Source organism: Leiobunum rupestre, chromosome 3 (assembly GCF_980474605.1).
Source record: "Leiobunum rupestre chromosome 3, qqLeiRupe1.1.hap1, whole genome shotgun sequence".
NCBI classification, from domain to species: domain Eukaryota; kingdom Metazoa; phylum Arthropoda; class Arachnida; order Opiliones; family Sclerosomatidae; genus Leiobunum; species Leiobunum rupestre.
This window is the reverse complement of record NC_143386.1, coordinates 32,515,593-32,587,681: the sequence shown is the minus strand read 5'-3', so window position 1 is coordinate 32,587,681 and position 72,089 is coordinate 32,515,593. Positions and strand designations below refer to the sequence as shown.

General features: G+C 34.7%; 6 protein-coding genes across 8 annotated transcripts; 5 read left to right on the top strand and 1 right to left on the bottom strand.

The window, feature by feature from the left end:
* Positions 1 to 5,278: 5,278 nt before the first annotated feature.
* On the bottom strand, positions 5,279 to 8,256 carry LOC149951519 (uncharacterized). Its single transcript, XM_090168089.1, has one exon. It carries the CDS (start codon positions 7,859 to 7,861, stop codon positions 6,812 to 6,814), a length of 1,050 nt encoding a protein of 349 aa, XP_090024215.1. The 5' UTR covers positions 7,862 to 8,256; the 3' UTR covers positions 5,279 to 6,811.
* A 10,460-nt stretch (positions 8,257 to 18,716) lies between these two features.
* Positions 18,717 to 22,005, top strand: Atg3 (Autophagy-related protein 3). Its single transcript, XM_090170049.1, has 9 exons — positions 18,717 to 18,862; positions 18,936 to 18,977; positions 19,037 to 19,157; positions 19,227 to 19,334; positions 19,405 to 19,457; positions 19,515 to 19,625; positions 19,687 to 19,842; positions 19,905 to 20,032; positions 21,583 to 22,005. Exons 1-9 carry the CDS (start codon positions 18,791 to 18,793, stop codon positions 21,731 to 21,733), a joined length of 942 nt encoding a protein of 313 aa, XP_090026175.1. The 5' UTR covers positions 18,717 to 18,790; the 3' UTR covers positions 21,734 to 22,005.
* Positions 22,006 to 35,757: 13,752 nt separating this feature from the next.
* On the top strand, positions 35,758 to 36,240 carry LOC149951517 (uncharacterized). The gene has a single exon (XM_090169568.1). It carries the CDS (start codon positions 35,758 to 35,760, stop codon positions 36,238 to 36,240), a length of 483 nt encoding a protein of 160 aa, XP_090025694.1.
* Positions 36,241 to 52,551: 16,311 nt separating this feature from the next.
* Positions 52,552 to 54,944, top strand: LOC149951516 (uncharacterized). Its single transcript, XM_090170048.1, has 3 exons — positions 52,552 to 53,045; positions 53,123 to 53,871; positions 54,837 to 54,944. Exons 1-2 carry the CDS (start codon positions 53,043 to 53,045, stop codon positions 53,858 to 53,860), a joined length of 741 nt encoding a protein of 246 aa, XP_090026174.1. The 5' UTR covers positions 52,552 to 53,042; the 3' UTR covers positions 53,861 to 53,871; positions 54,837 to 54,944.
* A 4,072-nt stretch (positions 54,945 to 59,016) lies between these two features.
* LOC149951515 (calmodulin, striated muscle-like) lies at positions 59,017 to 61,797 on the top strand. Of its 2 annotated transcripts, none has more exons than XM_090170047.1 (2): positions 59,017 to 59,105; positions 60,702 to 61,797. In XM_090170047.1, the coding sequence occupies exon 2, from the start codon at positions 60,729 to 60,731 to the stop codon at positions 61,209 to 61,211; it is 483 nt and encodes a 160-aa protein (XP_090026173.1). In that variant the 5' UTR covers positions 59,017 to 59,105; positions 60,702 to 60,728; the 3' UTR covers positions 61,212 to 61,797. The 2 variants fall into 2 exon arrangements, with proteins under 2 accessions (XP_090026173.1, XP_090026172.1); XM_090170046.1 differs by having other exon boundaries at positions 60,689 to 61,797.
* A 1,567-nt stretch (positions 61,798 to 63,364) lies between these two features.
* LOC149951514 (uncharacterized) lies at positions 63,365 to 65,980 on the top strand. Of its 2 annotated transcripts, none has more exons than XM_090170045.1 (4): positions 63,365 to 63,627; positions 63,920 to 64,023; positions 64,810 to 65,281; positions 65,838 to 65,980. In XM_090170045.1, exons 2-3 carry the CDS (start codon positions 64,012 to 64,014, stop codon positions 65,266 to 65,268), a joined length of 471 nt encoding a protein of 156 aa, XP_090026171.1. In that variant the 5' UTR covers positions 63,365 to 63,627; positions 63,920 to 64,011; the 3' UTR covers positions 65,269 to 65,281; positions 65,838 to 65,980. The 2 variants fall into 2 exon arrangements, with proteins under 2 accessions (XP_090026171.1, XP_090026170.1); XM_090170044.1 differs by lacking the exon at positions 63,365 to 63,627 and adding an exon at positions 63,642 to 63,858.
* Positions 65,981 to 72,089: the final 6,109 nt, after the last annotated feature.

Here is a 72,089-nt window from a genome sequence, read left to right as displayed (position 1 = left end):
AATTTTCGAAAACATGTTATTTTTTAAATATGGATTGATGGACGACAGAGATCATCAAGAGGGTTTAGACAAAATAAGCTCAAACAAAGCTATCGATTATCTTTAATACGGTGTCGACCATATAAGCGTGCTATAACGTATAGCACCCACTGGATCCCCGCGTCAAAACTGAAGCAGGTAAATATAGGTGTCGTCAATACTTTTAACACTATACACGACTGACGGGAAGGCTGAACATCTTGAGTTCCCCATAAAGAATAAATCTCTCAAGCGCGAGCTGTTTTTTATATTTCCTTGCCCCTTTCCTCCCCCGTATCTCTAATTTCCCGCCGAAGAGAGCGAAAGTAAAGGGGAAAGGAAGGGGGGGGAAGTGGGTCACGATTTTCACGAAGAATCACGTGGCGAACATTTTTCCGTGTGCAGTATAACCCGATACGGATGAAGAGGGAAATATTATAACTCCAATGTTGGGTGGGGACCTACGGGTTAAATGAGGGGGGGGGGGGTAGAAATGGAAGGTTAGTATCTGATAGCACTAGCTATCTTCATCATCGGCGCTAGGGGGGCTAGTGGGAGGCGGGATTAAGGGGGGGGAATAAAGGATGTTAACAGCGGAGACGATAGAAACATTCGGGCGCCCTTAGCGAAGTTTTATTTTTATTTTTAATTTTATTGTTATTCCGTTGAAATGTCTTTATTATTTCCGGAGAGTGTTTGACCCGTTATGTTGACTAAAAAGGAGTGATACAAAATGTTTAAATAGTGTAAATAGAGCTATTTAAACCCGTAAAATAGTGTATAAGCTCAAAAGTCCGCGGTTCTACTTTATTTGATAAGTTATTCTTCCATGGCGTTAGTAAAGGCTAAAAGACAGTTTAAGGCCGCGCTAGAAAAGGTGTAGTGGCAACTTGTAAGAATTAATACGAAGTTTTATTCTGTACAAACTAACACTCATACAAATTTCCCGTTCACGTTTTTGAGGGTTAGCTTAACCTCTCTTTTATGTCATTTATAAGAAAATCGTAGGAATGTTTATTTATTATTTATTGAAAGGGTGTTTGTTTACGGGGGAAGTTTCAAACAATAAGAGGACCCGGGCCCCGGTAAGATAAAATATATGGGGCCCGTTTAGATAAAATATATGGGGCCCGGTAAGATAAAATATACTGGGGCCCGGTAAGATAAAATACATGTGGCCCGGTTAGATAAAATATATGGGGCCCGGTAAGATAAAATATTCTGGGGCCCGGTAAGATAAAATATACTGGGGCCCGGTAAGATAAAATATATGGGGCCCGGTTAGATAAAATATATGGGGCCCGGTAAGATAAAATATATTGGGGCCCGGTTAGATAAAATATATGGGTCCCGGTAAGATAAAATATACTGGGGCCCGGTAAGATAAAATATATGGGGAACGGTAAGATAAAATATATTGGGGCACGGTAAGATTAAATATATGGGGGCCCGGTTAGACAAAAAATACGGGGCCCGGTAAAACAAAATATATGGGGCCCAGTTAGATCAAAAATACGGGCTCCTGAAAAACATATTCTGGGCCCCAAGAAATTCAATAATTTAATTCCAGAAAATCAACCAAGATTTTAAATGAAATAAATTTAACTTTACTGTGGGTACTATCCACAGAAACTTGCTAAGGTCATTATCAGCAAGTATTATACAACAGCATTAACTGGCGTTTTCGATGGCGGATGTCGTTTATGAATCATATGGAAGCCCGTCCTTAAAATATTCTGGCAATACCCGCTATTTATGGAATTAGGCACTTCCAGAAGTATATAATATACTCTTACGAGATAAGTATCCATTTAGGCCATAAAAATGAAAACTTTGCAGGCGCTTCCTCAATTTATAATTGAGAAATGGAAGGAAAATTCCTTTTGCTGCCAGATTTAGTATGTCGTCAGACGTCAAGGGCTAGACGGCAGTCCGTCAGAGAATGTGACAATCAAACGTTTTTGGTTCATAGGGGTGGACGCATTTACTAAAATGACTCCGGAAAATATTTTGTGAAAAGCAAATGATTAAAGTTTTGTACTTTTATTTTTATCGAACCCTCTTGGTGCCCCTTGTAGGCTTGGTGCCCTAGGCCCAGGCCTATTCGGACTATTGGTTAATCCGGCCCTGGTAATTAGAGAATACTCGTCGATTACCGAGTACCAAAAAATTGCATATTCGGGTACCCGATTACTCGAATAAGCTGCTCTCTAAACTCGTCGAGTATTTGTTTTTTCTATCCTCGTTGCTTTAAAGTTCAAAGAAGGGTTTTTACAACTTTTTAGGGGGCAATAAACGGTACCTACAAAGTTGTGGAAACTATGGTTCATTTAAATTAAAGGAATCTTTTTCAGAATTGAAAGTTACTTTATTATCCTTTTAAACTTAATTTCATTATTACTTGAATAAAACCAGCTCCTAATCAAGTACTCGATAACCCGACTCGTTAAAAATATTACTCGACGTTTCTTTTTAGTTACTCGACTCGAATAAGAGAAAGTTTCCCCTTAATCAAGTTCTCGATTACTCGACTCGAATACTCGATAAAAAACAATTGATACTCGATTGCCTAAAACCACTAATTGCACAGGCATTAAACAGACCAGACCCGTGTCTAATTTGAACGTTTTTCAAATATTGTGCATACCACTGTTAAATAGTGGTAAATTATGGTAACTATGGTAAATAATGATAAATATTGATTTATATTGTATAATAATATGTGAAATCAAGAAAATTATTATAAAAACGGAATATATCGGAATATATCCACTTTAGAAGATCTTAAACTTTATTTTCATTAGTTTTAAATACCGCAAATAGTTCATTGAATTATATTAATTACCATTATCTATTGTTATTTACCATCTGTTAAATACCATTTCGAAACCCTGAAAACTAGGAAAAACTTAACAATACATTTTTCACGAACGACTCACACTATAGCTAAATTTCCTTCGAAAAATGTTTTATCCAGAAAGAATTTCTAAAAGGGGTGCCATGAAAAATCACAGAATAGATTACCGAAATCACATTAACCGAAAAATTAATACCTAGTAATTTAAATTTAACGCGCAACAAAATACGTTATTTTCTAAAAGTGATGCCATTAATAGCGGCGTTTATGATTCGCGAATTCCGCTAAATCTTAAAGATTAAAATCTCCGTCAGAAATATGCCCAATTTTTCCAAAATAGAGGGGTCCCTTTTATAAACAATTAACCACTTCTAAAGACCTTTTCACACGAGCCAACTTTTTAAATCAAAATGCTGAGTCAGCAAAAATGGATCAGTGATCCATTTTTTTCTCGCGTACATTTTTGGTGGATCAACTCATCGAACTTTTATTCACACGAACCAACTAGTTGACTCAACTCAAGTTGATTCATCTAGTTGGATCAAAAAGTTGGCTCGTGTGAAAAGGCCTTTAGATTACCCTCAACCTTGAACTTCAACCAAATGAGCAAAACATGAAGGAAATTTACATAACACGGTTTGATTTTTGTGTAAGATTTCAACGGTAAACAATGAAAAATAAACAAAACTTAAGTAGACCCGAAAAATACAATAGGCAGGAAAGACGTTAAATACCTACAACCCGGGGCCAACCAAATCTATTTGAATAAGTTAAAATAAAATGAAAATCAACGGAAGAAAAACAACTCTACGCGGTTCGAAACACAAAGCGAGAGATCTGTGCCAAGAAATTAAAATATGAAAATGAAAATGGGAAAGTTTTAAAGGTGAACTTTGACAGGATAGCGCTGTATAATTTATACATCCGAGTGTAAAATAAAATATGAGCAAGCAAAAAAGAAAGATAAACTGATAATTGCAGCGCAGTGAGTATAAAGCCGTTTTTATCATCATTTTGATATGGAGGGGGAAGGCAATTTCGAAGGTCGATGTCACACTAGCAAATGTCGTCAAATATTTACCAAGTCCTAAGAGCCGTTAGCTATTTACCGTTAAAAATTTTAAACCATTCATTTGTATCAAAATTAACATTTTAGTAATTTACCAATTTGATTTTTTTTAATTCATAACCATTTTATTCTAATTAATTATTAGTTTTTCTGTCAAGAAAAACAAGTTGTTTAGGTTCTATTTCTAATGCAACGTCATGTTTTAGTATCTAAAATCAAAAAAATTGCGAAAGTGTTAATTTTTATAAGGCACCTCGAATTTCAATATTAATAACATTTTATCGACAAATTAAACCGTAACGATAGCGAAAATACCAATATCGGCGAATTATCGTTATTTACAGATACCGAATTACTAATATCGGTAAATTATCGTAATTAACCGATATCGAATTACCAATATCGGCCAATTATCGTTATTGACCGATACCGAATTACCAATATCGGCCAATTATCGTTATTTACCGATACCGAATTACCAATATCGGCCAATTATCGTTATTGACCGATACCGCATTACCAATATCGGTAAATTATCGTAATTAACCGATATCGAATTACCAATATCGGCCAATTATCGTTATTAACCGATATCGCATTACTAATATTGGCAAATTATCGTTATTTACCGATACCGCATTACTAATATGGGCAAATTATCGTTATTTACCTATACCGAATTAGCAATATCGGTAAATTATCGTTATTTACCGAAAATAAATAACTGTAAATTATTATTATTTACCGATAACGAAAAATTCATATAAATATTAAATAACCGTAATTTATTTTTATTAATTATCTTAATTAGTTTGAAATTACCTAAAGAAGAAGCTGTATTTTTACTTTTCAAAAATGTATTTTTAAATATCTTGAATTTCAATAAAAAAAATGAATATAATAGTAATTTAAATAAATTTAATTGTGAATTAATTGTTATATGTATTTTCGTATTTATGATATTTTATCAAGGTTAAATTATTGTTACATTTTTTTTTAATATCATTGTATTTCCGTACAACGCCATAGATTGTAAATATGATCGTAAATATGAATACATACCGTTTACACAGAACCGTAAAATTTTGCGGTTGTAATAGCCATAAATACACGTACTTGATAGTGTAGCCGAGAAGTTAACCTTGAAAATAAGTTATAAGCTTAAATATACGAGAAAAACAAAATATTTTTTTACTTCAAATAAACTTTATTTACTATACTTACAAAACTGTGCTTTGTTTGCAAAAAAAACTCTTTTGATAAGCTTAAATATACGAAAAAGAAAAATATATATTTTTTTACTTCAAATAAACTTTTTATTTACAATATTTACAAAACTGTGCTTTGTTTGCAAAAAACTCTTTTATACATAAATAGCGAAATCAAAACGCGTTTTTAAATGTTTTTTCTTAAGTTAATGTGTAAAAAATCTGAGCACAACTCTCTAAGTGTTAAAAAAACAAGATTAAAAAAAAACATTTGGATAAAAAATTTCCAAAAAAAATGAGGGAAGAAACGAAAAATAAACAAGATTCAATGAACAATAAATTAACTAAAAATTATCAAAAAAATTAAGGAGATTTTAATTTTTTAACGTCTGGGATGGGGAGAAACCGCTAATTCTCTGAAAATAAAAGTATTGCACGGCGACAGGGCAATATAGTCACATCAGCGCCAAAAAGGCGGGCTACTCGTGAATCAGTTTCTTTTTTGCGAGTTGGTATAGAGCGGGGTACGTTAGAAAAACAAAAATATACTTTTTCATCGTTCTAAGGTACAGATTGTTTCAACAACAGTCAGTCAGGGCGGATGTTACAATCAACTACGTATGTATTATTGGCTGAGTTCCAATTATAAAAACGCTATCTTTTATTTATTCACTTTCAGGCCGCGATCACGTGCTCAAAACTAACGCATCTACGTGATACTAGGAAAAAGTTGCGGTTTTTATTCTTTTTCATAATATTAGAAATAAAAACTTTTAAGAATCAAGTACCTGATATTTTTTTTTAATTATAATCGATTAAGAGACACATTGAAGAAAAAAAGGGGATGTAAAGTACAAAATAAGATCGAAATTAGGATGAGAAAAATAATCTTGGTTTGGGAGCACGAAAAAAAAGATTTTTTCTATTAAATATTAAAAAAAATATATAAGTATAAAATTTTTTAGTGTGTTTTTATTTGACTTAATTTTTTTCATTAAAAGTGAACACACTATTGTTTAGATATATAACAAAAATACATTTGTTTTTTAATTACTCAATCTCTAGGTTTTACAATTATTTCTCTGTACAGTTTATTCTTAATTATCTCCGATGACCATTCGGTGCAATGGCGTTAATCGAACGTGCGATTTAAAGTAATACAGGTATCTCATTATTTTATCTTTGACGGCGAATTGATTATGAATAATAATATCACATGTTTTAATTACTACGACTATGTAATAAGAAAGCGAACGTGTACAAACTAGTATGAAAACGACCACGACCAACGAGTGGTCGGTGTTGAACGTTCGCGGTCGGCGAACGGCGTGGGCGGCAGCGTTCAAAGTTCGGCCGACCGTCGTGTAAAATGTCAAAATCGAAACGTTGTCCGATCGGGGGACGGTAGCTCGCGACCCGGCGGGACCGGGTTCGACCAGACGGAGACTAATAAAATGGTAACTTTTAGCGCGATAGGACGGTTCCGGATAGTTTTGTCCGCTTAAAAATAAGGCGAAAGTTCCCCGTAATTGGGTTAGTGGTAGCCGAGGCTTAGGACCGTTGTCGTTAACGTTAAAAGTGACAAAATCGCGACGCGATTGATTAATAATAAAATCCAGTGAATTGTACCATTGAAAGAAGCGATTATCCGAAGGGAGATCACAGTCCTTGGAAAGCTTCCAATTGTTGGAGGGTTTTGGCGATTTCCGAATCGACGTTTTCAGCGGGGACGCCGACATTGGTCAGGAGCGACTTGAGCACGTTCAGTTCTTTGGAGAGCAAATCGACGCGTTTTCTGAGCTGGTCGTTTTCCCTCACCAACTCCGAGACCTTCCTCTCGGTTTCCCGGGAACGCTGCTTGGCCTTCTCGCGCGACTTCCGGACCGCGATGTTGTTCCTTTCGCGTCTTCGCCGGTACTCGTCCGAGGCTTTGTCCACGTGTTTCTTGCTTTTGCCCAAAGCGCTCTTGCTGCTCTTCACGGAGGAGGCCGAGGAGCCATTGCTGTTGCTGCCCAAAGAGCCCGGCTGGAGGCCCCCAGGTGTTGTGCGCCCGTAGTCGGAACCGTACGGGCTGCCGTACTCTCCGGAACTTCGGGGGGAGAGCCCGTTCAAACCCCGGGGGATAGGGTTCTGTTGGTGCTGATTCACGTACCCGTACAGGTTGGCGGAGTACTGGCGGTTGCAACTTGGAAAGTCCAGAGGTTCTTGCTTAATGTTGAGTCCGGAGGCGTCGGATCCGTATCTGTCTTGGACTACGGATGACTGTTGGGGCATGGAGTACCCGACGTAACCACCGTTCACACCACCGCGTTGGTTATTGTTGTTGTTACCGCGATTGGCTTGCGGTTGTTGTTGTTGTTGATGCTGTTGTTGTTGTTGAGCTTGTTGGTAATGGTTCAAGTTCTTCTCCAAGAGGTCCGTGAAATTGAATCCGGACTCTTCCGCGCTTTCCAGCGGCGACCCGCCCGGAGCGGTGTCCGCGATGAACGAATTAAGGTCGAACGATATTTCTTGGGTGTTGAGGTCGGCTAAGTCCGGGACTTGGTCGCCCAAGTCAACGTATTGTTTTCCTAGAAGCGTGTTGCTTTTTAAGGCGGCGTTAGCCGCGACGGCGCTGACGGCGGCTGCGGCGGCGACGGCGGTCGAATTTTTCAGTTCTTCCGTGGAAGCCGACGGAGGCAGGACGTCATACATGTGAGGCGATTCCATGCCCGCTGACCGTTGGTAGCATGGTGGCGATAATGACCAAGTGTCCAGTTCGAACGTCTTCCTGGCGGTAGCCGTTTTAAAAATACTTTAACTTCCTCTAAACAGGAATGCCGATCAACCGACTTTGAATAAACTCGCTTAGAAAAGTACGACTCTCTCTTTATGTCTGACGGAAAAGTCGCGACTGATAGCGAGGAGTGATTCTATCGTATTAAAAATATATTTCTCTGGTACGAAAATATATATCGCCGAGCTCTCAGCGAAACTCTCGGAAAAAGTCCTTTGATATAAAATATTTTAACTACGATCCTTTCGCTTTGAACTCTAAACTAGAAATGAGGCAAAACGAGCTCGACGCGATACATTAACTACGTTCTTCCCATCCACGTGACTTTCTCCTTTTCCCCGGCGAGATTAAACCTCTCCTCATTTCCCTCATCCCCCTGTTCCATTCCGTCCCTCCCCGCCACTGCTTTCTCCGTTTTCCGCCGGGTGCCGCTCGCTTACGGACAAAAACTAACGAACCAGCCAACCTAGAAACAGTCGCTCTACGGAGAATTTACGCGCCAAATCCGGCAAAGAAGTTATTTATTCTTCGTTTTTAACAATAAATTTTCGTCACGATTAAACCGCAATTTTTATTTTTAAACGACATTTCTAGCGTTTACGATAAATATTGCGTTTCGAGCGGATGTTACGGAACTATTTTCCGCGCCGAAAATCGCCGCGTATCGGCTGTCGGGGATCTAGATCGGCGCCGGGATACATTACGTCAGCCCCGCCGCGGGCGATTGGCTGGAATTGTAGGAACGGCATTTTTGTCGACCCCCCGCTTTCGCTCTCCGGCCTCCCCGAAAATATTCAACACGTAGTTTTGACGTCATACGCTCATGACGCTCTCAAATTCACGGCGATAAAATTCCGGGTATCTCCCCATCACAAAGTTTTGCGTTTTTTTCCTAAAAGGGGGGGAGACACAGTTTGGTCCGATCATGTTATGGAATGGCGCGTATTAAGGGGGAATTGTAGGAGCGTGGAAGAAGGTATAGAATGAGATCGCCAAAGGGGGGGTTTGAAACTTTTTAATTAATGAATTATGTGAATTATAGATGTGGCGCCACCTATGGGTGATGAATGGAAACCGTTTTTAGTGGAAAATTTCTAAAGGACGCGCCTCCGTCGGACGTCGGCGACCTTATTACTTTTGCTAGATGTAAACACTTCACCGAATTGTTAGAAAACTGTAATTATCTAACCCCTGGCGCTAGCGCTTCTCGGTACAAACATATTAATGGCGCTAACGTGTTGTATAATATCCGCAGTCGATGGTCGAATTTCAAGTTGACGATCAAGTTATTATCTTAATATTATTAACGTAATTTAATATTTTAACTATTAATAGTGTTTTATTATTAACGACGTATGTATTATTATTAACGACGTATGTTTTATTAATAACGACGTATGTTTTATTATTAACGACGTATGTTTTATTATTAACGACGTATGTTTTATTATTAACGACGTATTTTTTATTATCGACGTATTTTTTATTATCGACGTATGTTTTATTATTAACGACGTATTTTTTTATTATCGACGTATGTTTTATTATTAACGATGTATGTTCTAATATTTTTATTGTTAACGACGTTACGACGTATGTTTTAATATTTTTATTATTAACGACGTATGTTTTAATATTTTTATTATTAACGACGTATGTTTTAATATTTTTATTATTAACGACGTATGTTTTAATATTTTTATTATTAACGACGTATGTTTTAATATTTTTATTATTAACGACGTATGTTTTAATATTTTTATTATTAACGACGTATGTTTTAATATTTTTATTATTAACGACGTATGTTTTAATATTTTTATTATTAACGACGTATGTTTTAATATTTTTATTATTAACGACGTATGTTTTAATATTTTTATTATTAATATCATATTTCTTGATATTTCAGTTATAAACGATTTAATATTTTAATTATTAACGACGTTAAGTTTTGATATTTTAATTAATTACGACGTATTTTTAATTATTTTAATTATTAATAAAGTATTTTTAATATTTTAATTATTAATAGAGTATTTTAAACATTTGAATTATCAATGAAGTATTTTTATTATTTTAATTAATAATGAAGTATTTTTTAACATTTTAATTTTTAATTAAATATTTTTTAATATTTTAATTATTAATGATATTTTAATTCGAATAGTTTTTGCGTCATATTTGTTATCGGAGATAGTTTTTCAATTGCCCAGCATCACTCAAAAGTGTACCTTCTAATCGCTTGATAAGAATGGCCGGTTTTACGGTTAAGAACTATTGCGCAATATGACGCAATCGCGTTCGTCAAGATGCGTGTAACTTGTTTATTGGACAAATGAAGTCACCGATTTTGACGGTGATGGCTTAGATATATTGATTTATTAATTTCAGCGGTCGTATAAAATACTACATAATAATGAGTATACATAGGAGATATTTGAGTCGCTCAATACGTTGTTATAGTTTCATTTTTAAATGTGGAGCCCTACATTTTGGACATTGCGACTGATTTTGAACTTTGACGTTTATTTTATACTAAATTTGAGGTTTAATTTAAGCTAAGGGGTTAATATTTGAACTTTGAAGTTTATTTTCACTGAGGTTTATTTTCAACTCTGACTAACTTTCTAAATTTGATGTTTTTGAACTGCGACTAACTTTCTAAACTTGAGGTTTATTTTAAACTGTGTGGTTAATGTTTGAACTTTGAGGTTTATTTTGAAATGTATCTAATTTTCAAATTTAAGGGTTTTTGAAATATGTGACTAATGTTTGAACTTGGAGGAGGTTTATTTTGAAGTATATCTTTGATTTGGAACTTGGAGGTATATTTTGAAATATGTGGCTAATTTTTTTAAATATGATTATAATTTTTAACAAAATGGCAAAGTTTGGAGTTATGTGTCTAATATTATTGGTGGGTAGTTTATTTTTTTCTTCAAACAAAGCTTCGTAAATATTAAAACTAAAAAAAAGGCAACTTAAATGTCTAACTATAATTTTAAACTACAAGAAGTTTAGATACTCATTTTTTAAAAGCACTATTACCATTAAGTATATTTAATATGTTCCTATAAAATGTATTTTCATTTTCTTAAAATGTATTTACATTTTCTTAAAATGTATTTACATTTTCTTAAAATGTATTTACATTTTCTTAAAATGTATTTACATTTTCTTAAAATGTATTTACATTTTCTTAAAATGTATTTACATTTTCTTAAAATGTATTTACATTTTCTTAAAATGTATTTACATTTTCTTAAAATGTATTTACATTTTCTTAAAATGTATTTACATTTTCTTAAAATGTATTTACATTTTCTTAAAATGTATTTACATTTTCTTAAAATGTATTTACATTTTCTTAAAATGTATTTACATTTTCTTAAAATGTATTTACATTTTCTTAAAATGTATTTACATTTTCTTAAAATGTATTTACATTTTCTTAAAATGTATTTACATTTTCTTAAAATGTATTTACATTTTCTTAAAATGTATTTACATTTTCTTAAAATGTATTTACATTTTCTTAAAATGTATTTACATTTTCTTAAAATGTATTTACATTTTCTTAAAATTTATTTACATTTTCTTAAAATTTATTTACATTTTCTTAAAATTTATTTACATTTTCTTAAAATTTATTTACATTTTCTTAAAATTTATTTACATTTTCTTAAAATTTATTTACATTTTCTTAATATTTATTTAAAATTTTCTTAAAAAGTATTTAAATTTTCTTAAAATGTTTTTATATTTTCTTAAAATTTATTTATATTTTCTTAAAATTTATTTATATTTTCTTAAAATTTATTTATATTCTCTTAAAATGTTTTTATATTTTCTTAACAAAAACATTGTCACCAAATTGGTAGTTTATAATCGCGGTGAGAAATGTAATTGACAACTTTGTTTCCGACCACGGTCGCGTGCCGAGTCTAGCCGAAACAAAGCGCTGTTTTGGGGTGGAAATGCGGGGAAATTTAGCGGTAAATCTCGATGTCCTGGCGCCTGAGCTCTGCTTCCATCCTCCATATTTAGTAATTATTTTTTTACACACACTACCGGCAACCAGTTAAGAGCTAATCTGTTTTTTCGGAAAAAGATCGGAGACGGCGACACTCAAAGTAAAGTTCGCCGGTATTATTTTTGCAACATGAAGATGCAATCGGTGTATCGAGATGCGAACGGAGTTGGCCTAGTTGGAGACGCTATTGTGATATAATAAACGTATAATTATTTGTCTCCAAGTTTCGATGAAATTAGGATTAGTAAAGCCGTTGCATTTTGACGGGAAATGTTAAGAATTGTCAGGCGCCGAGTTGACCACTACGATTTCATATTACGGGAAATATGAGAAATATTTTGTAACCTTAATTAAAGAAACAATTTTTGGGAATTACTGCAAATAAATATATTTTTGTATTATTTTTATTATATAAAATAGAAGTATTTTAAAATCATCTAAAAAAAATTAAATTTTTAATTAATATTTTGAGGCTTAAAACTGTGAATATTTTGAGGCTTAAAACTGAATATTTGAGGCTTAAAACTGTGAATATTTGAGGCTTAAAATTGAATATTTTGAGGCTAAATTTAAACACTACGATTTAATAAATTGGGAAATTTGAGAAATATTTAATAACGTTAATTACTTCATAAAATATTTAAATAAAATGTACTATAATTGGTATAAATATTTCAGAGATGTAATAATGAATAACTAATTAGGGTTCAAATTATGTATATTTCATGGTTCAAATTATGAATATTTCATGGTTCAAATTATGAATATTTCATGGTTCAAATTATGAATATTTCATGGTTAAAATTATGAATATTTCATGGTTCAAATTATGAATACTTCGGAGTTAAAATTATGAATATTTCGGGGTTTAAATTTGGAATATTTCAGGGCTAAAACTGTGAATATTTGAGGCTTAAAACTGTGAATTATTTAGGCTTAAAACTGTGAATATTTGAGGCTTAAGACTGTGAATATTTGAGGCTTAAATCTGAATATTTTGAGGTTTAAAAATGAATATTTGAGGCTAAAAACTGTGAATATTTTGAGGCTTGAAACTGAATATTTGAGGCTTAAAACTATGAATATTTTGAGGCTAAATTTAAACACTACGATTTAATAAACCGGGAAATTTGAGAAATATTTAATAACGTTAATTACTTCATAAAATATTTAAATAAAATGTGTTATAAGATCATTTAACAATTAAATTATTATGGAATAATATTTGAGAGTAAATATTGTTTAAAATATTTTTCATTAATTAATAAATATTCGTTTTTATTAAATAAGAACCAATTTAGATCTTTATTTAATCTAAAATATCACTTAGTTTTTAAACATTATTTATAATAATAATCAATCTACTGTTTCTTTTTCCAAACTCAGGTTTACAAGTTGTTTAAAAGAAGAAAAAAGAAATAAAATAAAAGCAATGGAAAAACCCAGACATTTCTGGGAAGAGGCGAACAAAGATTCCGTACAACCAAAATAAGTGTCTTGGGGAGGGTTTATCTTGACCATAAGGAACTATTATCCCTATACAAAGGGTTGACCCTTATTGGGAAACGTTTAAGCCCGCTCCCCCATTTTTCAAGGATGACCCATCTTACACCTGCGATATATTCATTATCACTACAAGTAACAAGTGTTGCCAGTTAGGCAGGTTTCATGATCATTTTGAGCTTCGTTTAGAAGTACGATGACAGAAAAGCATTATATTGTGGATAAAATGCAGTAAATATTTTTAGTATTCTAAAAAAATTAGGTTCGAAAATATTTGCTGTTGTTAATTATTAACAATATAATTATTTTGGGTGAAATTTTAAGACTTTTTTAAAAATTCAATTTTCAATGGAGATATTATAAGCTTGGTTTTTTCCCCATTTGGGACGCGTAGCGTCACTTATACCTGGCAGCTGTGCCCACCACGTCATCAGCCAACTACGCCACGAGTGTTATTTTTCCGTAGAAAAAAAACCTCTTTAACTGTAGTGACGTCATCCCTAGCAGAATGTGTAGGAGAAAGAAGACAAAACTTTAAGCGCCACCTTGTAAGAATAATCAGAATTAGCTACTTGGAGTATTTAAAACAAGCTATGGTCATGGTCCTGGTTATTTTATTTTAGGAGGTTAGATTACAGGATGACAGACCGGCCTTTACCCTATTTTGTTATCGTTACTAGTTAAAGCATTTTGGATCTAAATGTAATAAATATATTACCACTCATAAATTAAAAAATATTTTTTTCCAGGAAAAACAAAAATTAAATTTTATTAAAAATTATAAAAATACCTAGGTACTAATCACATTCATTATTAATAAAAATTAGATCATATTTTTACATAATAAAATTTAATTAAATTCTTATATGTCAATTAAAATGGAATTCAATGTTTAAATTGCATTGAAATAAAATAGAATGTTTAAATGGAATTGAAATAAAATTGAATGTTTAAATGGCATTAAAATGAAATTAAACGTTTAAATGGAATTGAAAATGAAATTAAATGTTTAAATGGAATTGAAATAAAATTAAATGTTTAAACGTCAACATAGAATAAGCAAGTACTATTATTACACTCGCAATTAGTCCTTCAAAAATACAATTTGTTTTCCGCAGCTTTTGAACCGGATTTGTCACAAAGGACAGAAGAAAAATTTTGTGTTCCTTCTCTGTGTCAGCAAATACAATTAAGTTGATGGTCCTTCTCCCCGCAAAGATTCCCAGATCGCGGAGAACCCCAGAGAAATGAAAAAGATTCGGTTCTCTCTCACGCGGTCCGTAGTCGGTCGAAACCAGCAAGAGCCGGTCGTCCAATATAAAAAGTTATAGTTTATTTTCCTTCGAAATGTCACGAAAAACTATAATCTAGCAACAAGAGAACATTGTTCGGAGCATATCTTGTGGGATTCCTTATATATCTGACCTCAACATCACCCTTTTTAAGGCTTTTTTACTTTAACTTTAGAATCCAAAGGTTTTGTTTCCTTTAAATAAACACTTCAGATATTTAAAAATTACTATTTTTCCCAAAACCTTATCGGCGCGTAACGCCGCTAACGAATTTTGGCGCTGTATGTAAATTCCACGTAACGATGGCTAAATACATTGAGTTGGGAATATTAATCTAGAGGTCCAATCAAAACGTCGGATTTCAGTATATCGCGAAACAAGTTTAAAAAAAAAGAATACTGCCGTCTGCTCCCAAATGACGAGAAAACTTTATCATTCTACCCGTGGCGCCGTCTATCCCTCAATGATTCGTTCAAATAAGACACGTTTCCGGCTAAAAGATTTATTTTTCAAAAATAATGGATGGCGCCACGGGTCATATGATAACGTTTTCTCGTTATTTTAGAGGAGACGGCACATTCATAATTTTCAAAAACTTGTTTCGCGGGGAGCAGATTTGATTGGATCTGTAGATTAATATTCTCAATTCAATGGCTAAATATTACTTGTTGTCAAGGCCTATTTAATATTAAAACATTTTCGTATTGAAAACTGACGTTTTTGTCGGCGAAATTATGATAAATTATTGAATATTAGGATAAAATTGAGTATTGTTAACTCTAGCTTCGTTTCTGAAGGTACTTATATGGAAATTTTAGATGAAAAACACGTTTTTACTAGTATTTACCGCCATCACAGTAGCCTGAGTAGTAGCACTCTGTAGCTTTGCCATGGCCGCCATTTTGGTCGCAAATTTTTTATCTATAGGAAAGAGTATGGGTGACGTATTAGGATGTCACAGTGCCATTACTCTATTGGTGGATCTTAAAATTCATTTCTGAGCGCGAAAATACGCCGACATGTTAGGGTATAAAAGCAGGTAAATATGCCTATTGTACCTCACAATGTCTTCATTAGCTAAAGTATGGGGCTCGTCTTTAACTAATTCGAGGTATACGTTATTTCAAAATATGGCTCTAAAACATCTTAATTTCAACTAATAATGCTAAACATGTTTTAAAAGTATAATGTAATAGAAAGTTAGTTTGTCGGCTTCATTTCTAATAATTTTTATATTAATCAAACGAAGCTAATTAATTCGTACGGGATATTTAATATTATTAATGCGGAAATTAAACTTGGAGAAATTTATAAAAATATTAATAAATAATCCGGAAGTAAGGAGACAAAAGTTTCAGAAATGTTTAGTTAGGAATAGTTGATATAATAATAAATTATAATAATAATATTATAGTTTCCTTATTGGGTGAACGCCAGAAGATCGTCATTAGTCAAGATAGAATAACATTTTTTAATGACCTTGAATATGTAATTCAAGGTCATCCAAATTTTCGTTACCTTATGTCTCCATCGGTCTCCTTACATAAGTTCTGAAAATTTAAATTTTGTAGCGTAAACAGATTTTGACTCCCAGTAATCGGGTGCTGTTTAGTTGTGGTAATTAACTTATTTAATTGTTTATTCCTAGTTTAATAGGATAATTAATATTCAAAGAATACCTTCAAAATAAAAACCAGCAACATTTTGTAGAATTAACCAAATTTGGATCTCAAATTTTGGTAGTGAGTTAGTGACACGAATAAGTGTTAAAATCACTGTTTAATTGTGGAAATTATCTTATTTAATTGATTATTACTAATTGAATAGGATAATTAATATTCAAAGAATACCTTCAAAATAAAAAACCGCAACATTTTGTAGAATTAACCAAATTTGGATTTCAAATAAGTGTTAAAATCGGTGTTTAATTGTGGTAATTAACTTATTTAATAGGATAATTTCTAAATAACTATTAAAGTAAACGTATGGCGAAAATGGTTAAAATATGAATTTGAACGATGGGAGTGAGAAATCGATGAGTATTTCATCTGACATGAACGGGTTAAAAAGGTCGGAAACGCGAAACACGTGTTGCAAGGTCGAATTGATCCAAAGCGGGAAAACAGAATAAACAGAAAGAATAGAGCTCGACTTACGGCTGTATGGAAATACGCCTACTGGCCTACATAGCGGCCTGATGACTCTATTCTTAAACGCGATCGCAGGCCGCACGCGCTAAAATCATTAACGGAACACGCCAATGTCACATCCTCCGCTTCCAATAAAGAATACCTCTTTCCCTCGATGCCTAAAAGTTTAATAGAAGACTTGGAATAACCTCCCACCCAAAACCTAATTGTCACGGCCAAACGAATTCATCCAACCAACAAACTTACACTAGTTATATGCTAGAAAGGTTTGGCAGTGGATGCGAGTCTTCAAATAAGCCCAAAGAATAATAACATCTTTTAAATGCCTAATACACCAAAAATGATAACACTATTGGCGACCGAAACGAGTCTAGGTGGCGTAACGGCGCTAGCTTCTCCGAGCTAGTGCCTATGATCTGGCGTCTCCGACAGACAAATTAAAAAGTCATAAAAACGTTTTTTTCTGTAATAAACTTATCAAAAATTATACTAAAATGTAAGTATCATTATTTATAAAGACAAATCTACGAATAACGACGAGGAAAAACTAATATCGTCTACTTTAACAGCTATCTATCTAGGTTTCAAAGACGAACCAAAGGGGGCGTAGCGATAGTTTTCGGTCGCGAATTATTACGCAATAAGCCTAAGCTATTGCCTTGGTTGGTAAAAATACACCAGAGATTCCACCAAATGTAACTCATTGTATTAGCAGACGACATTTCTTTAGTTATCAAACGACATCAAAAGATCTTTGCTAATTTGTAGTTTTGAAATTAATCTACAGATAGCGCCACATTCTACTAGCCACGACAGCGTGGGAGTGTTTTATTGGATAGGGTTTCTGATTCCTTAACGTCGACTGAAAACTAAGACCCCTTAACTTGTTGCTAGGCATTTTGAATATTAAACAATTTAATATTGATTTAAATGTTTGAAAAAATATGCCACACTGAAGGCACGTGCTATAGGCTTCGTGCGTAGTAAAAATTTTGGTAACAAGTATCGCCACCTTCTGACCGAGTTTTAAATGAAATATATGGAAGCTGTCTGCTTGTTCAAAATTATCTCTGCACAACAGCTGAAACTTAAAGTAAAGTTTCAACCGAAGAAAATTGAAATTCAAAAGTCGTATGCTATTTCTTCACATATTTAGTTGACGGATCTTAAAGCAGATGGCGTTATATTTCCAAAGCTCGAAGCCCATATCAAATGTTCACGAATCACGAGCATTTTGCGATAAAAACTGTTTTAGACATTGCTGTCGAACCTTGATCATAAAATTGATGTTAAGTGATTTTTCGCATTAGTACCCAAGCCTGTTACCAAAGAATATAAAGCCCCAGGAATGGAAGGATTGATATTACAGCCGCGTGTTTTGGTTATGTTAGAAACTTCCGGCAGAGCAAATCAGAGTAACCGGAAACGGTTAACGTAACCCGGAAAATCTTTAAAAACGAGAGGCGCAAATGCTCCACTAGACGGAGCTACACCTTCCATTCCTGGGGCTTTATATTCTTTGCTGTTACCCTATGGATAAGATGCTGCCATCTAGTATCTTCTGTGAATACTACTAGGTTATTTGAAATTTTGGTTCTTGAACACGTAGCGACATCTATTTTTGCTTTTAAATAAATTTTTTTAATAGATAAATTTTAAAAAGAAATGATGAAATTTAAATAGGATATAATATATAATAATAAGGAACTGAACCTATGATTAAAATACAGTAACAATTAAATTTAATTTACTAACTACCAGATAGCAGCACCAAATACAATTGTTTTCCTTCTTTAGAGGCGTGTTCGTAAAAATCTCTTCCTTTTTTTTTTGGTAATTTTGGAAGTTTAATAATTAAGATAAAAATTATTTTATATAAAAATGCAAAGTTTAGTTAGTAATATAAAAGGTACGGCTTTGTCCGTAGCCGAATATTTAACTCCAGTTTTAAAAGTAAGTCATTTTGAAAGCGCAAACGTCGCTACGACGCTAAGCCTTAGACTAAAATACTATGCTTTCACTTCAGGAATCAAAATTTAAGGAAACGGGAGTGATTACACCAGAAGAGGTAATGAGGAAAAAGTAAGATTTTTAAAATCTTTCCACTACATTTCATTCAATTTTTAGTTTGTGATTGCTGGCGATCATTTGGTTCATCATTGTCCAACTTGGCAATGGGCTATTGGAGATGAAACAAAAATTAAACCATATCTTCCTAAAGATAAACAATTCCTCGTTACCCGAAATGGTACTTTTGACAACACCCGCATGCTCATTATATTACCAATATTTGACATGTTACATGTATCTTAAATAGTACCATGTTCTAAGAGATGTAAACAGATGGAATATGCCGAAGAACAAGAAAAAATTATAGAGGCTGATGATGGTGATGGTGGTTGGGTTGATACTCATCATTTTACAGGTAGAATATTTACATTACCGTTATTAATTTCTCATTTATTAACAAGATTAATCATTATAAAACTTTATAGATAATGAATCGAATGTTGTGTCTGAAATAGCTGATATGAAAATAGAAGATAAAGTAAATTAATAGTGATCCAAATGAAATTAATTGAAATATTAATCAATATAATATTAGACAAATGGGCGGGTATCCCAAGTGAACGATGATGACGACGATGATGATTCCGAGGAAGCGGAAGATATGGAACAATTTTTAGAAAAGGGAATGTTAGATGCCGATGATAAAGTAATATTCAGTTATGCGTTAAAATTTTGTAACGTGTCTTAAAGTAATATTGAAATTCCAGGCAACTGTGAATATACAAGAAATAACAAAACCCGTTAGTCAACAAGACACTGGAGCGGGTGAGGGTGAAATTATAGCCACGAGAACGTATGATCTAAACATAACGTACGACAAGTATTACCAAACCCCGAGACTTTGGCTGTTTGGCTACGACGAAGTATGTTAACAATTTAAATCCCAAGTTTCGATGGAACTATCAATTAATTAATTTTAATTTAGGGTCGCAAACCATTAGGTATGGAGGAAATGTACGAAGACATTAGCCAAGATCATGCCAAAAAGACAGTAACGATGGAAGCACATCATCATCTTCCTGGACCACCAATGGCATCTGTACATCCTTGCAGGTTAGCACAGAGATACGCTAATTAAACACTTCTAGTGTGACCTATTTTAAATGATATCATAAGTAACGTAATAACCTTAATTTTTTGGCCTTTTTACTAACACCATTGCCTGTGTTATAATTAATCATAACATAGGAAATCCTAACTCTAATTGGTAAGAGGATAACAACCTTAATTTTTTTGCCTTTTTTACTAACACCATTGCCTATGTTATGATAATAACGTGATGGTGACAACACTAATTGGTTAAAGGATTAGAAAATCCGTAACTTCATTGCAAAATGCATTTTGATCGCGAATTGAAAAAAATAAATTTACCAGTAGAGACAAAGCGATTTTATATCCAAATTTAGGTTCTGATTCAAGAATTAATTGTTAACAAAGTAAGCATTTTGCAATTTCGCTAAACTTCTGCCTAAAATCTTAAATAAGTAATTGGAGGTGATTACATTCCCAGATGTTAAGTACTGAAGTTAACAAAGTCACTATTGGAGTTTGGTCGCTGTGAAGAAGGGATTTAGAAAAAATTAAAAAATTTAAAACAGAAAAATTTATAGTTTTAAAAATTTTTCGTCAATGGGGATTGCTAATTTTTATTTTATTTCAAATTGAATTTTTGGATTTTGTTTTTTAATGCCTGTTTTTCTCCACAAATTTATAAATTATTGGTGCAAGTGGTAACACACACTAAAGTTAAAAAAAATTTCATTATTAAATTTAATAATTCAATATTAAATTTTGAGTTTACTTCAAATTGGCATTACTTGGAAACTTACGTTCATATACATTAACAAATTCATTAGTGATTTAAATCGATTATTTTATTAAAAATTTAACTTTATTTAAATTGCAATTTAAATCTATTTGCTTAAGATCAAAATAAGAGTAATCTATTAACTTGTGGTATGGTCAGGTTAATGGTTTTCACCTGTCATTGAAACTTAGCATAGCCTCCAAAACATAATTTCAAATGAGCTATAAAAGCGCGGAATTCAGAATTTGTAGCAGACGAATATTTTATGAACATTTTGAGAGAAAAGGGCTATAAATAAGTGACTAATGGCGTTTTCCATTGGTACTGCTCCGAGCGTGATCCGGATTTGCCTTCTACGTCATCGCTCTACCACGGAGAACTCCGCTAGGTGCTCGGAGGACTAGACTTCCAGCCCTCCCAATGGAATACGAATTTTTCTTGGAGTCACTTTGCTTAAAAATTGCTCTTTTTCGGTTGCCCCGTCCCTCGAGTTGGGGCAGCTCGGATCAATCCGCGAGGGAGCAACAGTGCCAATGGAAGACGTGCCTCCTTTTTGGAGTTGCCCTTTTTGTCCCAATGGAACACGTTTTATATTTAGGAGCGCTCCAGGAGCGCTCAGAGGACTCCAATGGAAAACGCCATTAGTACAGAAAAATGTTGCATTTTTCGATATATACTTTAATATTTTTTTTGCGATAAATTCCTGATAAATAGCACTGCCCAAATCCGATTTTTAGAACTGCCTACTATTTTAAGCCCTGCATAAGTGTTTATAATTCCTTTTTTTGTATTGCAGACATGCAGAAGTTATGAAGAAAATAATTCAAACTGTAACGGAAGGTGGTGGAGAGCTGGGCTTTCATATGTACCTCATCATTTTCCTTAAATTTGTTCAAGCCGTTATTCCAACTATCGAATACGATTATACTAGAAATTTCACAATGTGAAAGAAATCGAAATAATCCAGTCCTAAAACATTGAAAGCACATTATTTTCCAATTATAAATAAACTTTCTAGAAATATTGCAAATTTCTGTTTTTTACCTTAATAAAATGTAATTTTTTGTAGAAACAATGCGAGTATGCTAGTAAACTTAAATTAAATACTGTAAATTTTTTAGATGAAAAGAAACATTAAATTATGTGTAAAAATAATTCGTGCAATTATGGTAATTGTTCGGAAGCGCTATGAGCTTAATAAAGCTATTTTGAATGTATAGACAAGTTGAAAATAAACAATTTATTAATATTTTGAAACATTCTATTGTTCATTACACCTAGGAGCAAAAAACACAAGGAGAACGCAGCTAGCCTTAAAACACGCTAATGCAGGGATCTGTACAAATTTAATTTGACGAGCCTTCACGCTGAACGTTTTACGGGCGGGGGGGAAGACAATTTCCGAATTTTCGCCTTCCGACGGCAGCAGCCGCTAAATCGTCTAACCAATGAAAAATGTACACAAGGAAATGCACGACGTTTGACGAGTTGCGTACTCCTGGTGTGGGGTGCTGTGTTTGTTGTTCCTAGATTACATTAATCATGGGCCAAATAATGATAAATCCAGGACATGACTCTGGTACCTTCACACGTACTAAATCAGTCGTCCACCAAAAGTAACAGGCGGCCATTTTAGTAGGCGGGGAAAAGGAGCAAATAAAAAAAAATTGGGAGCAAAATTAAGCAGAAATTTCCGGTTTCCCGAACGCCATATAGTGTTAACTAAGTCGGAATTCGGAAATAAGTGGCGGTTGTTATTCAAAAATCCTGCCATATTGGCCTCTCAGTTTTAGATTAATTTTAACTATTCTAGGAAAGTATTATATAATTATATATATTATACTAATTATGAACTTAGTACGTATAAAAATAGGTACTTACATTTATAACCACACTATATATGATAACTGTGAATAAATATTCCGGGATATTTACTACGACGACCACGTGTATTATTTTTGAAAACTGCCCCTAAAAAATATGCCCCCAAAATGACGTAGGTCCGCGATCGCACGTTTTTCCCAATAGGGGGCAATAGTGGTCGGGAGTTAGCGCTATTGGACGGGTTTTTCGCATAGAGTCATGTCCTGGATTTTGTTGGCTTGATAAGAGAAAAAAGGGAAAAAAACGGAGCGACGTTGACCTCTGTACTATTGGTTTCGTTTATTTTTTATCTACAACATTTTTGTATATATAAACCAAATCTTTTAATCGTTTGATGGTTCAGTTGCTAATAAATCCTTGTCTTGAGTAGTCAGCTTTGGTATTATTATTTCTCCAACAGGTTATGGGCTCAGTACTTGACTAAGTGTTTTATGCTGTTAGGCTTAGCTCAGTTATTAGGTTAGCGCCACTCCAGTCTTCAAGACGCATTGTCATTCAATGGCTTCAAACGGAGAACCGCGGCTACTGGTTAGCAAGCTCAACAGCATTAATTATCAACTCTGGAAATTCAAGATCAAGATGCTCCTCTCCCGAGACAACCTTTGGGAGGTAGTGGACACCGTCAAACCGGCTACCAATGTTCCAACGGATTGGGATAAAAGAGATCGCCAAGCTCAAGCAGCAATTGCGCTAGCAGTAGAAGACGACCAGCTCGTTCACATTGTCAACAAAACAACGGCGAGAGATATGTGGCTTACTTTGCAGACACTTCATGAACAAGCAAACATGACGAGCAAGCTATTTCTTCTCAGACGACTTCATTCAATGAGGTTGAAGAACGGACAAACAATGCAACAACATATCTCTACTATGCTCGAAATTGTGGAACGTCTTCGAGGAATTGGAGAAAATGTAAAGGATAGCTACGTCGCCTGCATGCTATTGTGTAGCTTACCCGATTCATATGATACGTTGGTTACCGCCCTGGAGGTTCGACCAGAAATTGATCTCACACTTGAACTCGTACGTGCAAAGCTAATTGACGAGTATAACCGGAGGATGGAAAGCTCCCACAAACCAGATGCGAAGCAGGAGGAATCAGCACTGAGTATAGCGGATAACAGACCGAAGACGGACACAGTCGTTTGTTCTAATTGTGGAAAGCTTGGTCATTTTCGTCGCGACTTTTGGTTCTTGATTGGAAAGAAGAACCAACGGCCATCTGGGAGGCGTCAATCAAATCAATCCGGAAAACAAAGACAAAATCAAAGTCAATCTGTTAAATCTGGTAGAGAGCAACAAAAATCAAAAAATGGCACCGGTAACAGCCGAGAATTTTCTGCATTTAAAGTATCGAAGAGGAGTTCATCGGATGCGTGGTACGTTGACTCTGGAGCAACAAGCCACATGTGTAGCGATGAAACATTCTTCGTACACTTGGAGTCTACGACAGAGAAAATATATCTGGCTGACGACTCGGAGATAGTAGCAGAAGGGGTGGGACATGGTATATTACAGTGTATCGGGCCAGACGGCGATACTCGAGATATCTTAGCCAAGGAGGTCCTGTACGTGCCGTCGCTTGGTGGAAGCCTACTTTCAGTTCATAAGCTAGCGAAATCAGGTCACAAAGTGCTCTTCGAAGGCGACAACTGTACTATTATGGAAGGAAGTCGTATTGTAGCAGTTGCAGAGATGGATGGTCTTCTTTATCGGTTGAAGCACAAGTCAACTGTCAAAGCTGCGGTTGGGCAGATACACGAAGACTGCCTTCATCTTTGGCACCGCAGGCTTGGTCACCGAGATCCAGTCGCAGTAAAGAAGTTGGTTGAAGACAATCTCGCCACTGGTATCAAGGTGTGCAAATGTCCAGTTAAAATCCATTGTGAGTGCTGCATCAAAAGTAAAATGGCGGCTAATCCGTACCCAAAAACCACCGACAGCAAGAGTCAAAAACCGATCGATCTTATACATTCCGATGTCTGTGGGCCTATGAAGACAGCGACTGTGAGCGGTAACCGGTATCTACTGACATTCATTGATGATTTCTCCAGATTCACTCACGTCTACCTGATAAAGAAAAAAAGTGACATGCTTACCTGCTTCAAAGAATTCATCGCCTTTACGAGTAATCGATTCCAGAGAAATCCAGTGGTACTCCGGTCTGACAATGGCGGTGAATATGTCGGCCAAGACGTTGAGGACTTTCTCAAGAGAGAAGGCATCCAGCACCAGATGACCATTCCGTACTCCCCACAACAAAATGGTGTTGCGGAACGAAAGAACCGATCTCTGGTGGAAATGGCAAAATGCATGCTTTCAGACGCCAATCTCGACGAACACTATTGGGGAGAAGCCATCATGACTGCCAACTATCTCCAGAATCGCTTACCTACTTCTGTTTCGGACAAGACACCCTTTGAAATGTGGAATGGTTCAAAACCGAAGATTGGCCATGTACGTGTTTTTGGAAGCAAGGCTTATGCATACATACCAAAAGAGAAGCGTTCTAAATGGAAAGACCGCGCCGTAGAAGGGATCCTGGTTGGCTATGGTACCGCTTCGAAGGGTTACCGTATTCTCAATCCGGCAACAAGGGAGATTTTCATGAGTCGTAGTGTCAAATTCAATGAGGTAGCTTGCAATAGCGTACCAGAGCCAAAGGATGCATTCATGTCTGAACCAGAAGGGGATAAGAGTAGTACCGAAATTCCGACTGATGACCTCGTTCATAGCGCCGAAAAAACCGATTTTGATGAGACGACGAGTCCCGAGTCCAATGACGAGAGCGGTCAATCTGATCAAGAACCTCGATGTTCCAAAAGGCGTAACAAGGGCATACCCCCAAAAAGGTTAACTTGTGCAAACCATGCCCAACAGTGAAAAATTCAAATGGGTGTCAGCAGCTAAGGAAGAGATTCAATCCTTGCGAGAACGAGAAACATGGAAACTCACTCCCCTACCCCAAGGGCGGAAAGCCGTGGGTTGCAAATGGATCTTTAAGACCAAATTCGATCAACATGGCAACCTCGAAAGGTATAAAGCAAGACTTGTCGCTAAGGGTTACACACAAAAATTTGGAGAGGATTATGACGAAACGTTTGCGCCAGTCGTGAAATATGAAACCGTTCGCACCTTCCTCAGAGTTGCTGCTGCTAGACGAATGCATGTTCGTCACTTTGATGTTAAAACCGCGTTCTTGTATGGAACCATCACGGAAGACTTGTATATGGAACAACCTCCAGGATTTGTGGAAGCTGGGAGTGAAGACTTGGTATGCAAACTTCAGCGAAGTATCTAGGGACTCAAACAAGTGGCAAGAGCATGGAATCAAACAGCAAATCGAGTTGTACTTGATCAAGGCTTTAAGAAGAGTAAGGCTGATCCTTGTTTATATAGCAAACAAATGAAGAATGGAACCTGGACGTACATATTATTATATGTCGACGATCTGCTTGTTGCCAATGAATCACCCAAAGTCATCGATGATCTCCAAAGCAATCTCAACCTTCATTTCGAGATCAAAGACCTGGGCAACGTCTCCTATTACCTTGGTCTACAGGTCGAGAGAGCGGATGACGGGAGTTACAGGATCCACCAGTCTTGCAAGGTCAAACACATGCTTGATGATTTCGTCATGAAAGATGCCAAGGCTTCCAGGACTCCTATGGACCATGAGTATCTGAAGATGATCGGAGAAGGCGACCTACTGCCGAATAACACGCTCTACAGAAAGGCGATCGGAACCCTGCTACATTTATCAACTATAACCAGACCAGATATTGCCTATGCAGTCGGGGTCCTATGCAGACGAGTATCAAAACCGAGAGAGCGTGATTGGACCGCAGTTAAGCGAATTATGCGATATCTCAAAGGCACAATGGACCTGTCTCTTCACTTATCATCCTCACCGAATCTTGATCTGGTTGGCTACGTCGACGCCGACTGGGCTGGGGACCATACAGATCGGAAGTCAACAAGCGGGTATATTTTCCAACTGGGCAACAGCACCATTCAGTGGAGTAGTCGGAAGCAGAGCACCGTGTCCTTATCATCTACCGAAGCGGAATATGTTGCTGCAGCAACTGCAACCCAGGAAGTTCTGTGGCTGAGACAGTTACTTGAAGATGTCGGTATACCAGTTACAAAATTAATTGTCCTCTACGAAGATAATCAGGGATGCATCAAGCTGTCCAAATCCGAGAAGATGAACCCTATAACAAAACACATCGATGTCAAGTACCACTTACTGCGAGATATGCAAGACAATGGTACCATCGACGTTCAGTATTGCCCTACAGACGACATGATTGCAGACGTACTCACCAAGCCTTTGCCTGGGACAAAACTCACCGATCTTGTCGTTCATGTTGGCCTCTCAAGTACCGGACTCCGTCGAGAAGGGGTGTTGGCTTGATAAGAGAAAAAAAGGGAAAAAACGGAGCGACGTCGACCTCTGTACTATTTGTTTCGTTTATTTTTTATCTACAACATTTTTGTATATATAAACCAAATCTTTTAATCGTTTGATGGTTCAGTTGCTAATAAATCTTTGTCTTGAGTAGTCAGCTTTGGTATTATTATTTCTCCAACAGATTTATCATTATTTGGCCCATGCATTAAGTAATACATTTGAGATAAAATGTAGATCATTGTGAGGCAAAAATTGATAAATTCCGGGCATATAATGCTTTAATATGATCGTGAGTCAAAGAGTTTCATGTTTTTAACATTAGGAACGCTGTTGATCGACTTTTAGGGTGGAATAAAGTAAACTCGATTGTTCGAAGTTGGAAGAACGAATTTAAGATTTTTTGCCACTACGAGCGCTGTTAAGTAACGTTTAGTGTGAAACATCATTCTGTAGGAGCCCCTATTCCTACCAAACAAATAATATAATAATGTTTATTAAAGGGCCACACCTGCGTTTAAAAAAATTGGGCCCGGATTTTCCACGTGTTAGCAAATCGTATTCTGGAAACAAGAGCGTTAAATTCAAACGCCGGTGTGTCCCTTAAGTTCTTAAGTTTGTTTATTTGCCCGAGAAAGGGTTCGAGACCCATCATGTCGAGACACATAATTAGTACAAAAATGGAAATTACATAGAAAGATCGAGAAATACAGTGAGTTCCTTCCGGAACTGGGAACTGAGGGGGATAGCTTTCAGGTGCTCCGGGTGATAATTCCAGTCCCGGACAGATGAAGGGCGAAACGAGTGCTTCCGAGAAGCTAGGTGGAAGCCTGGTAAAACGAGGGATGTTGTCCTGCACCCTCTCGGGGGTCGGCGCCTAAGAGAAATAGCACGGGATAAGGGGGCCAGAGCGCCGCACGTTTTGTGAATGACACTATTCACGAGGGTGAGCCGCCTAACACGTCTACGACCCGAAAGGGTAGTCCAGTTGAAATTTGTCAGGACTCGAGTCATGCTGATGCTCCACGAGAAGCCCACATTGGCCACAAAGCGCAGGGCAAACCGTTGGATCATTTCGATAGAATGAATGTCACTGGTATTGTTTGAACCCCTAGAGTTTTTGTGGCGAAGGAGCAATGCGCAAAGTGCCTCCGAATAAATCCAAGAGCTCTCGCAGCCTGAGAGGTAACTCGATCTATGTGGGTGCTCCATTCCAGAGTGTCAGTGATGACCACTCCGAAGTAACGCTGAGATGTAACCTGCTTGAGCGGGTATCCATCAAGGGTGTAAACGGCATTAGTTACAGGCCAGCCTTGTCTACGGAGAGACAAGAATGCACAATTCGAAGCGTCAAAGCTATGCTTCAATTATGGATTCTATCCAGGTCATCTTGAAGGGAAGAGCAGTCCTGCAGTGAGAATTTAGCCCTTGAAAGAGCCACATCATCAGCAAAGACGTACATTTTCGATACCATAGTATCACCGATGTCATTGATATATATGGCAAAAAGGAATGGGTCAAGTACTGAGCCCTGGGGGACGCCTGACGAAGCAGGAAGCCAATCAGAGGCGCCACTGGGCAAGACGAAACGGAAAGAGCGGCCCTCTAGGTAGGCAGAGAGCTAAGCAAGGGTCTTCCCTCGAACACCATACGAATGGAGTTTTGCCTTCGGGAGTTCATGAGGCACTGAATCGAAGGCCTTACGAAAGTCGAGAAATACTACGTCTACTCGACTGGCACTGAGGAGGCCAGAGGACCAGTCCTCAACACAATAGAGAAGCTGAGCTTCAGGGTTGAACCCACTCCGGGAGCCATGTTGATAAGGGCGTATCAGGTCATGAGTAGTTATATGGGCCGTGATGGCAGAAATACCAACGTGCTCACTGCTCATTCAGCTTAAGGACCTGGGACAGTAATGCTATTGGGCGATAGTCATTAGGATCTGAGGCATCACCCCCTTTCGGCACTGAGGTTACATTTGCCTTACTCCAGTCCTCCGGGATAGTGACGGAATCGTAGGAAAGCTGAAACAAGGCAGTCAACGGATCCGGGACACCCTAGCTGTGACTTGTTTCTCAGCGCCACAAGTTTGGTAGAATTGTCGTCTATTGGTTTTAAGGTCCGAGGCAACGGAGTTAACGTGGTGCGTTCTGGCAGCCCATAGGGCGTACTTAACTATAGCACGGTGGCGGGTAAATGTTTGGAGATTGGAGGCCGTGGGGAACTTCCTAGCCCTCTTGTAGCGACGCTTTGTGATTCGCAAGGAAGGTTGTGACGGGGGTAATGGACTTGGAGGAGCCACAAACAGAAACTTCCGTGCTAATCGCAACTGTGAGCGCAGTCCAAGCATCGTGGACCGAAGCACAGGAGGATAACGAGAGCGAAGACAGTTAAGCGGATATGGCCTGGAAGTCCGCCTTGTTGAAGTTCGGCACAGAGCGCGGCAGGTGTCGTGGGGGTGGTTTGACTCCATGCACGTACAGGAGACGAGCACCAGGTCAAGAATATTACGCACAGAACCCCTTTCGCGGGTAGGTTCCGTTATTATTTGCGTCGAATGAGAGGCCAACAGCATGTGAATGAAACTCGTCTCTTCAGAGGAGGAACTGGTAAGGGTCTCCCAATTAATCTTAGGGAAGTTAAAGTCTCCAATAACGAGCAGATCAGACTGGGTACTCGCAAGTTCCATAAGGAGATAATTAAGTCACTTTGTGTACGATGGCTTAGACGAAGGAGGGCGATACACACAGCAGAGACGAAGACAGGAAGAGTCAGTATTTACCCGAGCAGCTACTGCTTCAATGGTTGTGGTAAGGGCAATGGGAAAATATTTGAAATCTTTGCTGATAGCGAGGCAAACACCTCCACCATGCGTGTTTCTGTCTTTCCGATAAACCTCGAAGCCTTGGCCAAACAGCTCAACTGACGAGATGGTATCATCGAGTTTAGTTTCGGTAATCGCGACAAAGAATGGCCCGTGAGCATCAATGAATGCTCGAAGGGCGTAGTGTTTTAGTTTTAGAGAGAAAAGAGGTGGTGGAATTTGCATGTCATGGTCTGGCTTTGGCTTGGCTGGTTTGGTCGGAGGTTTTGGACCTGGAGGCTGATGGAAGGCCACGGAAATGCCCACCACCCAGTTTTCAGGGTTGAAAGCTTGGGAAGTTTCGTGAGACGGCAGGGTGGCAACGAAAGCCGAAAAATTGCGACGCCCCACAAAAATTGCAGGCTCCAATGAGAGGGGATGAAGGCCAAGCTGGGATAGATGTGCGCGGACTTGGTCGGCTGTGGTAGTGATATGTATCTTAGAAATCAGCAACACTTGTTGCCCTGCATTGACATCAGATAGGTACTACCAAAAGTGTGCGAGTTTCTATACTTTCTAATGCTAAAGATTTACTGAATGCTGCTATCGAGATAGACCACATTAAACGATGATCACCCTTTTTGGTTTGTTCGTTCGTGTTTTGTATTAAAACGTAGATAGATGGCGGTAGCGTTACCGTCGGGTGGGGAAAATCATCGATACTGCTAGTTGTTCCCAGTAGGTGAGAACTATTCATGAGTCCGGAACTATTCATGAGTCCGGAACTGTTCAAAGAAGTTGAAAGAACTGATTCGGACCAAGCTATGACGTCACCAAAATATCACGGACAATTCAGAACTTCTTTTACGAATAGTCTAAAATTCCATCTAAAAAAAACTATTGCAGACGAATTTAAGAGAGCTCAGCCATTGGGATTTTGGTGGTACATGCTTTTGAGTAAGTACGGCTCGAACAGCAGTCCTGAACGATCCGAGAAACGGTTCTGGGTAGCATAAAGTTTGCGCCTGAACTGTTCATGGCGAATAGACAGCGCAAGGACAGCTCGAGCAATTCGGGACTGGCGAATAGTTTTCACATCATGCTTCCTTAGTTCTCGAAGCTACCGCCAGACTGTTTCTACTTTTCAAATTCATTCCCTCCCCAATAATTACCTCCCTCCTATCCTCCGTACTTTTACGTGTAACATCATGAATCTATTTAACCCATGAATAAACGTACCAATAAGCCACGAAAGTTGGTAGATACAATGTATGTGCTATTACAAATTATGCTGCAAAATGTAAGTGCAATAGTCTTATTTTAACTTTTTATTGCTTAAGTAACCCAAGTAAATATTAAGTCATAATAAAATTTAATTTTAAGGCAATGTTAATTGAATTCATAATAAAATCTCATTTAAATCGATGTTAAATATATTTATTTTTCAAAACCATTTCAGCTATTACAAAGGGGTGTGTTTGGTAATCACCGTTAGAAAAATGTCTGACATGAACATCGTTGAAAAACAAAAATGCGTGTATGGCAGTTGCATAGTTAATACCCGAAAGCATTCCTGCTGCGCTCAATTTAAATTGTCTGAAAAGCGTTTCAACAGAACTTCCATTTGTTCTTCCAGGACACAAGAAATACATAGATTTCGGAAGCCAAAGTGCATCACACGCAACAAATCCCACGTCTAGGAAGTAAACGTGTTGTAATATAATATTATAATTAACATTTCAATTACTGATATTTTAAATTAATTTTCAATACCCAGTAGTTTACCTTCAAAAGAATCAAGCCAAGAAGAAAAAAATTAAGGCCATGTTATATCCTTTCCAGCACTGGGTGGTCAATTCGCCATAAGCAAAAACTATGAAGAATTCCCTTTTCGAAAATATCGTTGCACTGCTCCTACTTCGGGAGCTTCTTATGGTGGTTCAACAAGTACATTGTTACCACTTTCATAAAAAAATGGAAAGGTAATAGTTAGTGTAGGAAGCTTTTGGCTCGCGTGGCATGAAGGACTTGCCACTACCCTCCTACTCATTGTAACCCGACCACCTGTTTAAGGCATTAAAAGTCGCTAGATGACTTGGGCCTAAGGTGGTGCCTAGGGTATTAGCCTAGCTGATTATTAATTTGGTATATCTTTTTTTTTAAGATGGCTTCGTATAGAACAAAAGAGCCATGATCATTTCTTCTTGCTATACAAATTGATAAATATAACTGTGATTTTCTATTAGAAAATAAGCTTATCGTTATGAATACCTGCATGATTTTAGCTGGTTTGCAATTTAATTTTATATTGTAACTCTTTTGTAAACCTTTCACCAACTTGGTAAAATTAATCTTCATACGTTCAACTTCTCGGTAATAATGCTTTTCAATGACATTCCAGTCAAAATGTACCCCAGATGCGGATTTAAAAGCCCTAGCTCCAACTGAAGTCCATTTATCATATTTTTGAGCTATAATTGAAAAAATATTATTCATTTATATTATATTATACAAAAATCATATATATTATGGTCTAATCACAGAACCCTCGGAGCCAGAGGAGAAATCGTCTGGTTCTAAGACTGACTCTAGCCAAAGATAATTTAAACTCGTACCCTAGATTCGAAATCACTCTCTCGTGCGTTGCCGATAGCGTTTACCCACTTCCCGCCGGAACTCAGAAAAAATTCGCTCCATGGTTTGCGCCTTACCACAACCACGGCCAACTTCGATCACGCGCTATATATCGCGGCAGCGCGTGATCGAAGTTGGCCGTGCCACAACCGATGGAGCCCGATTTTTCTGAGGTCACGTGCCGGAAAAGGGTAATCGCTTCGTAACAAAACCGTCAATGTGAAAGCTCTCAGTATTCGAATCTAGGGTACGAGTTTAAATTATCTTTGCTCTAGCTCAGGTTCGGGAATGAATTGTCTTTGTAGCAATCTCGGCTTCTATGAAAGCCTTAGTGTTGACTTTTGTCTTAAAAAGAAGCTTCATGGCAAGGTTATCCAAATTTATTCGGATAGTCAAGCGGCCCTCAGACAGTGCCGGATTTAGACAACTGGAGGCCATGTGCTTAAAATACTTATGGAGGCCCCCCATAAGGGTCCAAGCAGGAATTCATACCTCTAACTAGAGGTATGAATTCCTGGTCCAAGTTATAGATCACCAACGGCGTTAAAGCAAGTCGCGGCTTTTAGAAGGTGTTTCCATATTATATGTTAGAAACTTGTTTTGTTTTGGGGTAAAATGGCTTATTTTACATTTAAACATTACTAAAACATGCATTATTTACTCGTATTTAAAGTTTCCCGAAATGTAACTCTTTTAAATTCGTATTAGGGAGGCACCGATATGAGTACAGCCGATATATCGGCCACGAATATCGGCCGATATTAATAAAGTCATCTATCATAACAGTAGTGTATACGATGTGTGTATGTTTAGTACAACCGGAAATCAATAATTACCATTTCCTTTATATTTCCGATCAATTAATAACATTTCCATTATACAGGGTGTCCACTAAACTATGGACCAGGGCGAATATCTCCAAAACAGTTTTAGGTACGAATTTGAAATTTTTAGGTTGCAAAGAGTGTGTAGGGGGAAACCTTCGTTGAAAATTTCGATGACCTTGAATTATGTCTTTAAGGTCATTCAAAAACTATCTAGAGAACCGTGAGTGTTAGAAAGTTGGTTCCAATTAGAAAAGTGTTCCCCGCCACGTTTTAGGTCTAAATAGCGTAGACCCAATCGGATTCGACCAATAGGAAGTCCAGAAAAATTTACCAAAATCACGAAGGTCGTAAAAGGGAAAATCGCAAGAAACTGAAAAACAAGTCGTGTTACATTGTCGAAATTTGCTAGACAATCCCATCATGGTGGGAGATTTTAATATTCGGAAAATTGTATGACCTTGAACCATGTCTTCAAGGTCATACTAAAATTATCGCGAGAACCATTATGCTTAGAGCAAAAATTCCAATAAGAAAGTTGTTCTTCGTCACATTACCATTAACTTTCTAATTTTAACGTGCGTAGCGCGCAAATTAAATATTTCTAACTGTGCAATAGTGGATTTTATTTTAAAACTTAGTTGTATGTACAAGGCTTAGCCAGTTTTCCATATCTAAAAACTAGTTATGAAATTGGCGACGGAGATGGGATTAATCCTACGATAACAACTACAAAACAACATCGAACCATGGCTTTATCACTTCCAAATCAAGCAGCTTTCTCCGTTCAAGAATCACGAGATAATGTTGGTTCCCGCTGGGAAAAATGGATAAAGAGTTTCGACAAATCCTTGGATGTTTTCGACATTGTCAACGGAAGAAATCTCTTCTTTTATACTATGCTGGACAAGAGGAAGAGGTAAACATGACATATATGATACTTTTCAAATTCCCCCGGCACAACAAGCCGCGCAACAAGGTGCACAACAGCCTGACGAATATTTGGTTGCCAAACAAGCACTCAACGACTATTTTTTTACCAAAACGTAATGTAGTAGTGGCAGGGGCGTAGGAACCAGGGGGGGGGCAAGGGGGCAATGCCCCTCCCTAGAATTTTGCTGGGAGGGGCAACTAATGTTATTGCTCCCTCCAACTTGTTGGTCAGTTGAAATATTCAAAAGGCTCAAATTCTCATTTTTAAAGGATATAAAGCTTGTAGAACCTCAACTGTGTTGAAGTCTTTTCCCGCCAATTTAAAGGTTGCAAAAGGTACACGTGCATTCGGAGAAGCTACACCCCATTAAAAATTCAAAACCATTCTCCAGACCCCTTTTGGTTTTTCTTTGCCCCCTCCAACTTCTAGAACGTTCCTACGCCCCTGAGTAGTGGAATAATACAAGTATCGTCAATCGACCCAGTTAACGTACGAATCCATCGAATAATATACTATCAGACTGAAGACTCTCGCATTGTCATGTGATTTTCATGACACCAATAAAGAAATATTAGGTCACCTTATAAAAACATATGTATCACCGTCGTTACGACGAAAAGCTTTAAGAGAACCGAACATGTCTTTGGACGAATTCCTCACGGGGGTGAAGTCTTACGAATTAGCAAAAGAGCAAGCTAACTTAATGGAGACTAAAGCCCCATTTTCATGCTCGCTGGTAGCGGGTAAAAATCGACAAACTCCGCTTCAGCTATACACTTTTTCACTTTCCGCTTCGATCTGTTTCAAACAGATATTTTAGCTTTATTTTCACGCTTGCGAGTGGCGGAAGCGAATTTTGACGATTTTTATCCGCTACCAGCGAGCATGAAAATGGGGCTTAAGGCAGAACTACTTGCAAATGCCATTCATCCGAATACAGCTACCCAACCAACAACAGCTACAACTAAACAACTGCGAAACCAACTACAACCACTCCAGTTTTCGACACCCCAACAACCATTACAACACCCCCAACAATATTTTCAATGCCCTCAACAACAAACAAGTAGACAACAACAGCAACGGTTTCAACAACATTATCCGAAAACAACATCGTTTTCACGACAAGTCTTTCAGAATAATCCGTGGAACAATAACCGACGTACACCGAACATTCCTAACAATGCATACCATCCATCAGCTCTCTGTTTCAACTGTGGAGGAAATTTCCCACATGCCCAAGGACGAAACAGTTGGCCTGCGAGAAACGAAATTTGCCTGTGCCGATCCAAAGAAAATGAATTGGGGCAAAACTCGGCCGCACTAGTAACAATGGATGAACCTTACGAAGAATACGACACAAACTATAAAAATCTCGGAAATAGAAGATTTTTACATTTGTACGCTGACATCAGAAAAGGAGACTATACCTCAAGTGTCCAACGCAACTTGTAGCTAGCCACCACCAATTCCAAACAAAAATGGAGACGATATTCAATATTGGAGGTTTAGACATTCCCGCACTAAAGGATACCGGAGCATGTATCAACATTTTGGATTACAAGACATACTACAAAATGCTACCCACACCTAAGCTCGACGTTTCTACTGTCAGAGTATTTCCTTATGCATCCAGGGAACCTTTACCGTTAATTCGACAGTTTACAACAAGAATACTATCAAACCAACACTCTATTGACGACGTTTTTCACGTACTAAACCCAAGCAAGTCAGCTTATAATATTATTGGGGCTCCTACTTTGGAAAAACTTAATATACTACCAAAAGCGTCCACAATTAACACCGTCACGAACATCAATATTGATGATGTACTCCAGAAATATTCGGGTCTCTTCGAAGGTATTGGTAAATTACGAAATAATCAAGCTCAGATTCACATAAGCAATTCCGTGCCACCAGTTGCAATACACCATCAAAGAATTCCATTTCACCTACACTCTTAAAAATGAAGAGTTAAAAAAATTGGGTTGTCTCACTGCAACCCCAATTTGGGTTAATAACAACCCAACCTTAGTTAATTTTTAAAAATTGGGTAATTTTTTATGGGTTGTTTTATTAAACCAAAATTAGGTTAAGAATTTGGGTTGAAATCCATATAGAAACTTTTCAACTCTCTTTTGGTTTCAAAATTTTTAACAATGGTTAGCTTATTCCTACCGATTCTCATATTTGTTGAAAAGTACATATTTTGTTACTATAATAATTAAAAAAATATGTTGAAAATACAAAAAAAATCATAAAAATAATGCAATGAAACGGACAAAGAAATAGTCAGTATGTACTCTCTGGGGGGAAATCGTTATTATTTGTAAATTTCAGAAAAATCCTGAAATTTTTCACGGTGTTAGAAATGTTAGTTTTTGAACGCTATACGTGGTAGACGAAAATTTTCAATAATCAAGTTGTAGAGCATACTCGAAAACCTTTAATGGAATTGGTCTGGTGGTAATCGGACGTTTCGGACTGAAATAATTGGTCGTGAAAAACAAACACGCTGGTACTACCACGTAGCGTTCAAAACCTAACACTTCTAAAGTCGTGAAATATTTCATGATATTTCTGAAATTTACAAAAAAAAATAACGATCTCCCCCGAGAGCGTACATAGTGAATATTTCTAATTTCTAGAAAGCATAGATCTTGAGAAAAATTCCTGGGCCGATCAAATTAAGACACCCTGTATAATAAAAATTAAACGACCTTCTTAGATATGAATGTTCTTTCATGGAGAAATTGTAGGAGTAAAAGTTAAATGGAGGACACACGTGGATTATTATTTATCAAGGTAAAAACTGTCTTGAGTTTTCGACCCGCGGGTCTTTGGCGGACTAACTTGAACGAAACCAATTTTCTAATATATATATCGTATCGTAAAAAATCTACAAAGTTATCAATCGTTAAAAAAAATGTATTTTTATTTTTAACAATTGATAACTTTGTAGGTTTTTTACGAATCGATATATATAAGAAAATTGGTTTCGTTCAATTTAGTGTGACAAAGACCTGCGGGTCGAAAGCTCAAGACAGTGATTACCTTGAGAAATAGTAATCCATGTGTGTCCTCCATTTAAATTGGATTCCTATAATATCTCCATGGATCCTTTAAATGATTCATCTCTAAGAGGGACATTCATTTGGTCTTATATAGGTAGACGAAAATTTTCAGGTCAAAAATTTACCTACCTAGCTGCAATCACGCGATTAAAATTCATCCCAAGGCGGGGTAGTTTTCAGCCCAAGGCGGGGTAGTTTTCAGCCCAAGGCGGGGTAGTTTTCAACCCAAGGCGTGGTAGTTTTCAACCCAAGGCGGGGTATTTTCAGCCCAAGGCGGGGTAGTTTTCAGCCCAAGGCGGGGTAGTTTTCAGCCCAAGGCGGGGTAGTTTTCAACCCAAGGCGGGGTAGTTTTCAACCCAAGGCGGGGTAGTTTTCAACCCAAGGCGGGGTAGTTTTCAGCCCAAGGCGGGGTAGTTTTCAGCCCAAGGCGGGGTAGTTTTCAGCCCAAGGCGGGGTAGTTTTCAGCCCAAGGCGGGGTAGTTTTCAGCCCAAGGCGGGGTAGTTTTCAGCCTAAGGCGGGGTAGTTTTCAACCCAAGGCGGGGTAGTTTTCAACCCAAGGCGGGGTAGTTTTCAACCCAAGGCGGGGTAGTTTTCAGCCCAAGGCGGGGTAGTTTTCAGCCCAAGGCGGGGTAGTTTTCAACCCAAGGCGGGGTAGTTTCCAACCCAAGGCGGGGTAGTTTCCAACCCAAGGCGGGGTAGTTTTCAGCCCAAGGCGGGGTAGTTTTCAGCCCAAGGCGGGGTAGTTTTCAGCCCAAGGCGGGGTAGTTTTCAGCCCAAGGCGGGGTAGATTTCAACCAGAGGCGGGGTAGTTTTCAATCCAAAATCAAGTTGAATTTTTAACCTTTAATGGGTTGAGTCTAAACAACCCAATTTTTGGGCTGGGTAAATACGGACCCAGGTTTGGGCTGAATTTTAACCCATTTTGGTTTGAAAACAACCCAACCTTATTAAGAGTGTACGCCAACAAGTAAAAACTGAATTAGAATATCTTCTTCACAACGACATCATAGAAACAGCAACTGGACCAACCACTTGGTTGTCTCCGTTAGTGATCGTTCCTAAACCAAATAAACAAGGGTAAATTCGCAGATGCGTTGACATGCGGGAACCAAATCGAGCGATTTTACGCGAACGACACACATCGCCAAAGATTGAAGACATTATTTACGCGATGAACGGAATGAAAGTATTCACCAGACTTGACCTCAACAAAGGGTATCTCGAACTTGAACTAGATGAAGCTTCCCGCAGCATTACGACGGTCACCACACACATGGGTCTTTTTCGCTACAAACGGCTCAATTTTGGTGTAAACAGTGCCACGGAAATATTTCAGAAGGCAATTGAAAATTTTATCAGTGGGATACCAAATGTCATCAACACTAGCGACGACATTCTCCTAGGAGGTACCGATATCACTGACCACAATAATAAAGTTGTAAAGATCCTGCAAAGATTAATGGACAATGGGCTTACTCTAAACAAAGAAAAGTGCGAATTTCAAAAACCATCATTAACTTTTTATGGACATATATTTTCAAATGAAGGCGTACGACCAGATCCCAAAAAAATTGAAGCCTTGGAATCTTTAGCCACTCCAAAAAACACACATGAAATTCGAAGTTTCCTTGGCCTCGCAAATTATTGGGCACGGTTTATACCTCATTTCGCCACCATCACGGAACCTCTCCGAAATCTTACAAAAAAAAGCGAATGAATTTGGACTTCCGACCACACCAACGCTATGCAAACCATTAAACAACACCTAAAAACAGCTTTGTTTTTTGATCCCAACAAGTTAACAACCATACACGTATATGCAAGTTCTTTCGGTGTGGCCGCTATATGCTTTCCCAGCTGGACCGGTTGGGACCAGAAACCATCGTATCATTTTCAAGCCGAACTTTAACCAACACTGAAAAGAAAAAATCCTAGATAGAGAGGGAAGTTTTGGCTATCGTCTACGTATGCGTTCATCTCGGGGTCTAAATTTGTGGTACTAACGGATCACAAAGCACTCGTGACCATTTTCAATAATCCTCGATCACTATATCTCTCAGACTTCAATGATGGCTCTCGAGGTTACAGCAATATGATTTTGACGTCCATTACCAACCCGGAAAACTCAACCCATTTTTCAACAGTGACGATGGTCAACATGAGGAGATTCAGTTAGCGGCGTTACAAGTACCATTCCTCGAAGCCTTGAGGAAGTAAAAATAGAAACCGACAAAGACAAACTACTTACTATCGTACGAGAAGCTATCTTAGATGACGCAAAATAGACCCAACGGAGAGGAACTCAACCGTTGGAAATCGTACAAAAAGTTACGAAATGAAATCACTGTAGTTGACGGACTACTCTTGAAGGGAAAACAAATAGTTTTACCAGCATCCCTCGAAAATAAAGCAGTTGACATCGCCTATGAAGGACACCCGGGTATAGTTTGAACAAAGCAGACACTCCAAGATAAACTCTGGTTCCCAAACATAAATGCACAGGTGAACCAGAAAATTGAAACTTGTATCCCCTGTCAGTCTAATACACCAAATTTACAAATTTACAACCGGTAAAAATGACGCCTTTACCAAATTACCCAATGCACTCAAAGGCCATGGATTACTTCGGCCCAACTCCTACGGGTGACTATATCCTAATAGTCGCGGACGAATACAGCCGTTATCCGATTACAACGTTTTTGCCATCGACAAATTCTTCTATCGCCATACAGGCTCTCCAAAATATTTTTCACGTTTTGGAATACCAACCAAAATTAAAACGGACAAAGATTTTTCGACCTTTGCTAAGGAATATGGATTTATACATCAACGAGTTACGCCCAGATGACCCCAAGCTAATGGACTGATCGAACGTCAAATGCCAATCTTGGCAACAACAATCCGAACGGCAATTTTGGAACGAAATTCTTGGAAAACAACTCTACCAAAATATCTCCTCAATTTACGCCCATTCCACCACCGTCACCGTACGACGAAGAAGTAGGGGAACGAGATAACACCAAGATAGCCGTTATGAAAGAACAAGGCACCATGCCCGATTTCAAGAAAATAAAATTGGAGATCAAGTTCTTCTCAAATTAAACCAAAGAAATAAATTTGATCCCATCTTCGACCCGAACCCATGGGAAGTAGTCAACATAAAAGGTGCTGAAATTACTATCCGCAACCACAAAGGAAACCTCCTACACACCGCCGCCGCCGATAATTTTGAACGCGCCGATCGCGCCGCCGTCGATTGTTCGAAAATCGGCGCACGCCGCCTCCGCCGCCGATACAAAGAACGGCGCACCGCCGTTTCTTTTTGTTTTCTTTATAAACTTGTTTTTGGTATATTAAGCTTGGTTTTCATTTACTCGAAAATAACTACATTTAAACACGACGTCGAACGTCAAATTTTGGTTTTCGGATTTCGGTCGACGCAGAGTAATAGCATTTTCACTCAGCGTCAATAGATTCCAGCATTGCTATCTTGGCTATAGAGAGAGTCCCTAATATAACCAAGGCTTATCCACCTTTTAATTCCCTTTACATTTAAATGTTGCTTGGTTTATCGTTATGTCCCCTCCCCCTTTTTCCTTCTTCCCCGGTTGAACCTAGTTTTCCGTTAGCTCCTAACTCCGCCGCCAGAGCGCACATTTAACAATCGCCCGAAGCAAATATTCCGGAACGGGGCGTCCCTGTGTGAAGTACATTAATTAGTCCATGGAAGGACTAGTACGAATTGGTATTTGCCCTTGCCCTTCTGATCGCGTGTTTTTTAAACTGTCGCTACAAAAAATAGCTCTAAAATTTATACAAACGCCGGCGTACGCCGCCGCCGGTCATTTTGGCCACGCCGAAGACGCCGCCACCGCCGGTATATTTTGGGCAAACGCCGCCTCCGACCCATATCAGATCGGCGCAGGCCTCTACCTCCTACGCAGAAATTGTTCTATGGCAAAATTAGTTAGAATCCAAAACCCAAACCCTCACAAAACATATACGACAATGACTTCAAATCGCCTCCAATGAGACAGATCCCTATACCGCAGTTACAATTGCAAACCCAGGAAACGTACTACAACCTTAAGGCAATCATCCAATCATAAACACTCACACACCAAGTGTACACCCAAACTCAATGTCACTAAAACAACTCCTCATAGGACCAAACCAACCGGCGAGAATGGTCACTTGATCTCACACAGCACCACCAAGCCAACGGGGAAAGAAGCCGAGAAAACGCCACGTTCAGAAATAAACTTGCGGAAATCTATATCGATATATCATAAGTAACATAATAACAATAAGTATGATACTTCCTTTTGCTTTAATGCTAATTTTCTAACCGAACCTTTTTTCGGCACTGATACTCTCTTCAAGCTGTGACTTGGACTCGAGACTTACCGTTTTGGATGACTACTTTTTGATAAGAATGTAAGCCTAATATCGGAGAGCACGTTCTGGAGTCGCGAGGGGCTTTGGCTTTGTATTGAAGCCCGCGTGTGAATCACGCGTGATAAAAAAACATGAGCTCGTGGCGCCGAGAAAAACGTTTTTAATTTTTATCATTTTAGCCTAATATTCCGCCTATCTATCGGAAACCAGATATTTCGGCTTACCGGAAGTCTCGCGTATTTTAGACACTAGAGGGCTTCGTGCTGAAAAAACATCTTGATTACGCAATAACTATGAAAATCAGTTTGGTTGTAAATCTCGTTAATTGTCATACTTATTGTTATTATGTTACTTATGATATATTTCATGTTTTTTTTACTCAAAATTTTCTTTGGTTAAGGGAGGAGTGTAATGTTAAAAATAGTGCGCGCATATATAGCGGGCGTAAGCTCGCGAACTTGTAAAAGAGTTTTTAGTTTGAAAATAAATATTTGAACTTACCGGCTGTGTGTATTTTATATCTAAAAACTAGTTAGGCCTAACATTGCGAAACATTAAACTTATTCATACCAGCCAACATATTTGCAAAACATCGTTGGTCATAACGAGTCGCGAACCAAGTGGCTCCGTGTTTTTTGTGACAGAGGCTTAGCTCCAAATATTTAAATCAAATACTTTTCGCACACATACTTTTGATAACACAAAATTAAATGATTATATTAAAATTAAATACCTTTATTTATTTAAATGCACATATTTGGTAGTAGAACAGGTATTTTTGCCAAAAATTTGCGAAATCTAGCTGTCTAGTGTAAATTTCCATAAAATGACCGACAAAATAGAAAACTATGCTCACCAACAAAGTTGGGCAGAAATGTAATAATTTGACTTTTTATTTTAAAATTGTTTTCTAATGTGTGAAAAGCTTTTTATCTCATGATAAGTAATTTTGAATTGTACAAATTTAATAAATATTTTTAAAACATTTTAATGAATTAAAATCAGTCCAAAATAGTAGAAATTTTCTCTTAATATTCTGCAGTAAATCAAGAGTAAAACCACCCCTGACAACATTTGTGGGATTGATTTACTTTAGCTATTTTTTTCGAATTTGTGGGTGAATTTTATGATTTTTTTTGGGTCGTTAAAGGGCACTAAATTTCCAAGGATAATAATTTAATCTTTTTCCTCATTGAGTCAGCTCTGACTGCGGGCATAAAAATACATAATAAAACTTCTTATTATCTAGAAGACTCTTTTTATGGAACTATCAGGAAACAAAATGATCCGATTTTGACGAACGTAACCGAGATAAATATCAACGTCGAGTTCACTTTTGAACCATTGCGCTGTAAATTTTTTTCGGACAAGACATGAATTGACTTGATCTGATTTTTTCCTCCATTACAAACAAATATCGCGGCAATTATTATAATTATTCATTGTCAAGGATTAAAAATAAAACGCTTGAGACAAGTAAAAAGTTATTGAAATACCACAACAGCGTGATAACAAGATAGTACCAAAGTTGTTAAATTTATAGCGATGTTTTAAATTTTTATACAAAATTAAATGATAAATAATAGAATCGGTTATTGTTGTTGTTGTTGACTTATTTTTAAAAATGTCGATGGTTTTTTGTCAAAAACTATAGAGTTAGAGTTAATGTATTATGTCTAGTATGAGAACGCTTAAAATCCAAATTTTCAGAAAAATTTAAACATTTTTCACGTTTTGATCAATTTATTTTTTGGCGGGAAGGTAGTCAAAATATTCCAATGAGAAAGTTGTAGAGCACTGTCGATAATGTACAAAGATAAAGATTCCATTGAAAAAGACGAATTTTTCACGAAGATACGAGGTAATGAAAAAAAAAACAAGTGGTCCATATGGGGCAATAGCCAGTTTTCTGCGCTAATTTTAAATTCTGAGATATTATAATTAAGGTGATAGTTTATGTATTTCTTTTATATTAACCATAGAATTCCTGAAAATAAGGTGCAATTGACTAGTTAAGGCACATTAATTAATTATTTTAATAATAAAACACTTAACTTTGAGCAAAGATAATTTATAAATATGTTTATATATTTTTTGAATTTACGTGGAAAATAATTAAATATTTCATTAATAAAATATATTCGATATTTTAATAGAAAATAAATTTAAATTCTATTAATTGTTTAACTCTAGGGAAAACGGAATTTATAAATATATCTTTTAAAACTACTGTATTTCGATATCTTAAATTCATAAACTCCTATTAAATGACATTATTTCTAAATATTTTATAATTTTCGGATTAATACTGTAAAGGTTTTATGCCACCAGATGTAGTAAGCACTCTCTCAGCATCACGCTGTATTGTTAAACTAACGCTCAAAAATAAGTTTCGAACCAGAAGCGAGTAAGAATCTACATGGTTTGAAACATTGTCTTTTAATTTATTAATATCTCAGCCGTTAAGTAAGCAAAAATTACAGTACTTGTTACGTGTTCCGAAGCGTTTAATAAAATTTTATTAAAATATAACATGAAACCATAATCTATTAGGCGCTTTTAAATATCGATATTTTAAAGGAAAAGTTCAGGTTGGGTAAGATTTGGATTTATTTGAAAGATCATGTTTAAATAAACTCAAAAATATCAGTCGTAAAATGGTATCTTTTTTTAATGACGACAAATTAATTTTTAAACGAGCGAAATTTACCCGCCAAGCGAGCTGCCATTTTGTTTCGAGGTGGGGTCTGCGGAGGGACGGTGAAACAAAATGGCAGCTCGCTTCGCAGGTAGATTTCAGTCGTTTAAAAATTAATTTCTCGTCATTAAAAAAAGATACAATTTTACGACTCATATTTTTGAGTATATTTAAACATGATCTTTCAAATAGACCCAAGTTTTACCCAACCTGGACTTTTCCTTTAAGGTAATAATAACCACGGCTATGGACTGAGTGGCCAAATACGCGAATACGTAGAATAGTCCATAATGAAAAGGTACAAAAAAGCTAAACCCTAAACATTTTTTAGAAATTAAAATACTTACAAATAACTCGTACCAATAGGTCTTCGAGTAAACATAAAGACGTGAATCGCGGACAAAATAGTAAAAAACTAAATAAAACTAATTAAAATAGCCAGAAATTCCAACGGTAGACCGGTTTCGTCCTATTTGGGACTCATCAGTACCGTGCGGGAAATCTGGCTCGCGACTATAACACCGAAAAGAGAAACTAAGCCCTTTAGCAAATTAAAACCAACCCCATCCTTTTATCTGATATCATTCTCAAAATAAATTGATTTAAAAATGATCAAAATGTCTGGTTTTGAGTTGGATTAAAACTTTTAAAAACAAATTACAGTGAAGAAATTCGACGCAGGGTTTCCCCTCAAATCTTATAATTAATATTTATTTGATTTTGAAGAGAGAATTTACTACGAACCTGAAAACGTTAAAGTGATTAATACTCAATAATAATTGCAGTTATGCTATAAAAATGTGGGAATTTTAATTATCACAATCAGAAATGAATAATTTATACTTTACTAAAAATAGCCTATTGGGCGACGGGCGGCGAATTAAAAAGGTGAAATAAACCATTAAATGATTGGTTCGTAATTCCTTAACGGAGAGTCTTTTTTTTCTGTCTTTCTGTATGTCGAAGCAAATATTCGCTGGTTTTCCTCCAATGAATGTAAAATAAGAAACTCAAGTCTCACGATCTCGCAAATCCCTGACCATGACATCTCGCTCCAAGGATAAATAAAAGCCATCCATTTCCGCGGGCGTTCGAGAAACACTTCCTACAAACAAACCGCTTAAGCAATACGGTCAATTTCCCATGCATTCAAAATGAATGAAATTCATAAACAAATCAAATGTTTATTTGTTTTACCAGTAAATATTTTACAGATCATCAATACTTTGTCACGTGCATGATTAAGGATAAATTATTACTGATTAACGACGATTATAAACTATTAACTCTAAATTATTTCCTGTCTAATGATGAATATAAACTATTAGTTATTAATGGTTACGATTAATGATTGATTATTAATTATAAACTATAAACTATTAATTATAAACTATAAACTATTAATTATAAACTATAAACTATTAATTATAAACTATAAACTATTAATTATAATCTAAAAACTATAAATTTTTATTTATAAACTTTAAACTATAAATTATTAATTATTAACTATAAAATATTAATTATAAACTATAAACTATAAATTATTAATTATAAAATATAAACTATTAAATAAAAACTATAAATTATTAATTATAAACTATTAAATAAAAACTATAAATTATTAATTATAAACTATTAAATATAAACTAAACTATAAATTATAACTTATTAATTATAAACTATAAACAATAAATTATAACTTATTAATTATAAACTATAAACAATAAATTATAACTTATTAATTATAAACTATAAACAATAAATTATAACTTATTAATTATAAACTATAAACAATAAATTATAACTTATTAATTATAAACTATAAACAATAAATTATAACTTATTAATTATAAACTATAAACAATAAATTATAACTTATTAATTATAAACTATAAACAATAAATTATAACTTATTAATTATAAACTATAAACAATAAATTATAACTTATTAATTATAAACTATAAACAATAAATTATAACTTATTAATTGTAAAAAAACGTTATAATTTATGATTTAAAAACTATAAATAATAAATTATAATTTATTATTTACAAACTATAAAAAACGATACAATTTATGATTTATAAACTATAAACAATAAATTAAAATAAAATAAAAAATATAATAAGTTATTGAATGTAATTCCTTATTATAAACATTTTTAATGTTGTTGAAGATACTTTTTTCTAATTTAAATCTTAAACTCGTCACACTAACCTGACAGTAGTGCTCGGAATTCGTGTAATTTTTATCCATTAGATAAGGTCTATTTAAATATTCATGGGTTTATCCATTATTATGAAAATATACCTTTTTATTATCTACCAAATCAGATAAAAGAAAAATTATATCGAAACGTGTAATTTTATACGTTTCACCTCTGACCCATCTTATCTATAAAACGTTCAAATAATATAAATAAAGTGTCGAGTATGTTCATAATTCCATTATCCATGGATAAATCTAAATGAAAGACTCTGCATCGATCCAAAGTATCTAAATAAAGCTATAAAATTTCCAAAATATCAGTTATCGACAATAGATAGTGTACTCCATTAAATAGGAAAAGCCAAAGTATTCACAGTATTGGATGCCAAACAAGGGTTTTATAAGGTCAAATTGTCAGAGGAAAGCTCCCATTTAACCACCATCTGGACTCCATTTGGGATATACCGATATTGTCGGCTGCCATTCGGTATCTCGTCCGCCCCAGAGGAGTTACAAAGAAGGCTGTTGGAATTGCTAGATGGTCTAAAGGGAGTCGAGGACAATGCTGATGACATCCTGGTATACGGCTGTGGGGATACACTTGAAGAGGCCATGACTGATCATAACCAAAATTTAGAATCTCTATTGAAAAGAGCACAGAAAATCAATTTAAAATTTAATAGAACCAAGGTGCGTGTGGCGCAGGAGGAAGTTTTGTACATGGGACACAAAATATCAACGCACGGTTTGGCGCCTGACCCTGCTAACTGATCTTTTCACATAATCAAAGATATACAGGGTGTTACGGATAAGAGTACCTATGCATTCTATGGGTCTCTATGAGTAACAAATAATCAGCTAGGCTAATACCCAAGGCACCACCTTAGGCCTAAGTCATCATGCGACTTTTGAAGCCCTTAATTCAGGTGGCCGGGTTACAATGCGTAGGAGGGTGGTGGAAAGCCCTGCATGCCACGAGATCGAGCCAACAGCACCCTACACTAACTATTACCGTTAACCTAGACAAGTTTTTATGGAAGGGGAAACCGAAGAACTCGAGGGAAAACCCCGTAAACCAGTGGGGAGAGAACTTGCAAACTCAACGCGGAAGGAGTTGTTCCAAGTTTTCACCCAGTGCCACAAGCTGGGATCGAACCCGGCTCCTCTTGCTGTGAGGCGAAAGTGCTAACCACTCCGCCACCCCACCTATAACAATAAATTAAAATGGCTTGTATTTGTCTTCAAACTCATTTTACTTCTAAAAGGACATTAATGAACTTTTGCCACTTGTTATTAAAGTTTCTCGCCTCACGGTTAAAAAACAATTGATAGTTTAATGAAAACAATTTGGTTCAAGGAAGAATATTATTTGCCAGATTTAAGGCTGTGTCCGGTTTTTTTGGGTAGTTTTTTGGTAGCCCATATCTCTGAAATGAAGCACTTTAGGACACATGTTTATTTGACATTTTTTACTCATAGAGACCCATATAATGTATATAGAAAGTTTCGGTACTCTAATCCGTAACACCCTGTATAGTTCATTCACTATTGACAATGGTTTGTATAAAACCGTGAAATGAGTAGGATTTGAATCTAAAATTCACCAACTATAGCCAAACAACTAGGTTAGAAAATTTGCCAGATAAACCTTTTTGAGCGTCCCTGACTTGTGTAAAATCAGGCCAAACCTTTTGCCTCTATATACACAAAAGTAAATAATCACATAAGTAGTATTTTATAGCAGTGTCTATAGTAGCAGCTACGCAGTAACTTTATTATTCTGGACCCCGGGATCCACATTTTGGGCATTGGCTAAACCGTACACTTTGAACTATAGGAATAGAGAAAACATCATCAGCGAATCTTGTTAGATTTTTGAAGATACGCAATAAAGACTGTGCCCATAGGGCCTCTACTAGAGGTCCGCTTAAAATGGAATTATCGCTCTAAGCCCACGGCTCACGAATAAACCCCAAAGAATACACGCAAAAGTTTTTAAACTATGAAGGTCACGGTGTATGTTTCCAAAGGGTTGGTGGTCACGTGTGGACTTAGACCCATTGAAATCTGCCTCAAGACGAGAGTCGACCGGTGTAAATTAATTTCTTCAATAAGAATAGAGTGATAAATATAATTAACTTTTGATAAGACTTTCTCTTAAGTGGTAATATATTGAGAAAAGCTTAAAACCTTTTTTTTAACTACGCGAAGCACGCCATAAAGCGAGGGAGCAAAATCGGGCTTTAGCACTGGGAATTTATAATATCACATTCGAAAGAAGCATCCGGAACACTTCAATGATTCTAAATCAACAGAAGTAAGTATTTACTTGATAGTGAACAACGCCAAGTGGTGAATGAAAAGAATTGTACTATGCTTAAACCACTTAAAATGCCAGACTTCGCGATTGCCTACATGCAGTGGCGTAGCTACGGTACACCAAACTCCGCGACTGAGGGGATTTTGCTTTTAGGGGGCCGAAACGAAAACTTTTCTAATACTATTGCTTTTGAAAAAGCCACGAAAAAGAATAAATAAAGCACTGACAACAGTGACAAGTGACAAGGACTATTATGTTTATTGTCTCAATTGGAAGAAAAATCCGTTGTATTTATATATCACTTAATTTCGTTTTGTCCAAACTATTGGTTTTCAATTCGCCGCGTGTTCTATGTTACTTCCAAATATGTGGGATTAAGCCAAAATCCTTTAAGAACCGGAACCGAACCGCGGCAACCCTAGTAAGTTGGCAACCCATGGGCCCTACGCTAGCTTTTGACGAAGAAAACGATTCCGAAAGTCAGCGGATTAAATATTTCCTACCATTAAGAAGTCATTTTTAAGACCCATTTCCCCAACGTCAAAACGTGTTCTGTACCGTCCTCTACCCTTAACCATAGACGAATGCGGGTGAGACGACGGGTCACGGACCAGACTACGTTTTTACGTAAGGGTCGTAAATCTTCGCTTCATATGAGTAATAAAACTCACCCAATGACTCTCGTAATTAACTTATTGAAAAAGTTTAAGAGCAATTAAATTTCAAAAGTTAGGAATTTTTTTGGGATAAAAAAATTATTTATACGCCACGTTCTTTATACGTAAATACGTTTCTGTAGATAACCCCCCGTAGTAATTTTACGCATTATTAACATGTCATGAGCTCTTATCTAAGCGAATAAATTGGATAATATTTGTTTCGGCAATGGATAAAGCGTTTATCCGTTATTCATTTGTTTGATAATCCAAAGTTAAAGGTAGGTGCACTTTATTCATGGATGCTTATCCAATAAACAAATTATCGAAATTTATACGGTGTATCTATATTCATCTTGTTCGTAATTCCGAGCACTACCTGACAGTAATGTGTTTCCTCTTCCGATTACACAAATTCTCCGAAGTCGTTCAATATATATTAGGTTACTTATGGTGTTATACCATAGACGAAGAACGCGTAAACCCGTTCTTCGTCTATGGTTATACAAGGTGTTTCAAAAGGAGATGCAAAAATTTGAAGGAGTTGTAGGGGGTGAGTTGAGAAGTATGCCTGTTTTTTCCTATTTTCCTACGATGAATGAAAAGAGCGCCAGAGCGCTTCAAAGTGTGGCCTACTAGCCCCTGGAAGTAGGCTGCAACAAGCGCAAACCCAAGCTGCAGGGAAACGCGAACAATAAGGTTTGGGTTCGTGTGATAGGTAAAAAAGGACTTTGTAAACAAATCGAAGCTACTAGAGTAAAAAAGTAAACTTAAAAAGTATTTAAAGTCCCTGCAGCTTGGTTTTGCGCTTGTTCCAGCCTACTTCCAAGGGCTAATAGGCCACACTTTGCAGCTCTCTGGCGTTCTTTTCACTCATCGTAGGGAAATGGGGAAAAAACAGGCATACTTCTCAACTCACCCACTACAACTCCTTCAAATTTTTGCATCACCTTTTGAAACACCCTGTATTACTTACAAGGTTAGTAAAATAACGTTTATAGCCTGAATAGTTCGAAAATATTATTTACAAATTTCCAGTAACGTTAGAAATTATAAATGGCCCAGATGGTGACCACACCAGGTGACACCGCCCTAAGTGACGACGCTTATTAGATATCTGAAAGAGTATTTTGTCACACATGTCATTCATTTCAAAGTGAAACGTTCTCGAGATGAAGGATTTGGAATCAATTAAGTTCAATTTGGGGGCCTCACGTTACCTACATTTTGATTTGACTTGCGGGAAATAACACAATGAAACTTACGGAAATTGTATCAAGAAACGCTTGGAGATTTAATGGTCTTAAAAATTGACTTTAAAATGGATTTCCGCCAGTAATTAGACACCATTAACGAGCCGATCATTATCTAATAACTTATCGATCTGAAAACTATAGACTTCAAATAAAAGAAAAGCAAATACACCTTCCGGGCCTTCGACGGATCGTTGACTTTAAATTATAAAAATGTTAGGTATTTTTTACTATTTCAATATTAATAGTTTTTTACTATTTCAATATTAATAGTTTTTTACTATTTCAATATTAATAATGTTTTACTATTTCAATATTAATAAATTTTTACTATTTCAATATTAATAATTTTTTACTATTTCAATATTAATATTTGTTTACTATTTCAATATTAATATTTGTTTACTATTTCAATATTAATTATTTTTCTACTATTTAAATATTAATAATTTTTTACTATTTCAATATTAATAATTTTTTACTATTTCAATATTAATTAGTTTTTGACAATTCCAATATTAGTTATTTTTTGACAATTCAAATACTAATTATTTTTGTCAATTCCAATATTAATTATTTTTTGACAATTCCAATATTAATTATTTTTTTACTATTCCAATTTCAATTAAATTTTACTATTTCAACTTTAACTTATTTAAAGCTACCTAATTCTATTTTAATTTTACGGTATTCAGGTTTATTTAATTTGGAGGCTAACGAGTATTAATTAATTTTTTGGCTATTCCAATTTTTTTTAGTGTTCTCGCTATATCTATATTTAATCCAATATAAAGCTATCGCCATTTTAATTTTATTTTTATTAATTGACGTTATAATCAAAGCCAATTTAGTGCACACTTACTATTACTATTTATAGGAGTACTTGATATATATTAGCATATTAGCAAGGGAAACAGTTCAAATAACTAAATTAATTTTGCCAAATTTAAATAAATTTTACCAAATTTAAATTAATTTTACCAAATTTAAATTAATTTTACCAAATTTAAATTAATTTTATCAAATTTAAATTAAATTAACCAAATTTGAATTAAATTAACCAAATTTGAATTAAATTTACCAAATTTGAATTAAATTTACCAAATTTGAATTAAATTTACCAAATTTGAATTAAATTTACCAAATTTGAATTAAATTTACCAAATTTGAATTAAATTTACCAAATTTGAATTAAATTTACCAAATTTGAATTAAATTTACCAAATTTGAATTAAATTTACCAAATTTGAATTAAATTTACCAAATTTGAATTAAATTTACCAAATTTGAATTAAATTTACCAAATTTGAATTAAATTTACCAAATTTTAATAAATTTTACCTAATATTAGATAATTTTAAAGCTACCTAATTAATTTTCAATTATTTAAAGCTACGAAAATTTTAATTTAAGTGTTATTAAATGAAGTTATAATCTCAATTTAGTTAAATAATATAACGGTAATTTTTATCTTAAAATAGATTCCAATCAAACATGAGTTAAATTCAGGTTTCATATTTGAAGTAATATGGAACAAATTTCGCCAAACATCCTCATATCTCTTTATGCACAATCAATCAAAACCTCTTAGAAAGTCTAGATTCAAAAACCAAGTTGCGACCCTCGGATTGACAATTTAACAAGAAACCAACGCGAAAAAAAAACACCGAACATTACCTAGTTCCAAAACTGTTAAATAGATTGAAAATCTCTTTCAAAAACCTGACGCGGAATACTTGAACGTAAATAATTAAATCAACGGAGTTCTGTTAATATTCGGAGCCTTGGCCAGGGGTGAAACAACCAAGCCCACATTCAGCCCTTTTTGGCAATAATGGAAAGTTTAAATTAAAATACTTCGGGCCATATTACGCCCGATGTAATTTAAGTGCCAATCCAAATTTTAGGGAGAGGAGAGAGAGAGAGAGAGAGAGACTTAGATTGTAGAAAATAAAAGGAAGAAACTCCTGTTTTTACTTTCCATAAACGGTGGAAAAAATTTCCGCTCCAGTTTCGATGTTGGTGTTAAAATAGAAAGTATCTCCGAAGGAGGGACTCGGGGGTAGTTTGACAACGATATAAAACGAGACTGCCGACCGAAGACCGATAACATATCAATAATTTAACTCGGCGTGGAAGGTTCTAACCACCAAAATGGTAAGTTTGTATCGAGTTATTTTGTTTCTTTACAAAGAAATAAAGATTTACTTAATTGTACTTGGTTTCTTCAATAGTTTGCAGCTGTCATTTTCTGTCTCGGTTTGTCCGGCGCCCTGGCTGGAAACTTGGGTTTCGGGTACGGACATCTATTGACCCCGCAAGAAATCGTGGCCATTGACGCCTCCCTGGCCCTTCACGGATTTTCCAAGCCTGGCAGCTTGTCCGTTAAGTCCGGACCCGGATTGGCTGATTTGATTGGTTTGGGTCATGGCTTGGGTCACGGCTTTGGTCACGGTTTGGCTCTGGGCGGACACGGGCTAGGATACGGCGCTCCTCTTCTGACCAACACTTACGTCGGAGCTCCGGTTCTCGCGGGAACCAAGTCAATCCACTCCGGTCCTATCCTCAGCGGCCCGATCGTGTCCACTCCTGTCATCCACAAGACCGTTCAAGCAGCTCCAGTACTGGTCAAGTCCGCGCCGGTACTTAGCGCTCAGGTTCTGCACCAACCGATTGCTGGCAAGTTGGTCGGCGGTGGAGCTATCCTCGGAGCCCAACTCATTTCGAACCCACTAACCTACGCCTCTCCATTGAAGACCGTGGTCTCTGCCCCGTTGAATTACTTGGGTGTTCCAGCCTACAAGTCCATCCGAACGGCGCCAGTCGCTATTAGAACCATCCAAGCCGCTCCGCTGGCCGTCAAGTCCATCCAAGCTCCATTGGCCTTGTCCTACGCTGGACCAACCTTGGGTCTCGGGGCCTACAAAGGACTCGGGCTCTCCGGGCTCAGTTTAGCCGGAATCGGATGGTAAACATTTTCATGGTAAGGACAAAAGTACTAATATTTAATACAGATTTATAATATTTATTTATCACTTTCTTAATAATTAGTAGAATTAACCTTTCACTTTACGAGAAGCTTATAACAGTAGCGGCGCTAAGGTTTTTTCACAGGTGGGCTAATTATTTTGTGGCCCCTAAGAATTTTGTGGCCCTTAGCGGGAACCTTGTATTGACCATATTTCGAAAAAGTGGTGAAATCGAAAAAACCCAAAATTATCCAGTAAGCGAGAAGAGCAAGGTCGTTTTATTGTTGCGGCTCTCGTCGCGTTTTCTGGATCCCCTACTGACCTTGTATCTGACCTTGAGGGGACACGTGGATTCCTGGGATATTTCCCTAAATTCCCATAAGCCCCTTTCTTTTCAACTTTCTCTCAATTACCGCTACCTTCCTCCCGAATCTATATGTTTATGGTCTACTAACTTTTTGAGTAAACCAATTGATTTTGAAAGATTTTTTCCAGAAAAACGTTTCTTCGCAATAAAACAAATTTCTAGAGATAATGAACATTCATAAATTAAAATATGGGGCCTCTTAATTATGAATATGTGGCCCTTTTAATATAAATATGTGGCCCCTCTCAGAAATGCAGGGGGGCTAAAGCCCACTTCAGCCCACCCTTAGCGCCGCTACTGGCTTATAAGCTGCTGGGTTTTCATGTGCAAAGCAGATGATTTGTTATTAGAAAACCCCACAAATCTTCTAAGCAGTCGAAAATTCAGCAGTTTTTGAACTTCTCGCGTTGACCACTACGTGGCTCTGTAAACTGAAAAGGTCAATTCTTCCAAATCCATTTTTCACTCAATATTATAATTGCCGTCATTTGAAATATTGGCGCAAAATTAATCTATATACATTATACAATATTAGAAAAATATATCAAAATTTGAATATCGACAATGGTTCGATTATATGAAATTTAAAGAAATGGGCTTTTGTACTTTCAGAAGGATAAGTGAGGCACTTCCGGCCTGTACAGGATGTCACCTTGTCAATATAGAAATCATCGTTCCTTGCCAGTAGATCACCCTTTTGTTGTTAATATCGTTATGACATCGTTGTAAATAAATTATTTTTCAAAAACCATAAAAGAAAAATGTGTCTTTTTCTATGCCTTAACTCATTTTAAAATACAATTATAAAAATTAAGATAAACATTTAATTTAATCTACCTATACGTTAGCGATTATCCAGATTTTCTTAATTTTATTAATAGGCCTACTAACATTTTTATTAATATCATTAATATTAACAGATTTATTAATTTTATTAAAATTAACAGATTTATTAATTTTTATTAATAATAGCATATTGATTAATACCATTAATTTGTTACTAGTATCATAAATTTTATTAATTTTATTAATATTATTAGTTTTATTAAAATCAGTAATTTGTGACAATCATAAATTTTTCTAAAATCATAATTTTTTTAATTTTATTAATATTATTAGTTTTATTAGTATCAGTAATTTGTGAAATCATAAATGTTTCTAATATCGTAAATTTATTAATATAAGATATTTTATTAAAATTAATATTACTGGCTATAACGTACCACGGATTAACGAAATCTGGATATAAATTAAGAATAAATTTGATAACCTATTATTTTATTTATACTCTAGTTTGCTTAGTCCTTAGATCATGGATAGAGTCACTAACATTATATTATGGGACAAAATTAAATGATAAAAAAATAATATAATGCACAAAATATTTGTGTAAATTATAAAAATAAAATTTTATGAAATCACGCAAAATTTAAAAAATAAATTATAATTTTCAAACATTCAAATATAACATTTTAGTAATAACTTTCTTAACATTAATTAAAGTACGTTCGCATAAAGGATATTTTTAAATTAATATCAAAAAATAAATCAATAAAATGAGCGTAATCTCATCCTGAATTTTAAAACGTAATCTAAAAATAAATACTTCTAAACTCGAAGCAAATAATATCGGGCATTTGTAGATAATCCATTTTCAAGGATCTAAAAATAACCCGCGCCGCCGTTTTAAAGAAGAAAAAAAGTAAAAAAACGTGAAACGCCCAAGAAAATGATATTGGCGGTAAAATATGCCCAGTGGCATCGAATCGCTTCCAAGTTCTACGACGGCGAGATAACGGGAAAAATCTTCCAACTGGAGGATACACGTCTTGATACGATGGCTTCTGGGCAAAGAAAGAACAGTATTCATTTATTACCCCCAGAAATTATTTCCAAGAATGGATTTATTTATGCTTAGAGATAATGACTGTGTGGAGACGATCAGCGGACATCATGCTCTCACAAACGCCCGGCACAAGAGGTGGGGCGAAGAGATACGTCACCCGCCTTTGCTTCTATTACGTCAGAAGACGAACCAATGAGATAACGAGCTAATTTTATTTTTTTACAGGGGGAAGGAACTTTATCTTGGAGCGTGAGGGGGACAACGAGCGACGCTAGAAATCGTCTCGACATATTCTCCCTCAGTAGAAATAGTCTTTGGTACTACCAGCGTGATCGCTTTGGGTAGGGCTGGCACGTATTATTTATAGAAATTTTGGTCGGTACGCGAGTCGGTGCGTTTGATAATAATAGGAACAATTGTCGGACACGTATTTACAGGCTACGAACGGAGAAAGTGGGCGAATTTATATTATTTGGGAATAATGTTTAAGAGTCATTTTTTAGCCATTACACTTTCCATTATCCCTCCCAGACATGGCCTCGAGATACGCTGCCGATTCTATCATTGTTATTACAAGACAATTGCCGTGTCGTGACTCGTCATACCTACGAATCTTGTAATTTCGTTTTGGGGAAGGGCTACTACCGTTTGGCCTCAGGCCCACTATTAGGGTGTAACTATAATCGGTACTAAATTAGTAGGATTTTAAATTTTTAATCGTGTTTTAATCATATTGAACGTGTTTTAATAATTTTAATCGTGGTTTAATCATATTGAACGTGTTTAAATTATTTTAATCGTGGTTTAATCAAATTGAACGTGTTTTAATAATTTTAATCGTGGTTTAATCATATTGAACGTGTTTTAATAATTTTAATCGTGGTTTAATTATATTGAACGTCATTAATTATATTGAGTGTGTTTAAATCATATTGAACATTTTTTAGTAGTTTTATCGAGTTTTAATCGTTAGAGGTCGGGGACGGTTAATCATTATCCATGTTTAAATTGATTTTTTTCGGGAAAAAAATGTAAACAAAGAAATTTACCGGTTAATATTTTGGAAAATTATTAAAAAACATGTATTATTCGTAAAATTTCAGCCTTTTATCGTAAAAAACGTCGTTTTTCCGATTAATTTTACAAATTTATCAAAAAATTAATCGGATAATACAGAAATATAAATTTTTTGATCAAAACATTTTACGAATAATTTTGAGAGCTTTATCTATTGAATAAAAGTTAACCATTCCCGACCTCTATTTATCATTCCATTAATATTAATAGTCATTTTAATAATTTCAATCGTGATTTTTACAAATTGAACTTATTTTAATCATTTTAATCAGGTTTTAATCATAGTGAATGGTTTATGATAATTTTTATCCGGTTTTAATGATATTGAAGGGCTTATAATAATTTTAATATGGTTTAAATCATATTCAATGGCTTCCAATAATTGTTATCTTGTTTAAATATTAATCAATGGATTTAATAATTTTAATCAGGTTTTAATAATAATTTCCATATTTAATTATGTATTTCATTATGTATTTCATTATGTATTTCATTATGTATTTCATTATGTATTTCATTATGTATTTCATTATGTATTTCATTATGTATTTCATTATGTATTTCATTATGTATTTCATTATGTATTTCATTATGTATTTCATTATGTATTTCATTATGTATTTCATTATGTATTTCATTATGTATTTCATTATGTATTTCATTATGTATTTAATTATGTATTTAATTATGTATTTCATTATGCATTTCATTATGCATTTCATTATGCATTTCATTATGTATTTCATTATGTATTTCATTATGTATTTCATTATGTATTTCATTATGTATTTCATTATGTATTTCATTATGTATTTCATTATTTATTTACTCAGTTAATTCTTCTTTTATTAGTGATATAATTATTTTAATCGTTATATAATTATTTTAATAGTGGTATAATTCTTTTATTAGTGATATTATTCTTTTAATAATGATATAATTATTTTAATATTGAAATAACTGTATCTATAGTGTTATAATTCTTTAAATAGTGATATAATTCTTTTAATAGTAATATAACTCTTTAAATAGTGAAATAACTGTATCTTTAGTGTTGTAATTCTTTTAATAGTGATATAATTATTTTAATAGTGATATTATTCTTTTAATAATGATATAATTCTTTTAATAGTTATATAATTATTTTAATAGTGATATAATTATTTTAAGTGATATAATTATTTTAATAGTGATATAATTATTTTAATAGTGATATAATTTTTTTATCATGATATAATTATTTTAATAGTGATATAATTATTTTAATAGTTATATAATTTTTTTATCATGATATAATTATTTTAATAGTGATATAATTATTTTAATAGTGATATAATTATTTTAATAGTGATATAATTATTTTAATAGTGATATAATTATTTTAATAGTGATATAATTATTTTAATAGTGATATAATTATTTTAATAGTGATATAATTATTTTAATAGTGATATAATTATTTTAATAGTGATATAATTATTTTAATAGTGATATAATTTTTTTATCATGATATAATTTTTTTATCATGATATAATTATTTTAATAGTGAAATAACTGTAGTGATTGAATTCTTTAATCGTCATATAACAATGCTAATCCTGATTGTTACATATATCATGATTTCATTTTTAAATCGCAATTTAGTATGGGTGAAATTACTTAAGAAGTGAGTAGGCAATTGGTTACAGCTTTTGAAGTAATAATATCCCGATAAATAAATTTTTCTTTTCTTTTTACGTATTACACAGAATAAAGGAAAATGATAATTGCTGAATAGAAGTATACTTACAATCTATCTTATTCATATCAGTATCACCCGGACAATGCAATCACTCGTAAAGATAAGACCTTTTGATTTTGAGCTTATTACAAGTGAACACCCCTAAAATAATCGAAATAAATGTCCCCGTAACTTTGGTTCTTCAGTACGAAATCATCCAGAAATTCACATTCAATAGGTATTTGAGTCTAATTATTTTCGCCTTTAAGGGGGAAGAATACAGTAAAAGCCTCTTTTTCGTTCAAGCTGAACGTTTCTGTTTTAACAATTACATCATTTAATTTCATATTAGGCTGAACCTTCCTCTAGTGCTTAAAATAATTTTGAGAATTATAATATTAATAGTTAACGAGATATAAGGTCCGAACTAAAGGGTTATTTGGGCGCTTGCCCAACTTGTTTAGCTCCGGTGGTCCGAATTAAAACTTAATAACTTTATTACTTTTAAATTAAAAATTGTCAAAATTATTTTAGTCACTAAACAAGAGGTTGATCTACACTGAAATATTAATTTTACAAGTTAAAATACAAAATTAAAAGAGTTCAGCTTGAAATAGCGCGAAAGTAGACAACGGCCACTGTAGTCTTCCCCCTTAATAATATGTCATGCCTATAAATAGTGTCAGAACTAAAAAATATCTTACGAGAAAAGTGTTTATCTTAATTAACTGATAATGTTATTCTCTGATTTTTCAAACAACGTTTTAAGAATAATAAACTATCTTTCTAAAACTGTTACATCGATAAAATATAGATATAAGTAAAAAATTAGTACATTTAAAATCGTTAAGGAACGTGTAAAATTTTGAGCACATTCAGGAAAATTGGATCAATTGAAAACATAATCAAACCTGTTAAGTTACATAGTTCAATTTGGTTTGGTACAATTTTAAATGTACGAATGGTGTTGAAAATGTCTGACATAGTGGTGCTTTCTATTTTGTCCGAATAATCATTTGTTTAAACTTTGAAAGAGTGGTTCAAATATCCAAAAAATATTTACTTTTTACTGTATACATTTTAAAGTTTTATCTTGCAAATTGATTGTAAGGACAATAAAAACAAATGTCTGGAGAGTATTAGAACAGTGTTATTATTTTTAGACGTAAACTAACTTTATTTAACCCAACCTAATCTAACCTAACCTAAGATAACCCAATTGAACCTTGCATAACCTAATTTAACCTAACTTAACCTAACATAACCTAAGCTAAAATAACCCAACCGAACCTTGCCTAACCTAATTTAACCTAACTTAACCTAACATAACCTAAGCTAAAATAACCCAACCGAACCTATATCAACCTAATCTTACATTGCCTAACTCAATTGAGGCTAGCCTAACCTAACTCAACCTAGCCTAATCTAGCCAAAACAACTTAACCTAACCTAAGCGATATTAACCTAACCCTTCCTAACCCAATCTTACTCAACCTAGTTCAATCTAAATCAACCTTACGAAACTAACGTTACCAAACCTAACCTAACCTAGCCTAAATCAAACTAAACTTACTTTTCGCTTTATAAAACCATTAAAAGAATTTTTTTAGAAAAAAAATTAAAATTGAACCTTTAATTGACAAAACAGTAAATTCGGACATTTGCCACTCCATTCGAACAAACTTGGATACATGCGACTGCTCCGTCCATTTTAGTAGCTAAGATGGAGACTTTTCTTGTAAGATTGTATTATAAACGTCTGATATTCGGTAGTAATTTTTAAATGATTAAAAATAAAACTATTTTCGTAATACGATATAGTACTTGTACTTAGTTATAAAAGACGATTCTGTCGGAGCGAATGGCTACCCAACTGACGGAAAGTGAAGTAGCGGAAATCAGACAAGCCTTCGATCTGTTCGACGAGGACGGCTTTTTGTCCGTTGAGCGCATAGGAAGCGTCATGAGCAGTTTGGGTCACAATCGGAGCGCCCAAGAGATCGAGGACATCATGTCGAATTGTAGCCTGGAAACTCCCGAAGGTCAAGTGACCAGCGTGGACTTTGCCCAGTTTCTGGCTTTGATCGCCGAGGACTTCCACAACTCGGCCTACGATCGCCACAAAGAGATGACCGCTGAAAAGGAGACGCAAATCAAGCAAATTTTCGGACTCTTCGACCACAACGATGACGGACACATCGACGCCTCCGAGTTGATTCGGGTCATGGCCCTGTTGGGTGACGAGATCACTGACCAAGAAGCCGAAAGAATGATCAAGGAAGCCGATCTGAACAACGACGGCAAAGTCAGTCTGGATGAGTTCTTGCTTATGATGGGCTCCTAGTCTCATTGACTTGTGTTTTGCTGTACATATTTCGCAATCTGTGACCTTAAAGGCCTAAGTTAAATTTTTCCGACTGTCACCCTTTAAATTTACTTTCCTTCCAAACAAATCCCCTGGTGGTAGGCCAACGTGTTCTGCTGTTAGCCCACCACCAGGGTATTTGTTTGGAAGGAAAGTAAATTTAAAGGGTGACAGGCAGAAGAAAACCTAGAATTTTACTATCACCAGAAGTGTATAATATCTTTTTTTAGACAGAAGTATTATATTCGTATACTGGTCATGTTTTTGTATTTTCAAAATATGTTTCTGAAAAAATAATTATCATTAGACCGGTTTCGTGTATGGGAAATTATTTCCATAAAAGTAAAGGCAGTATGGATTTATCCGGATAAAACTTCCGTTTTAACGGGTTAAATCTTGAATGAAACCACCATTAATAGAAATCTTATATCAGGCCGTAATTTGTATTGATGTTTTTTTGGAGACGATTCAAATAAGAAAGTTTTAGTTTCGTACTTTCATTATTGAAAGATTCTTGTTATTCATTTTTAATTCGAAATAAAATTTTAATTCGCTTGTTTTCATAGCTTTTGCATTTTAATCTATACTAAATAAAAACAGTTTTAAGCACGGATTTTTCAAAGTGATTAAATCCGGTTAAAATCAGTTGTATTAAATAATTTATTCAGCAATGCCAAATCAGAAGAAACTATATTTTAAGTACTAATTAAATTTAATAAGGATTATTTAAATTTATTCAGGATTAATTTAAATTTAATAAGGATTTATTTAAATTTAATAAGGATTTATTTAAATTTATTAAGGATTAATTTAAATTTAATAAGGATAAATTTAAATTTAATAAGGATTTATTTAAATTTATTAAGGATTAATTTAAATTTTATAAGGATTTATTTAAATATATTAAGGATTAATTTAAACTTAATCAGGATATATTTAAATTTATTAAGGATTAATTTAAATTTCATCAGGATTTTTTAAAATTTATTGATGACTAATTTAAATTTAATAAGGATTTATTTAAATTTATTAAGGATTAATTAAAATTTAATCAGGATTTATTTAAATTTATTAAGGATTAATTAAAATTTAATCAGGATTTATTTAAATTAATAATAAGGATTAATTTAAATTTATTAATAATAAGGATTAATTTAAATTTATTAATAATAAGGATTAATTTAAATTTATTAATAATAAGGATTCATTTGAATTTATTAATAATAAGGATTAATTTAAATTTATTAATAATAAGGATTAATTTAAATTTATTAATAATAAGGATTAATTTAAATTTATTAATAATAAGGATTAATTTAAATTTATTAATAATAAGGATTAATTCGAATTTATAAATAATAAGGATTAATTCAAATTTACAAATAATAAGGATAAATTCAAATTTATAAATAATAAGGATTAATCAAAATGTATAAATAATAAGGATTAATTCAAATTTAAAAATAATAAGGATTTTTACAAATTTAATAATAATAAGGATTTTTACAAATTTATGAATAATAAGGATTAATTCAAATTTATGAATAATAAGGATAAATTTAAATTAAATAAGGGTTAATTTAAATTTAATAAGGATGAATTTAAATTTAATAAGGGTTAATTTAAATTTAATAATGATTAATTTAAGTTTAATTTACACTAATAGTTCATGCAAAATCTTAATATATAATTATTATTCAATTAATAAAAAATCACTAACCCAAATTTTATTGGTACTGGTATGGTAGAAGAAAATACGATAATTTCAACTGAACGCCTTTAAAAGTATGGTTTTTTTAAAATTAATAATAATAATAATATTTATTATTGGTTTAGTATCTTTTCACCATCAACAAAATAGATGAATTCGCGAAAAATGTTTGGTTTCTGTAATTTAATGATTAGCTTCTTTTTAATTGGCTAAGATCTAAGTGTAGTATTTTCGAATCAACTGTTAAACATATCTCAGCAAACCCGCCATTGCAATTGGATCCATATATTCAATACATACTTCCAATAGTGGTTTCGTAGATTCAACTAAATCCTAGTCAATCCGACTATGCGGAAACAAACGTTGGACGTTATCGCTATTGTACAAGGATTCTTCATTACCCACGGATGTCAATCCCACAAATTTGGCACTTTTGACCGCCTATTTTTAACAAAATAAACGACCGCGGAATTACGGCGAATTTCACGAAGATAAAAAAAAGATAAGAATAACCATAAAAAATCTTCCTGGAGCTTCGAAGGCCATAGGGTACGATTCAATTGGGATAAAACCAAGCAAAGGCTTAGTAAAATAAACGCGAAAGTTCGCAATACGGCTAAGGCAGGTGAAATATCAGTTATGCCTTATCAAATCGGCCGTTAACATTACAAGAAATCAGTTCCGGTGGGTTTCAAAACAGGGACTTCTTATGTTGCGAAAAAAATATCTCTCGATAAAAGTGAAATCTTGACGTTTTGTAGAAAAACTTGGTCAGATAACGACGGCGGAAGGTAGTTCGAAATGGGTCGACAAAATGTCCGAGTTTTTACTAATAACTCGAAGCTTACGAACTGTCCGACTCCAGCGTCATAAATTATTAAGATTGTGGGTCTCGTGTTCTTTCTCTTAAAAGTCGTAAAAAATTGGCAACTTTCTTACTGTCGTAGCTTTACTTCCAAGGGTTGAATCGTTTTAGGGTATAAAAGGGGTTCCTACTCTCTAGGACGGCAGACACATCTCAACGCTTCCTCAGGACCATTACAGAGAGCCGTAACAAGTATTATCAAAATGAAATCCGCAGTAAGTTGTATTTGCTGGTGTTTCGTTGAATATCTAGTTTTGGGGAATTGACAATAGGTTAGAAAATGGCTAAGTTTGACTACTTTACGAAAAGTTATATTAGCTAAGTGGAATGGAAAGACAGTTAAACCAAGAATTAATTGAGGAACCTACAATCGCATCTTTATAGCGAAAGTTCGTCTGCTATAGTGCTATTCATTTGTCGTAACACACATCTATGTTTACGTCTTGTGATTAAAAAGCAGACTTTTTTACGCTACGAAGTATGCAAATGCTATTGTGCAATATTAGGTACCTGAATGCATTCTTGGCTATAATAATTATTGCAGTTCAAATAAAATTTGCTTTAGAAGGTGTAGACACTAAAACGAAAAAGCGTCTGTTACAACTGGATTTTAGCGTACTAGTGCCAATCCTCTATTTTATATTTAACCTGGTGAGATAAATAATGTTAATTCGTTAATCCACCATTAATATTGAAGTGCATACTTTCTGTAAATGTACATAACCTTGCAAGAAACGTTAGATCTCTACTATTTTTGGGAGCAGCTCTTCGGTGTCCCCTTTCCATAAAAACTTGTTGAGGTTAATGGTAAAATACTAAGAGTGATTTTGGGAAGCTGTTGACTCACGTGGCATCAATGACTTTCCACCAGCATTGTAACCTGGCCACCTGATTTAATTGCATTAAAAGTCGCTAGCTGACTTAGGCAGGTGGAGTCTTGGGTATTAGCCTAACTGATTATTATTTTTATATCAACAACTTAACTTTATGTAACGTTGCAGGTTGCAATCATCCTTTGCATGGCCGCCTCAGCCATGGCTGGAAACTTAGGCTTAGGTTACGGAGGTCTCGGAAGCTACGGTGGTCTCGGAAGCTACGGAGGTCTCGGAAGCTACGGTGGTCTAGGAGGTTACGGACTTGGAGGCGGAATCGCCTACGCCGCGGCGCCAGTCAAATCTATTCAGACGATCCAATCCGTCCCAATCATCCGTTCCGCCCCTATCATCCGGGCCACGCCCATCATCCAAGCCGCGCCAATCATCAGGCAAGCTCCCATCATTCAAGCTACGCCAATCATCCAAGCCGCGCCAATCATCAAGCAGGCTCCCATCATCCAAGCCGCCCCTCTCTTCGCCGCTCCAATCACCAGCGGCAAGAGCATCGGAGGCGGTTTGGGATACGGAGGATTAGGTGGTTTAGGATATGGCCTTGGTGGCCTTGGAGGCCTTGGAGGCTGGTAATTATCCACTACAAGTAAGTAAAACATTTTAAATTAAAACTTATTTTACCGTTTCATTCCCAATTAACTTTAATTTTATGAAAAACTTAAATAATGAATGTCCCCAATACCAGAGAGATTTAAATAGAGTATTCCACCAGATGGCGAACGTACCTTTTGCGCATTGGAATATGATTTTTAGTGGCATTTTCCGGTACAGCTTAGCTTTTTCCTTATTTAACTTTTCGTGATATGAAACCCTATACAAAGGTGGCTACATACATTTTACAGATTTCTTATAGAATTCTATAGAGACTTTATGGAACTCTATACCCTTCAAAGTTAAGAATTCAATAGAGAATTACGTAAAAATTATAGGCAATACCTACGCTATTCTAAGCAATGAAATTTCTCTAAAGGTATTTGCTTAAGAATGACTTCTGTTTGGTTATTTTAAAGATTTGGTTTACATATACTATAATCAAAATATATTTAAAGATACACTTTTATTAGAAACGTGTTGTACTGGCAACAACAGTAGAAAAATTCACGATCTCATCACCTAATTAATTATAACTTTATTTTTTTCAGATATCCTGTCCAATATTTCATAGCGTATATAATATAAGAAAAAACACAAAAATTATAAAAATAAATCTACTGAAAGCAATTCTTCAGAGATGATATCATATGTATATTTTGTATTTTAAAATAAGAGCATTTTTCAACGAATAATAAAACCGGTTTTTGTAAAATGCAAAACAAATGGTGTTACCGATTTCTTGTTGTTAGTCAAAACACATTAACAATCGTGAACAGACGATCTAGCGAAACATTTTGACCCTAATATAATATTTCTCTCGAGGGTGCCCGAATATATTAATTCTTTTATTATTTATGACTTCAAACGCCAACGAGAAAGTGTACGAAATTTGCGGCACGAACTTCACGCTAAAAACCAGGAAAATTTTAAAAACAAAACATAGTCCTTCGTGTGTCTTACAGAAATCAACCCCTCAATAAAAATAGCATTACTTTTCGACAGTATTAAAATTAACCGTATTTTTATATAGAATTCGATGAAAATATAAATTTAGCATTTCGAAACATAATATGGATTTTGTAAAAAAAACTATATTCGATGATCAATTTTTGAGGGTAATGGTTTACAATACGGAAACACGTTGTGGCTTTGTGTAGGTAATATCAGAAGTATATGAGAAGAGTATCTATTTAGGCTCAAAACTAGAACTGGGCACGGCGAGCCGATTTTTTAAAAGTCCTCGGTGGCGGCGTGAAGAAACAAATATTTATCCCCTTTTTGAAAATTTTGAAAAAAAAACAAGTTACGTAGAGCAACTTAAAAATATTTCTTCGGTAGGATCTAAATTTATCGCACCGAAAAGTAAATGACTTGGCGGCGGCGGTTGGACACCAGAGAAAATATCGGCGACGGCGGCGTTGGATAGGCGGCGCCATGCTCTACCTAAAACATAAAACATTCTTAATATCGCTTGATCAAAAGTGGATATGACTTAAAAAAGTCTCGATTTCGCCGTCGGCCAAGAAACGTGTTATTTCTACGGCTCTCCCCTCATAGGCGGATGAATACTATTTTCCCGCCAGAGTTGAAGCCGACTATCGCAGGTACAAACGACTTTATAGGGGTTCTGCCGTGATTAAAAAGAGTTCAATGAATTTCAGTCGTAAAATTCCCGATATCCTTAAAATTTACTTTCTAAAATTAATTGTTATTTCATAAATTCAGTTTTATTTATTATGTAAATAATTTTTAGTTTAATTGGTATTTAAAAATAACAGTTTGATCTCGTAATGCAATATTGGGCCAAGGCTTGACCGAACTGACTTTTCAGTTGCGCTTTTTACACTGTGTCGATTGTGGTTTTAATACAACTGCTAACTGGGCTGCAGTATTCTTTCGCGGAATTTAAATTTTCAAATTCTTATCTAAATTAACTAAAACTTAATTAAACTAACGCCAAACAGTTACAACCTCCCAATTTTCGCTATAATAATGAATAACACCGGGACCGGGTTGACCTTCTGACTGTACTTCTTTTCTTTAAAAATCACGTTGTTTCGCGATTCGAGTTCTTATTGGATAATAAAAATTAAGCGTTGTCTGCTATTATTTATGCTTAATAAATACCATAGCAAGCAACGCGAGAGCGAGACTTTTTGTATAAAGTCATATCCACCTTTGGCTTGACTAGTTATTCAAGATTTCATTTTTCAAAACTAGAAATCAAACCGAATTGTGCTGAGTTTTAAAGTTTTTGTTTAAAGGCCTAGGTTTTTTTCTGCCTGTCACCCTTTAAATTAACTTAGTGGAGTACAAATACCCTGGTGGTAGGCCAACCGCTGAACATGTTGGCCTAATTTAAAGGGTGACAGGCAGAAGAAAACCTAGGCCTTTAAGCCCGTCTTTAAAATATTTGTATCATGTTTTGATAAATTTGGTCATTCTTTTGATACATGCTTCAAAAATGTATATACATTTCAGGTAAAATTATAACCTACATTTAAATACAAACAAATTATTTAGATGAACTTCTACGGTACGTAGATTGAGTATTTAGATTAAAGAGATATTTTCATAAATATAAAAATGATCTTAGAAATCTAAGCCATGTTTTACAAAGTTAAATACCTCTAAGGTACTAATTAATCACACACTAATAAAACAGCTCACATTACAAAAATTGTTATCTTTATTTAATACGTACCTGCCATTTTGATACATTTTTTACCGGATCACAGTAATTAGCGAAAAAATAATTTCCAATTAATCATTTAACGTCTAGATCTATCACAATAAACAAACGTTTACTTGGTAATTTTCCTTCTTATCAAAAAGTCATTGTATAAGTATTTGTTTTGTTGTTTTCCGGGCTATCAAATGGCTCTACGTTTTAGACACCATTTGAATTAAAGGCTTCAAAAGTCGCTTGATGACTTAAGCCAAAGGTGGTGCCTTGGATATTAGCCTAGCTGATTATTATTATTATTATTATTATAAATAAATACGCTTTATCAGAAGTATATAATATATGGATAAGTGTCCATCTCTCAAATTTCCTAATATTGAATATTGTTAATGCTTAATGTTGTTCCGCTGATTGTAAAAAATATGTTTCGAAATATACCTTCTAGAACTTCTAGTGCTAAATAATGGCTAATTAATAAGAAAATATCAAATTAAAATTTTATTATACGTCATATAATAATGTCTCTAAACAAATTGGCCTACAAAGACACACGTTTCATTTCAATAACTTAGGTGGCTACTTCTCTGGCAAGACTTATGTTATACACTTATGGTTTTACATAAAAGCGAGGGTAGATATAGATAAATATTTGGTAATTTAATGAGCTTTCATTTAGAGAGAGTTAATAACGCACTCCTTTTATTAGCGATAAACAAATGCTTTACAAATGGTCACAACCCGATCAAGATAAATAAATAGTTCTACGTGCTGAAACCATTTTACTAATTACTAAAGCTAATTAACTGACAAGTGAAAGTGACTTCTATACTTTTATAATCTTACAGTGACAGTACTAGGTGTTAGCGGGTTTGAGATCACCTTTGTATTTACCTAAAAATGACTTCGCTAGATGCCACAAATCGATAAAAAAATCTAAAAAAAATTAAACCATAGAAAAACCATAAAAACTTAAAAAAAAAACCGTACAAGAAATAGATAAATCTTCTCCTACAAGGAACTAACACACCACGCTAAACTCTTTACGGGGAAAAAATACAAACATAATAGAGCTACCCGAGATCAAAAATCAAGCAAGTCGAGTTACGTAAACTTTTAAAGAAGTTGAAAATAAGAATATTTTTATATTAGACTGACTCATTTCTTAATATTTAATATACAACAAATCATTACATAAAGTAGTATTTATACGAAACTAACCCGATTTCTGAAGATAATCAATTGGAGAAATTTATTTTTTTATATATCTGATTCATTATCAATATCAGATCTGCTATAATTAATCTCATCAGATCTAGTTTTCTGAACTTCTACGTTTAGTATAGATATAATCTTGTGGAAATAAAATCAAATAAAGATCGATTGAAATTTCAAAAGAAATTTAATTTAAATCCGCTCACCTTCTATCTGTTGGTTTACGATTAATTCAGATTAGTTTCCGGTTTAAATCAAACTATATAGTTTGCATTTTAACCCATACCAACTGATCTGATAAAATCAATAGAAAATGCAGATAATCTGATATCTGATCTATCGGAATTAAAAATTAGATTCAGATAACTCAAGCGCTATGTGAGAGTCGGTTCAAAAGCACTAACATTGTAAGTTAAATTATTAATTTACCATTGTCATAATTCTAGATATAAAACAAAATTTCTCAAAAAGACTTTTTTAGACATACTTGCCTTTTTCTCTCAGATAATTCAAGAAGTTAAGCATCCGACGTAACGAATGGAAGCATCTTAGCTTCCACTGTGCTTGAGTTCCCGTTAACGCCACAAGCCAATACTTAAGCTCTCTGTTTTTAAGTAAAACTTGAAAGAGGCCCACACAACCTAAAATTATACTTTCCAGCAAAAGGATGACAAACGTAATGCAGGCTGTCACTAAAACTAGAACTCAATATCAATTTACAGACCAGACGCGCCCTGTTTAAATCACTGCTTCCCAAAACATTCCACCCGCCGACAGAGTTGCTCATTTTTTGGATAAAAAAAACACAAAAAAACGAATAATTTGATTTAAATCGATTTTGAATATTAATTAATTTTTGGTTTTACTGATTTTTTATACTAATTGTATTTTAGATTTTACTGATTTTTATATAATTTTTTTATTTTATGGATTTTTATATTAATTGATTTTTTGATTTTATGGATTTTTATATTAATTGATTTTTTGATTTTATGGATTTTTATATTAATTGATTTTTTAATTTTATGGATTTTTATATTAATTGATTTTTTGATTTTATGGATTTTTATATTAATTGATTTTTTGATTTTATGGATTTTTATATTAATTGATTTTTTAATTTTATGGATTTTTATATTAATTGATTTTTTGATTTTATGGATTTTTATATTAATTGATTTTTTTAATTTACTAATTTTTAGATTAATTAATTTTTGATTTTACTGATTTTTATATTAATTGATTTTTTGATTTTATGGAATTTTATATTAATTGATTTTTTGATTTTTATGATTTTTAAACATTTCATGAATCGTTTTTTGGATAAATTGATTAATACTTTGGGTGTAGTGGTAATCTGTTTTTATTTTTAAAAAAATAGAAAGATATCGATAAAATCCATCTATTTAATTTTAATTGGATTTTATTTTATCTTACTTTAATTATTCTTATTTTAATAATTTTAAAACTTGCTACGCCACAATTGCTTCGTAAATTGATGATTTGCTTGCGACGGTTATGTAAACTAAAATGAAAAGCAACTTTTTATTTTTTATTTGTAGTTAACCTGAATGAAATTTAATATCTGCATGAAACAACTTTTATTTATTTTCATAAATACATTGAAGTATAGTAAACGGTTTAAACGAATGATTAAAAACATTTTTATTTAAATCCCAAATTTCCTGGCAAACCTCGGATGTGGGCACCATATCACGCCTCAAAATATACCCGAGGATATAAAATATAAAAATAAAACTACGTAAGGATATATGGATCAAAAATATTATATCCATATAATAGATTAAAGGGAGCATAACCTATTCAGGAATTTGGGGGCAATACATTATTCCCTCTCCTCATTTTTCTAATCACGTGTTATACGTAGTGTGAAATACAGTGGTTTTTGAGGAATTATCCCACTAAAAGTATCCCCGCTTTGGTAGTGCTTTAATTTGTCATATCTACTAGAACGCCATTCGTGAATCTAAAGCCACGTTAATTAAGGGTGCATTTAAAAAATAAACACTAAGTATGAAACAAAAAAGGTTTCAAGTGAGAAAACCTCTTCAGCGCGGGCACGCTTCCTTTAATAGAAGAATTGGGTGTTTCTACTATCGTTCTAGACTAGCGCCATGAGCGAGAAAATAGAGAAGCTATGGTGCACCCTACCTTTAAGAAAACTATATTTCGCTCGCAAAGGTACATGTTTCAACCCAATAAAAAGATAAATACTTATTTCTAAGATCAATATTATATACTCATGTTTCTATATATACCTTTTTAATTTAAATTTAACTACAATATAAAGCATAGTTCCAAAATAACCTCATCAAAACTCGTCATATGTAATAATAATTTGGGGTAAATGTTGGTCCTTTTGGGAATCTCTTAAAACCTTTATCTCACGTGGGTAAATAAGCAATTAAAAGGAAGATTGGAGCTCTCTTGGCCAGCGGGGATCATTCAGATTCTAATCGCGACGATGGAACGGTTCGAATGTTGAGAATCAAATCGACTTTTCTTGGAAACATCCTTCTGTCGAATTATTTTCATCCATGCAAAGCGCTCCGAGCTGAAGAAACACACTTTCCTCAAAACGGAGCTTCGTTAATTACTTCAAAAATATAGAATTTTTATGATAATATTATTGAAAATAAAATAAGATTGAAAATTAAATCCTTATCTTTTTATTATATATTTTCGAAGAAATTTGAAATGATTACAATAATATAATTTTTTTTTAATTCCGAAATTTCTTTAAATGACCGCTAGAGGGTTTTATCGTTTATCATCGTAAATAAAGTAAGAAGCGTAAGTATGACACGTGCGAATATTCATCTTTACTGATATATGTAATAAAATACAAAATATGAAATATAAATAAAATATAATATAATAT

Excerpts from the sequence above, each read along its gene's own strand:
- Atg3 (XM_090170049.1), top strand. The coding sequence starts at position 18,791 with ATGCAAAGTTTAGTTAGTAATATAAAAGGTACGGCTTTGTCCGTAGCC. Across the intron at positions 18,978-19,036 it reads GAGTGATTACACCAGAAGAG|TTTGTGATTGCTGGCGATCA; the intron begins GTAATGAGGAAA and ends TTCAATTTTTAG. Across the intron at positions 19,626-19,686 it reads TGTTAGATGCCGATGATAAA|GCAACTGTGAATATACAAGA; the intron begins GTAATATTCAGT and ends TTGAAATTCCAG.
- LOC149951519 (XM_090168089.1), bottom strand. The coding sequence starts at position 7,861 with ATGGAATCGCCTCACATGTATGACGTCCTGCCTCCGTCGGCTTCCACG.
- LOC149951515 (XM_090170047.1), top strand. The coding sequence starts at position 60,729 with ATGGCTACCCAACTGACGGAAAGTGAAGTAGCGGAAATCAGACAAGCC.
- LOC149951517 (XM_090169568.1), top strand. The coding sequence starts at position 35,758 with ATGGAGACGATATTCAATATTGGAGGTTTAGACATTCCCGCACTAAAG.